The 72,089-nt window shown below is 35.8% G+C and overlaps 1 protein-coding gene across 1 annotated transcript; it reads right to left on the reverse strand.

Moving 5' to 3' along the window:
* Window positions 1–8,225: 8,225 nt before the first annotated feature.
* LOC150096193 (uncharacterized) lies at window positions 8,226–34,096 on the reverse strand. Its single transcript, XM_090408996.1, has 7 exons — window positions 33,828–34,096; window positions 27,965–28,024; window positions 27,816–27,867; window positions 23,684–23,810; window positions 16,663–16,804; window positions 11,220–11,273; window positions 8,226–8,390 (listed from the first exon to the last, which is right to left on the reverse strand). Exons 2-6 carry the CDS (start codon window positions 28,020–28,022, stop codon window positions 11,242–11,244), a joined length of 411 nt encoding a protein of 136 aa, XP_090265122.1. The 5' UTR covers window positions 28,023–28,024; window positions 33,828–34,096; the 3' UTR covers window positions 8,226–8,390; window positions 11,220–11,241.
* Between the last annotated feature and the right edge of the window lie 37,993 nt (window positions 34,097–72,089).

Here is a 72,089-nt window from a genome sequence, read left to right on the forward strand (position 1 = left end):
TTGTGATGTTGGCATGAAGACCATTATAATATTGAGGTTTAGTGGTTCATTTTGAATGCTTATTGCCATGATTCTGTCACTATGGCTAATTATTGCAGTGATTAACTTTCCAAATTTTTATGAAGCATTATTGCAACCCCATATTTTGTCCTGAATATATTATCCGAACTTCTCCACTCCATAAATCACCCTGTTCCTCCCATCTCGTCTGATCAATGCCCAGAATGTCTATTTCAAGTCTTTCCATTTCTTTTCTCGCATTTTCTATTTTAACTGGTTCTAGCAGTCCTCTTGCATTCCATGTTCCAATATTCAGCTTATTTCTTGTCTTCACTTTTGAATACGTACCAGGATTTCGTTGGCTGTCGACTTGAGAAGAGTGGTTATTTCTCCTGCCGGGCATGACTCCTTCAGTGAAAGCTCCATCGCCGATCTTGACTTCATTTTTAACTTCCAATGCTGCTTTTACTTGAGGATGTAATGTGGAGGTTTACCCTTGCCTTCCACATCGCAGTATTGTAACATGTATGCTACAGGAGGATAGTACAAGTAGCACTGCTGCCCACTACTATAACTATTAGTGGTTAGTTGAAAGAGGAGGAAACACCCCTAGCCCTCAAGTACTCTAATAGCTTCAGGGAGAATGGAGGACCTCCTCCTGGGGTTAGTAAGCAAGAAAAGAGACAGACAGAAAGAAAGTTTTAAGTAAAGAATATCCATTATGAAGAATGTTAGTATGAGGATAGAAGCAGGAAGTGGAAGAGTTAGAGAAACGTATGACCAAAAGCTTTGAAATAGATCATACTTAGCTCTGGGACCGCTGGTTAGCCATGCACCTGCCTGCAAGTCGCAAGTCCCATGGCGATAAGTGACCTGTGACACAGCGATAAACACATCTGAATTAATAACGCGATAAATAAACTTAAAGGACAGTTGCACCCAATAGCACATACTTGCTCGACCTGACTTAATATTTAACCAGAGGAAACGAGGACGCCATCTTCGAAGACAACTTGAAGATATGGGGCAAAATGGAGAGCATTGTTGGATCGCCAACTAAGAACAAGTTAAATGTGCAAAAATTAAATGACATCACTAGCAGCCACCATGGAGACCAGTATGCAGGCACTGCTTAGAAAATGTGCAATGTCCCTTGCAATCCAATACATCCCGCAGAACCTTGCACATCACCTCACTAAAATAGGTGGACTCAACCCCAACCTTAGTAATGTCCACTACCATCTTTAGTCATCCAAACCGCACCTATTCGTTTTAGAAAAAACACAAATTTCACCTCTCTCAGCACTATCAATCATCTAAACCTTCGAAACCTACACACTGTGTAACGTCTTTCGACCCAAAGGTAGGGTCTCTGTATACATCTGCTCCGACTTACCTTGCTAGAGAGCACGAAGCCTAGAATCTCCCATCTTTGAATTTTTTTGTTGAAAATATCCCTTCCCCATTCAGTCAAATTCATTTGCTGTCGCTATCGCTCTTCTAATGACTCAAACCACTCTGAGCGCCCCCTTAATTTCCTTCTCCTTAAAAATTGATTTCTCCAGTCCCACTCTTCGAATTGCGAAATCATTTTTATAGGAGATTTTGATGCCCATATCACCAACTTGCTTACCTCCTACATCTTGCAGGCAGAGATACTGAAAATGTTGCCATCATTAAAGACCTTAGACAAATTGTTCACATACCAACCAAAATACAAGATAACATGAACCACTCCTCAAGTACCCTACATCTCTTCCTTATCAACGACCATTCAAATACACAGTGAATGTAGTGAGCTCCCTCGGTTATTCTGACCGCGATATTGACCACTCCCACACAAGACTAGTTTACCATTGGGACAGAGTCCATGACTTCTGTGCTTTATTTCCATGGTTGGACTATCGTTTCCAGACTTCCAATCCAAACATACGCACTAAACGTATCACCAAAGTAATCCTCGCTGGCATGGAAACATATATCCCCCTCGCTTCTCTGAACTGCTATCCCCTAACTAAACAATGGTTCTCCAAAAGATGTGCCAAGTCTGTACAAATGAAAAATCAAGCATACCACAACTAGCTCAAATCAAGAACTCTATCTTCCTTCAATGATTATACTGAAGTCCACAACAGACGCAAGAAAATTATCTATGCTTCCAAAACAGAATTTAACTAGAAAAAAATCAGTAAACCTGCAGTTCTTCCCAAATGGAAGTGGCGCCTTTTGGTCTCCTGCCAAAGCAATTGGTCGTAACCTTTGCTCAACACTGTTCCAACCGCTATCATATCTAGATGGATCTATTGCATCTTCACCCACAGAAAACGTTAATCTCCCAGCCTAACACGTTTCCTTTAATGTACACATAATTGATAATGGTAAAGGCCTTCGAGTCATTCCAGCCATTGAACCAATTCCAACGAAAGGCTACAGATCACTGCCATCTACCTTCCGATCTATCTCACTCACCTTAGTCCAAACTAAAGTGATGGAGAAAATCATCAAACCATTAATTGATGGTTCCACAAGGTTTTGTTCTCTCACCAACCTTCTTCCTTCTGTATATCATGACGTACTTCATTTGACATCAAACCCAAATGAAAACACATTGCACTAATCCCTTTCATTTGACAAACCTCACTCTACACAACTCACCCCAACCTACAGAACATCAACCACCACTGATCTCAGTTCTGATTTCCAAGACATTCTCCAATTGAACTCACATAACTCCATCAATTTCAATGCTAGTAAAACCTAGTTCAGTCTTATTTCTCACAAAACTTTATTTCAAATATCCAGACAAGATTAGATTTTCTTCTTGGAATTACCCTGACATTAAGCCTTTTCTGACATAACCAAATCACACCCATTGCACCATCACCTTCCACAAAAACTAGGATTTCCCTTTCGTTTAAGACGTCACTTAACCTATAAACAGCTGTTAACTTTATAGAATTCAAAAATTCGCGTAACTACTCGAATACTACTCTCACATTTGGAGTGGGCTCCTAAAAGCTCTCCCAAAAGGAGAATAGAAATGGAACTGCAGGATAGAGAAAAGAGCACATTTGAGGCTATTTGGTGTGAGATTGAAACTAGCAGAACAAAATATATAGTTCGGTGCTGCTATAGACCAGGTGATGGAATAGATGGTGGAGATAGTATGAATAAACAAATTGATGAAATGAGTGGAAGGAGGGTAATTATTATGGGAGAGTTCAACTATGGTAACATTGATTGGAAGGAGGAGAGGACATATGGGAGGGAGGAATTGGATTTTATGCGATTATTAAGGGATAACTATCTGCGACAGCATGCAATTGAAAATACTAGCGGTCAGAGAGGGCTTGACCTAGTAATTGCATCTGAGAATTTGGCTGTAGCGAAGGTGACCACGTTGCCACCAATTGGTGAGCGTGATCATAGTGTATTGACTTGGGAGGTGGCTAAAGGCGTGGAATTTACAACTAAGACAGGGTACATGTGGAATTATCAGACTGGTAAGTATGACAAGCTTAGGAGTTTGATTGGTCCAGTGCCATGGCATGTAAAACTGCAAGGGCTGGATGTTGATAGTGCATGGGAGGCGGCAAAAAATTATTTGCATGAAGCAATGGCTGACTCTATACCTAGAGTCCGAATAATAAATCAAGTAGGGATTAAATGGATGAATAACACCATTAAGCTTGAGCTGCAAAAAAAAGAAACAACTGTGGAGGGAATTTAAGGAGAAAGGTGACCAGCAGGCACATGAACGGTATAAAGCGCAGGCCAGAAAGGTAACGAGTGTGGTAAGAAAAGCAAAAAAGGATTATGAAACAACATTGGCCATGCAGGCTAAAGAGAATCCCGAACAGTTTTTTCGATATGTTGAAAGTAAAAGGAAAAATGGAAATGGCAGAATGATTTTAAAGAATGCCGATGATAGGGAGGTAACCGAATCAGTTGATATAATTGAATTACTGAGCGAGCACTTTGCAAGAATATATCATCCAAGTGGTGACAATGCAGAAATGAATGGACCTATAGATTATACGGGAATTGTGGTGAATGAAGCGGAGGTGAGTAGTCTATTGCAAAACCTCAATGTCAATACATCTGTGGGATTGGATGGTATACCAGCTCGTATCTACGTGAAGCGGCTAAGGAATTGTCAGTACCCTTGCCCATTTTGTTTAATTTGAATCTCGGCTCTGGGTTAGTCCCGAGGGGGTGGAAAGATGGATAAATAGTTCCACTGTATAAAGGAGGTTCCAAGATTGCTGTTGTAAATTACCGACCGAATAGCATATCAGGAATCATTGTGAAGGTCTTGGAGAAATTAGTCAAGAGAAGAATACAGGATTGGATAGATGAAAATGGGATACTGTATGGGGGACAACATGGTTTTGTGAAGGGTAGATCATGCCTCAGTAACTTGCTCACGTTTTATAACACAGAGACGGCTGAACTGGATAAGGGTAATGGGTTTACAGTGATTCTACTGGACCTTGCCAAGGCCTTTGACAGGATACCACATGAAACTCTAATCAGTAAACTGGAGCAGATAGGGATGGATATAAGGTTGGTGAGATGGATAAGAGGGTGGTTGATGGAGAGATACCAGAGAGTGGTTTATTCAGGAGTTGAGTCCAAAAGACGGCTTGTGACTAGTAGTATGCCACAGGGTTCTGTTCTTTGACCACAACTTTTCAATTTGTTCATTAACGATATATGAAAGGATTTGAGAGGAAGCGTTCACTTGTTTGCTGATGATGCAAAGTTGGGTTGAGCAATTGTGAGTGTACAGGATGTCAAAATTTTGCAAGATGATTTGGATAGTTTGGATGACTGTGCTAAGGAAAATGGATGTCAATTTAATGTGGCAAAGTGTAAGGTTAAAATTCAAAATTCAAATTTAAAATTCAAAGTGTATTTTGGGTTGAAACGATTAGCAGCAGTATATCACATTGGTGGAACCGTTCTCCAGGAGATTGATGAGGCCAGGAATTTGGGAGTGTTGGTGGATAGGGAGTTGAAGTTTAGGGGGAACATCGCAAAAGTGGCTAAATCAGCTCATCAAATCACTTGGCTTCTGAAAAATACTTTAACAAGCAGAGACAAACAAGTTATTGTTCCTCTTTATCGAACCTTGATAAGACCCCATCTACACTACTGTGCCCAGATATGGGCGCCAGGGTTTCTTCTTGATGGGGAAAAAATGGAGAGGATCCTGAGACGAGTGACCAAGGTGAGAGCAGGTCTGTGGAATGAACCTTATGAGAACAGGTTGAAGATTTGTGCGTTGCAAAATTTGGTTGTAGGCAGAAAAGGGGTGATATGATTGAGACATTCAAATTACTGAAGGGTTACTATAAGATTAATCCAGAAGATATTTTTGAAAATAGGACTGGTGGTGGGAGGACTAGGGGCCATACATGGAAGCTGGGAAAGAATGTGGTTAGCAGGGGTGTTAGAGCTAGGTTTTTTACTTGGAGAGTGGTGAATGAGTGGAATAAGCTGCCAGAGTATGTTGTGGGTGCTATGACTGTGAATGAGTTCAAGGCGAGGTATGATAGATACTGTGTGAATGTCGAATAGTTGTTCTTGACATGATGTTAGGGCCTCCCTCGATGAGTCTGTCGACTCCTTGGAGTTGCCCGAAATAATAATAATAATAATAATAATAATAATAATAATAATAATAATAATAATAATAATAATAATAATAATAATAATAAATGCTTGACTCAGAATAGAGGATGGCAACTAAATTGATAAATGAGCTATCTGTTGTCAGCTCACCCCCCTCCCCAACTTTCACGCTTTGAAAGTTAGGGGTGAGGAGAGTGAGCTCTGCAATTTGTATTCTTTAAATATTTGCACGGCAGATGTTCATCTGAAATAGCATCAATAATTCCACCACTCAGTGCTGGGCCGGGTGAAACACTTGCATCTGCCGCCGAACCTCCCTTCACAGTACAATTTGAAACTCACAGAACAAACTTTTCCTCCTCCTTCATCCCTGCTACTGCTATACAGTGAAACTGGCTCCATTGATGTATTTCCCAAGGAATACAATATGCAGGCTTCTAAATCAAATGTAAACAGGTTTTTCTTTTCCCAACCCACCACCCATATGCAGTACTAATATACTATATGTCGATCAACCAACCTCTCGTGTATGGACACATAAAAAATAATAAAAGAATAAAATTAAGAATTTCCATAGTAGCACAGCTGGGAATTGCGACAAAAGTATAAATTATAGATTGCTTTATCGCGGTAATTCACTTACGTATTTTATTCTCCAAAGGTAGCGAAGGAGTTTAGCCTGATTCTGAACTGATCTGATCTTGTTTGATTCTCTCTTTATCAATAATATATTATCTTAAATAGCTATTGGTTTTATTTAATGTTGACTTTTAAGGTTTTATTTAAAAAACTATCACTGTTTTCTAGCAAAAAAAAAATTAATTTTGACACAAAAGAGAGCACAAAATTGCAGTTTAGAATCAGACTAAGAGACTTGACTTCTCGTCCTTTACAGAATAAAATAAGTTACGTGAATTACTTCAAAACAGTAATCTATAATTTATACTTTTGTCACATTTCCCAGATGTGCGAAGAATGCCAATACATAATTGCTATTTAAAGGTCAAATCACAGTTCAATTTCTTGTAAACTAATTTAATAAGTAAGGCTCTTGTTGGTGTATTCAATAATTGACAATTATTTGATTATTTTCAATTTATTTACTGGATTTCTATTTTGTCATAATAAAATCATATAATTAAAGTAACAAGAGACCACTTCGTATGAATGATTTGTTCTTTATTTTGAATTAAACTAGCGCAAAATTAACGTAAAGGATAACCAATTACCTTACACATGGAGGACTGAAGAACTATGATTTTTAAAAAAATATATTTTTTAACATCCATATGAAATTTTCTAATTATGAGTAAAAGGTGTCCGTACTGCGAGATTAGATTAGCAAATCTAATAGAAGGTAGTATAGGAGATGTGTTGACAACAACACAACTTGGAAGGAAAGAGACCCAAATGGCGACCAAGATCTAGGTGAATAGATTCAGTCAGAAGTGTCTTAGAAGCAAGAAATGTTAGATATGACAATATGGGAGTGCTGATAAGCAACAGATTGATATGGAAGAAACGTTTGGATAGTCGATTAATAATAATATAAATTTAATCGTGTAGTGTTGTCGTAGGAGACTGAACATGTACAAATCAGGAAACTGAAGATGATGAGGGGGAAATATGGCTTTTCATTCTATCCTGTCATCTATTTGTGTGTGGCAATAACAATAGACTGCAGTATCTATGTTACCGGTACTTGATTCATGAGGTGACAGGACGATCTTTCCAATTTGCACTGTTAGTTTAGTTAATGTGTATATTCCCTGGATCATTTTACTCTGTCGCAAATGTTAACACATCGTACCAGATTGGCTGACTCTCCTTCAGTGAAACGCATTGTAAAAGTTCTTTCGATATCTCTCACGGGATTAAATTAAAATCTAGTTTTTAAAAATCAGATTGACACTTTCAATATACAAATGTTTTGCATTTTAGTTTAACCACCTATATCTTAGGTTTAAATGAGCCTTTAAATGAAATGTTTTAACCAATTTAAATTATGGATCTTTTATTTCTATCCCAGGTTTTTATCTAATTCGTGTTCGTCACTATTCACAAAATATTTCAATTTATTTTCAATTAACCTTTCACCTAACATGAAATCCAAATTCTGATTTGGATTTCATGTTAGGCGAAAGGATGCTCAATTTTATAGATTCATCCCATATTTTATTTGAAAAATATCTATGTGTACAGCATTCGTATGCTCAAATTAATTATCAATCTGTATGTTTAGATTAAAACCATAAAGAAAATCACAAAAGCATGAAATGCCCTTTATTCTCAAGTAGGTGTTACAAATTCTATTATATATATATATATATATATATATATATATATATATATATATATATATATATATATATATATATATATATATATATATATATATATATTCAAAGGTGGTGTGACATTGTTTCACTATATAGTTTAGCTGTTTTTTTCCAGTTGAAGTGTAATAATTAGTTTTTAAAATTATTATTGCTATCAGCTATGTTTGAATAATTGTTTTGTAAATCTCTAGTTCAAATTATATATCATTACTGACCTCAAAAAATGAAAGAATAACTTCACAACAAACATCAAGTATTTGTTGATTATATATTTTGTTTTGTATTACATAATAATTTTCTAACTTCGGGAATATTTTGAATAATGACCCTGAAATATTTCTGAAGATTGTTTCTACATTTGCTGAATGGACATCTTCAATAGTTCTTAAGAATTTCATAACGGTCCACAAGTTTCTGTAAAATAGGAATGATAATGCACTAAATTATATTAGGAAACTGAACTGACATCAGAGAAACATGAACACTTTTTTCTTAAGGGATGACATGTAAAATGTAATCTGTGCATTAAAATATATGATGTATAATTCATTATGTTACCAGACTCCTTCATGTAAAGCTTAATATACAAATGCAATAGTCAATAGCAAATTATATTGTTATCATAAATTATGTGCTCCAGCAACGTACAAAACAAATACTCGGGAAATTGAGTATTAAATATGAAAACTGGTAGAATGAGAAATTACATCACCAAGGGGTTATCCAATATACATAGAAAATTGAACGATATAATTGTTGATGAGAGAATGCTTCAAGGATAATAGTAAATAAATTATTAGTTTTATTAGGGAGGTATGCTCTTGAAAGGTATTATCCTTAGGGATTATTTTTTACCAAAATTTGCATTTGATATCCTAGCACACTTTATGCATCTGAGGAAACATTTGAAATAAAGAAATAAGAGGAAAATAGCAGTAGAATAAAGTAGATTTCATAATTTATTTAAATACGCCTACTCTTGTATTTCCGTATTCAATAAAATTGCCGTGTAATTAAAATGGAATTTATACAAACAAGGATAAAAGTTGGATTGTGCTTTGGATGAAGTCTAGTACTCAATGAATTTCAAGCGTCATAATCTATCATTAATGGTGAATTTCATTTTCTTGAATGATAATCTGTTCAAAGCAAAATTTACCTTTTGTATACATCTTGAATATTAGTCATGGTATTGAATGTGCACACAATCGTCTTTTGTCAATTTCACTACCTACAACGAGAGAACAACTAACCCCCTGAAGTAGGGTGTTATACCATTTCAGAGTCTGCGCCCTTTCGACTGATTTGCAAGTTTTGCAAAATGCAAAACTAATTTCTGCATAAGAAAATAGTTTCGCTTCCGACCGCAATAGGTGATAGCCTTTATACGAAAATAACAGCCTTTAAACGAAAATAAAAAGGGGAAAATAATAGCCTTTGGAGGAAAATAATCGCCTTTAAACGAAATAAATTTAGAATTATAATGGAACAATGCCGAAATAAAATAATCCAAAATTTCATTTTATTAATTTTTTCTAGATTGTTTGCCTTGTAGAAAGAAAAAAATATAACTTTTGTATTTTTGTGTCCTTAATCTTATACAGCAGTTTAATATTGTGAATGATGCGAGAAATATTCATTCAATATCTTTAAAGATAAGTACCCTGGCCTGTTTGATACAACTGTGGCAGGGTTTTTTCTTACGAAAAACTTCATAAAATAAATTGCTTTGTACAATAAAGCAATTAGTAAACTAGTAAATCCCTAAGTAAAAGCAAAATAGCAAATTCCGAAGTAAAACAAAATAGTAAATCCCTAGGATTCTGCATGTTCCAAAACATTAGTGTCGTAATACTGAATCGAAACAACCAAGCAAAATCTAATGGCTGTAAATCATACAACTGGCCGCTTACCACATGTGACCAATTTAGAATTGGATAGCAATTCTTGAATTGAAGAGCACAACGTTTGAAGAATTAGAAACAACGTAGTCCGTATAACTGAGAGCAGTAATAAGAGTTGCAGTTATTTGTATCTAGTAAAATGAATTCTTCATGTTCAATTTTGGCGTAATACTAGTATTTAGGTCTGTAGACTCGTTTCGAATAACGATTGGTTTATTGTTATTATTTGTCACCTTCAGGGAGTCCAAAGACTCATCGAGGGAGGGCATCTACTCAACAACTGTGCTTCCACCACTCACAATCCACCAATTGATCGCAAGTACACCAACGCCATCTACCGCTGACCACCACCACCACTAGTACATCCACAGACAATCACAAACATCCATGCCCATGGCTGGATTCGAACCCGCATCCGATTGAGTCGAGAGCAGACACTCTAACCGTCAAGAAGAATGCAAGATTATTCTTCTCACAATTAGATGGATTGCTGTATTGATTCGCTAGCACCAGGAAGAAATTTAGGTTTTCTCATTCTAAATAAGAGTTGCGTTACTTTTTACCGTTATCATAACATTATATAAAATTATACCAGTTTAATCATTTCATTCTAATTGTCTCAAGCATTTCGCTTTTTTTTTTTAATCTAACATGCGACATTTGGGAACATATTTGTCTAGATCCAATTATTAAAGGCCAATCCAGATGCTTTCCTTGCTGTATCCTAGATCAAATTTCGATCCTAAACTTTTCAAATCGACTTGAAGTTGAAAATCGCAAGTACACCCACTCCATCTACCGCTGACCACCACCACTAGTATATCCACAGATAATCACAAGCATCCATGCCCATGGCGGGATTCGAACCCACTATTGATAAAGTGATCGGGATAATGATATTGGCATTCAGCACTATCTGCTGAAACCAATTTATTTCTGATGTTGTAACATATTTATATCCGTAAAGAAACCAATCAATCCGACCTAGCAAGCCGGAATGCCTTTTTGAAGATATCATTCACATCCAAATGAGACACTTGCTACTTCACCCATAGTTGAAAAGCAGTGATAAACAATCTTAGCGTCCTAGGAGGGATTCGCGCTCATGTTTTTCCAACCAAAATGGTTCGCCTATACTGATGGAGGTATGTTAGCTGTCATCCTAATATTGAAATAGCTTTAGCAATAAATAAAATGAACTGAAAATAGAAGGTGATCGAATAAGACAATGGAATGAGTGTGAGACTTGAGGAAATTAATAATTATAGTAATGCTTAGAAGATTAATCATTAAAAATAAGATGTATTGAGTGCATTCATTCAAGAATCCAATAACTTACCACACCATAGTTTTATCCCATCTTACGAACAACTCGCTACAAGTTGCTGGAAAGCTATATCGAAAGAGAAAGTAAATATTAATGGATATTATTTCAAGTGATACTGAAATTTGTCCAGCAAAATGAACTCCGTTATGACTGTTTTATATCAGCCTATGGATGTAAATTACATATTTATCATGATTTTAAGAAAGGATGTAAATATTTTGAAACATTTTCGTTATTAAGTCGTTATAAATTCGTTATTGATATACATAACTCACAAACACCTTACATGTTTCTTATTTATTCGTATTATATTCGGATTGAGTCCGTGATCTCCTTTCAAGGTGACACGTGATAATAATCATAATTTTCAATAATAATAATAATTATTAAAATTATTATTATATATTTGGATTATATTTGATTATATTACATTACATTATATACATTTGATTACATATGATACATTGATTACAATATTTTTAATTGTAATCAAAGTCACACACACACACACACACACACACACACACACACACACACACACACACACACACACACACACACACACACCGTGTGAGTGTGCGTATCTCTTGTTCATATTATGTCCTTATCCCTTGTTTCAGGCTATTGTAGTTTGTAAGGTTCCTGTATTCATAAGATAGTTTATTTCACATCTCTGGGATATAAAAGCCATGTGTGGCCTTTCCGTCGTGATCATTATATTTATACGTGATATAGTTAGTTTTCTGAGGTCTTGTTATATGTATGTATTTATATGTATGGTATGTATTTCTGACTGTCCTGTAGTTGGCATCGAAATAATGTTTTAGCATAGCCGCACAGTAACATAAGTGTTTTGCTGTTAATATTTTGTGTTCTGACATTGCAATATATATTAGGTCGTTATTTTCTCTTTGTTCCCAAAAGATCAGTTTTAACATTTTGCACTTTAATGACATTAATCAATTTAGTTTGTAGGGCGCACAGGACGCATACGTTTTTATAGCGTATTTTAGTGTATTTTGGCATAGTGCTTTGTATGTTAGTGTTTTTAGGTATGTGAGAACCATGTCTTTTAAACTGTACAGTTTGACAGTTGTTGTTCGGAGTTTGTTTCTAGATGGTATGTGGCTATTCCAGTTCATATCTGCATCGAATAAATTCCCATGTACTGTATTGTTACAATCTGACTAATTTTAGTGGTTCTGTGTTTTTATGTTGGAGTGTGTTGGAATGTGGTTAGGTTTTATGTTATCAACTGGTCGAATTAGTGGATTTCTGAATATAATTTATTTTGTCTTATCTGATTTTAGGGGGTATGCAGTTTTTGGTGAGCCAGTCAATAAGCAGATTATTGTCGTGATTCATATTTGTTTGGTTTATGCTTGCATTATTATGGATTAACATAATAGCTGTATTGTATACGTATTGGAAGCACTTGCCTTTGAGAGGTAGCTGCTTAATATCGTGCATATAAATGTTCGACAGCGTTGGGGAGAGAACAGTTCCTTGTGGCACTCCACAGGTTACTGGTAGCTCTCTAGTTCGATTTGATCCGATATTTGTGATATGCTCTCTATTTTGTAGGTATTTTGTAAACCACCTGTACAGAGGCCCATCTATTACAACATGTCGCAGTTTTTCTAATAAAGTTTGAGGTGTCATAGTGTCATTTGCTTTAGACAAATCAATAAAGACTACCATAGCAATATTGTTTTTATCTAAGGCGGTATTAATTTTCCTCTGTAAAGTCTTCCAAGAGAGATGTTGTTCCCTTATTTTTTAGAAAACCGTGTTGTGTTTTGGGGATAATATGAAAGTTCTCTGTATATGTTGTGAGTTTCCTAAACACGAACCATACTTTTATTGATAATTGGTAGTGTTACTATGGGTCTGTAATTGCTGATTAAATTTCTCTTTCCATGTTTACATATGGGTGTGATTACGAAAGTCTTTGACATACTTGGTATCTGTCCTGTTTTAAATATTTTATTAATTAATTTTAGTAGGATAGCAGCTAAGCTAGTTGCATGTTATTTGATATCCTTAGGTGTTATACCATCAATTCCTGGGCGTTTATTTGGTTTGATTTTATGCGCTACAGAGAGAAGTTCTGCTTCTTTTATGGTTGGGAACCATAATGTCTGTTTCGATTGTGGCCCAATTGGAGGATCAGATTTTGTAATTGTGAAATATTTCTGTGCATTTCTTGGATGGAGGCTGCAATATATTCGTTAAAGCCATTTGCTAGTTGTTGGATAGAGTTTTTGTCTTTCATAAAGCTGTGTTTATGGTTTCAAAGGAGGTGTTGCTGGGAGCACAATCTAGCATGTTGTTGATCAGATGCCATGTTTATTCATGTCGTTTTGTGAAGAAGTTCATTTGTGTCTGAGAAGATTCGTTGTTATCTTATATTCGGTTTGTAAAGCTGAGTTATTTGGATATTACTTTACTTGTTTCCATAGAGTGTTCCTTTCTGTGTATATCTAGGATACGTTTTGCAGTATCCAAGGATTTAGTTTGCGTTTGAACGAATTCTGGCTTTCTTTGCAGCTTTCTTATATATTATCTCCAGTGTGAGTTTGTTGTTGTATAAGATATTTGTTGAAACGTATGATGCCATATGTTTCCATTCGACTTTTTTATTTCGTAGTTGACTATTTCTTCGTCTATTATTGTTTTGTGTTGTACTTCACATGTGAGCATGGCATGTATATTGTCTTAGTAAGCAGGTTTAGAGTCATGAATTAATGATCTGCTACTGCTGCAGTGTAACTATTTGGTAGTGCCAGGATGTTGATATGATCTAGACAGGAAGCAGTGATGGTATTTCCAAATATTTCTTCTCTTCTACATGATATTATGGTTGATATTAGGATATACGTGAATAAGGTGTCCAGGTATTGTGACAGTGTTATTCTGGATTTAGTTTGCAATATATATATTTTATGTCGCTGATTATCATTAGGTATCATTAGGTTGAGCATAATTCTTGGCGTGAAAGCCGGTAATTGAGTTCATGCAAGAAATGTATCATGTTTTTTAGTTTAGTGGCCTGCAATTTAGTATTATGAGATGCTGTTGATTGATGGTATTAATGATTTCGATGAGCAGAGACCACTCAAGGATCAGTTGTTCCTGTCGAAACCAAAACTTTAGGCACTAGTCGCCTGAAGTAACGATTTTAAGATGACGTGACCCTGTTTTATACCCTTTTTTTAATGAAGAACTATCCAAAATGTTATTCTTCAATATTTATGAAGTATACCTAGTTTAAAAATTCATACTTTCAAATATCTTAATGTGATCATCTCAACTTTTATCACGTCTATAATTAGATTAAATAGTTTCAATGTGATTAACTCAATAAAACTCTTAATCAAAAGAATTTAAAAAAAAAAGTAGATTGTCAGAGTACAGGACGATTCTTATCTTCTAAGAAGTGCAATGTAAAATAGTTCATACGAAAAATTTGTAATTTTATAAGCTTTTCTTAAAGTCGAAAATTTAAATACCAATAGTTAAACTATATTTGCTCACTTCATGTAAATTAATAAATCTGACCGTAGCAAATGACTTCATAACCAATTTTATTCCTTATGTTATGACTCATGCAATATGTAGTTTAAGACTTTGGGCAAAATATGCCATTTGTTCCTAGGTCCACTGACACAGAGAGCAAAATATTAGGATGCCGTGATTGTATTCCTTCAAATGTCACCGGTGAATTCCGCTGATCTCAATATTAAGTTAGAAAATCGTGCATCAGTGTAGCATATAACCAAAGTGATATCAGCACAGTCAAAAGATACCAAACGCAGAGATAGCCTTGAAGAAAACATCCTCTAAATCACCTCAGCAAAGCTAAGAAACAGACATCAAAGAGAGTACATGATGAAAATAGCATAAAGAACTCAAAAAAGCAATCCGAGTCCAATAGTCTCAGGAAATTAACGTTCAACCACTACAACTTTTTGAACTGCAGCAGAACCATTTTCTTCTTGAAAAGAATATAAAAGAATTAGTGTTCCTGAAACTTCTATTACTTTCAGGAACTTGTCTTAGTAATAATTCAATTTTAAAATGTGCCAGTTGACTGACACAACGTTTTTCATTTTTCGGTGGATGTAACGCTTATCACACGCTAAAATACATGAGTTTTATTTTGCGATCTTATTTAGTTTGTTCAACTCCTTATGAATAAATAGCAACTGACATGTGTTACTTGATTTTCTGAATTTAGCAATCGGAGCTCGAAACGCATTCAAGTAACTCGAAATAACAGAAAACATTCTGATCTACTGTGTTAAGATACTTCATTACATAATTCGAATTATTAAAATTCGTCAATATTTAAAGAATATTAAATAGTTATTTAATATATATATATATATATATATATATATATATATATATATATATATATATATATATATATATATATATATATATATATATATATATATATATATACATACAGGGTGTCCCAAAATTCACGCAAGATTTAAATTTAGCGCCATTTGTGCTGTAAAGTGTTCCCAACGAGAAAAAAAAAAGACAGCGTGGCAGCTGACAGTTCAGGGTTATTAAAAATGACCACACACAGCGAAGAGAGTTCGTTGAATGGATTATGGAATAACAACAAGTGGATGCTTATTTTTCGAACAAAATTATCTTCAGCGATGAGGCTCATTTTCATCTTGATGGCTTCGTTAATCGACAAAATTGTCGCATTTGGGGTTCAGAAAATCCATGAGTGATTGTTGAGAAACAAATGTATCCACAACGTGTCACTGTTTGGTGCGGATTTTGGGCTGGAGGCATCATCGGTCCATTCTTCGAAAATGCGGCTGGTAAGGCAATAACAGTTAATGGTGCTCGCTATCGCGAAATGATCATCCAGTTTTTTGTGACTAAATTGCAAGATATGGATGTGGACGACATGTGATTTCAACAAGACGGTGCCACATGCCATACAGCCGGAGAAACAATTCAATTACTGCATGAGTTATTTCCTGGTCGTGTAATTTCCCATTTTGGTGATCAGAATTGGCCGCCCAGGTCATGTGACTTAACGCCGTTGGACTTTTTTCTTTGGGCTTTTTTGAAGTCTAAGGTTTATGCCAACAAGCCCACGACCACCCACGCCTTGAAGGAGAAAATTGAGCGCTGTATCAACGAAATTCAGCCACATTTATGCAAAACGGTCATGGAAAATTTCGACAAAAGAGTGCGTATGTGCCAGCAAAGCCGTGGAGGCCATTTACCCGATATGCTATTCCATGCATAACCCTATACTGTATACTTAATGAATCAATAAGAAATTACAATTTTAATTAAAAACCTGTGTTTTTTTTCTATCAAAATTACTTCTTGCGTGAATTTTGGAACGCCCTGTATAAATTATTATAAGGAATCATGAATCCCAATTGTTAAAGACTGTATTATTATTTCTTACAATCATTGAGTTGATTCTTAATTGTCTCATCCTTCTGACCTATTATTTCGCAAATTTTTTGTACTTGTTCTTCAGAGATTTTGACATACTCTTGTCCTAGACTTTTTGGAAGGAAACTTGCGTACTTGAAACTCTCAATCAACTGTTAAAATAAAAAAATAATAATTTATTTAGATAATGACTTTAACAATACAATTAACTGCATATGCTAGACGACAAGAAACGTAATCGTCTATAATAAAATTCTAATCTGAGAACAATACATTGCAATTGTGGAATGCAGAGATACATATTGTAGTAACAGTGCTGATTATATAAATATACAAAGAATGTTCATTTTTAGATATGAAAAGATATTTTACGATTTCTAATTTTCTTGCTAAATAAGTGGAAAGTTTACAAATACTATCTTAATAAACCGCAGATAAAGACCACGATAATGATTTTTATTGATATTGATGGTTTACTAAGACTTCATCATCATCGTCATCATCATAATGCGAATTCAGGATAAAGATCATATTGGTCTGTTTCAATCTTATTATACATCCTCTTTAGAGGTCTTTCAGGGTTTCGCTTTCAAACCTATTGTAAGAAAGTAATTCTATTAATACACTTGATTTTTTTTCTCCATGCCTTGCTGAAAAACGACTCAGTTACTGTGTTCCATATTATCTTTAACACAATCCATGAAATCAATTCAGGTAAAAATTAATTAATGCTATTAAGCCTTATGCAGGTAGACACAACTTTTATGAAGAAAATCTCATAATTATCAAAGAAACGTTTTAACTAAAGTAAATGAAAGCTAACCTTTTATAATCTGTTTAAGAGATTATAAAACATGGCATAAAACACTTCAGGGGAAGGATGTTAATAGTACATAGGATATAGTTCAGGTTCATCTAGAGGAAGCAATATTAACATGTATACCTAGGTTAAGGAGGGTTAATTAAGTAGGAGATAGATGGATGAGTAATATAATTAAGCAGGAAGAAAACGCTGTGGAGGTATATAAGGTGAACGGTACAAGGCTCAGGCAAAAAAGGTGACCAGCATGGCAAGGAAGGCAAAACCAAATTATGAAAAAAAAACTTAACCAAGCACACCATAGGAAATCCCAAAGATGTATTTCGTTGTGTTAGCAAGTAAGAGCAAGAATGACTACGGAAAATTAACTTCAAGAAGTGATGATCGTCACGAGGTGAGATAAGCAGATAAAATAGTTGAGTTATTCAGTGATCACTTTGCAAGGATAAATCATCCTAATCTGATTAATGCTTTAACATATGTGATAGACACTGATGTGGACAAGAGGTGGATGGATTGGAGGGTCCTTAGATATCAGAGAATCTCAATGTTAATACAGTTGTGGATCTATAGGGGGATATCTGCTAGAGATGTGCAAGAATGTGCAAGAGAACTGGTAATGCCTTTGACTCTTTAATTTAAATCTCAGATCTGGTAGAGTTCAAAGGCAGTGGAAAGAGGGCAATATAATTCCCTTGCATAAAGGAGGTTCTAAGATTTCAGTAGCTGATAAACCAGTGCGTATCTTTGGCGTGGTCGAAAAAGTTGTAGAAAAATTCCTCAAAAGGAGAATTCAAGAATTGGTAGATAAAAATATGATACAGTATAAGGATGAACATGGCTTGGTGAAGGGTCAGCCATGCCTTAGTAATTTATTAACTTTTTATAATAGAGTAACTGCTGAGTTTGATAAAGCAAATGGCTACACGACAATTCTGCTTGATATTGCCAAGACGTTTGTCAGAATACTACATGGAATTCTGTTATGCAAACTAAAACAAATGGGGATGGACTGGTTAAGTAGATAAGATGGTGGCTGCTGGACAAATATCAGAAAGTGGTATTTGGAGGGCAGAATCGAGGCGAATACTGGTGACTAGTGGTGTGTCGCAAGGTTCAGTGCTGGGCCCATTGCTGTTTAATTTGTTCATAAATGATATAGGAAATAATCTGAGAGGAAATATTCCGTTGTTTGCTGAGATGCGAAATCAGTTTGAGTAATAGTTAATGAAGGCGATGTGGAGAGCTTGCAGACTGATTTAAGTCGGCTGTCAGGATGGTGAAAATACAATGGATATCAGATTAATGTGGAGAAATGCAAAGTTAAGCATATTGAGATAAAGAGATTAAAAGCCATATATCACATTGATGGCAATGTATCCCAGGAAAGAGAGGAAGCTACAGATTTACCGGTGGTGGTAGACAGAGAATAGAAATTGAGAAGATTATATTGCTGAGGTTGCTAAGTTAGCCCATAAGATTACTTAGCTATTGAAGAACACATCAACAATTACAGATAATGAAGTTGTTATTCCTCTTCAGAAGGCCTTAATACGTCCACATCTGGATTACTGTTTATTGGTGGTCTCATGGGTATCTCGTGGATGAGGAAGCGATGGAGAGGATTCAGAGGCGAGTGACCAAGATGGCGAGTACTTTGTGGAATGTTCCCTGTGTGGATAGATTGAAGATGTGTGGATTCGAGAAAACGAGGGGATGTGATAAAAACATCAGAAAAAAATCAGCTAACGCCTATTTATTACCGTATATAGGAGTAGGCGAGGCCGTTTAGCACTATTTAGCTTTTGGAGACTGAGTTGGCAGTTCAATCTCCACTGGTACTCAATCAGAGATAGCTGGCCCAACTAATTTACAGGCACGCAGTGAAGAGAGACGGCTCAACAAGTGCCGCCATCTCGTGGTCCCCAACCCTAACACTCGTATTTAATGTCTGAAATAATGTGGGTTCTACGGTCGATTTTCTTGAGCTTACGGGACGTAAAACCCGAGCGTCCGGGAGAAAAAACCCGCTTTCCCGTGTCAGAGATCGACTAACTCGGAACCGGTCGAAAAAAGGCTTAGAAAAATTTCTTCTAGTAGCCGACTAGATTCGAAACCAAGAAGTCTTCTTTCGTTCGGTTAAGCACCGTGGTGTGCAAACGCCACATCCACTGAGCTACACACACTCTATAAAAACATTCAAGTTGCTTAAAGAGTTTCGTAGGTAGGTAGATGTAGTGGTAATGTTTCAGCGGTTAGCTAGAGGGACCAGAACAAGAGGTCATCCCAAGAAGTTGGGTTCAAGGAGATGCATGGTAGATTGCGTGGATAAATTGGTTTTCCCGCGATGAGTCTTCGGACCAATAATAATAATAATCTCAGAATACTCGTATATGTCTGATGAGATGTGATGTTTGCCTATCATCTGTAGTTTACCAATGTTATTTTTAGCGTGCATTTGTCACTGAAGGTTTCCCTGCAGAATCGCTAGCCTTTTACTTCTATCAATTACAGTTTGTGTTGTTCGCGAAGTAGTTTGCCACCTATCAGCTTCTACGCATCTTGATTTTGTTCTGCAAGTATACATAATCATAAGAACAGAAAAGTCAAGTTCCAGGAACAGCACTCTGTTCATTTTTCTTGCGCTCTTGTTAATACGATATTCTAGATTGAGCAAACTGTAAACGTAAGAAAGGCGACAAGCATGCGTCAGTCAATATCAAGATACTCAGTTATTTAGGAATTGTTAACTTTTTTTTATGCAGCTCCCACAGACGGAATGTTTATTAATTAACATATAGTATATTCGTCCCGTGGGCGGATAAAGATATATATATATATATATATATATATATATATAAAGAATTAGGTGTAATGTGGACACTACTAGTTTGGTTGGTACTCCAACTTCTTCAGATGTCAAAGTACAAAGAAATATACAAAATAATCCGACAGAAACATTACCTATTAACAACAACAGATCTACTAAAAACTGTAGTACGGTTATTGGAGTCCGCGCTACACTTCCAGCTGTGTGTTTATGAGTGCCTGTGATATTGCGAGAACGCCAGCACTGGACAGCAGAGCTGTGCGAATCAGGCAAACTGTAACTATGGATGCTATTCATGTGGGATGAATCGAGGGTAATTTCTTTTGACTCAAGAATACGTCTTTCAAGTTCATCATAACATTTGTGAATATTAGAAGTTTGAGACCAGTCTATTTGATGTTGGCGTCCTTCATCGGAGATTATAGAGAACAACACGTGGCTGGTGAGAGCGCTGGCTCGGATATTGTTATAGGATATATCTCATTTGTGCTCTTCATCACGAAGACGGATGGATTTGTCAGTCTGAACGTAGTAAGGCTTTCCACAATTACACATAATCTTGTATACTCCTGGGAACTGAAGATGGTGATGTGTTTCTTTAAGCAGACTATGGATAGAACGAAAATTATAAATTTTAGCCAGTTTGGCGGGGGGGAGGAACTAATGAAAGGCAAGGAAATGTAAGCTCAGGGGGAAGTAGAATCTTTATTAGTTTGTTGACGATGGTGAAAAAGAAGTTTCTCAATACTTTTTGAAGTAAACCCATTATTAAGAAAAGTTATTTTGAGGAAATTAAGTTCATTTTAAAGCTCTACGTCGTCTGATAATAAGGATCTGGCCTGATGTGCAAGGGTGGAAATAAGCCAAATTTCTGTTGAGGGTAATGGTGAGAGGATACATGAAGGTATCTGTCTGTATGTTGTGTTGGCTTCCTAAAGATGGAAATTTTAATATTATCAGAGCACCTGGTTAGTTTGATGTCTAAAAAATAAAGACAATTGTTAACTTCTAGCTCATAGGTGAATCTGATTTTGTGATGAAAGTTATTTAGATGACCCAAAAAAACTTTGAGGTTATATAGGTCGAGTTTTCATATAAGAAAAACATCAATATAACGGAGCCAGATTTTAGGTTTTAGTGTGGCAGAACAAATCGCTTTTTCTTCCAAGTCTTCTAGAAATATATTAGCTGGCACCTGGGAAAGCGGACTACCCATAGCTAGTCCGGAGTGTGATTTAAAGATCTTGACCTCGAATCTAAAGTAGCCTGAGTTGACACAGTGGGTAAGTAAGGCGAAGAACTTCTTTGATAATTTGCTCTTGAGAAGAGTGAGAACCTCCTGGGTTGGTACGTTTGTGAAAAGCGACACTACGTCGAAGCTTGTCATCAAATCTGATTTGTTCAGTTTGAGATCTTTGATCTTAGAAACAAAGTCCGCTGAATTCTTTGTGTAAGAAGAGGATTTGACTGTGAGGTGTTTTAAGGAAGAGGCGAGATATTTAAACAAGTTGTATGTCGGTGAGTCGATACCCTCAACTATTGCTCTTAAGGGAGTATGGATTTTGTGAAGCTTAGAAAGGTCGTATAACCGTGGGACTAAAGGATCGACGGATCTGAGCGAAAGGCGGATGTTCCTTGTTAATTCCGAAGTTGATTTTAGAAGATTGTTGGTCCTGTTATGAAACTCTCTTGTGGAGTCACTGTTAAGCTCAGAGTAAGTGTCTGTCTCTAATAAATCAAGAATTTTGTTGCGGTAGTCCGTTTTATTCAGGATGACAGTGGCGTTTCCTTTGTCAACTGGAAAGATGATAATATCTTTATTCTTCCTTGGTTTTTAATGGATAGTCTTTCACTCCGCGAAATGTTATCAGAAGGTGGCTTTGCATTATTTATTCTGAAACTAGTTTCCATTCGTAGTAGGTTTGCATCTTGGGTTGGAAGTAAGGAAGAAACTTTTTCTATCTTAGTGAGAATAAGTTCTTTAGGAATGGAAGTAGGAGCGAGGACGAAATTAAGTCCCTTTGCAAGAACACTTTCTTCCGACGATGAGAGGATATGTAAAGATTTGTTTATATCTACTTTTTTAGAAAAGGGGGAAGCATAAGTAGATGAGGAACGATCCTGTGTACGTCTAAGAGAATCGAACTTTATGATAAGTTTAAATTTGTTTGCGTTTTGGAACCTTGAAGCCAAAAGTGCGCTGATTTCTTTCGTGTTGTTCCATGACAAATTGTCTAAAGAAGTCTCTAAGTGGATTTCTAGTGAAGTGTTCTTGGTTAAAAAAGAAGCTAGACTGCGTTTAGTGTCTACAATACGTTCTGAAAGAAGTTCCAGTTTAGCTTTGTGGTACATTCTATGCACCCGAGCTGTTTTGATGGATTCTTTGAAATCAAGAAAACGAGGTATGATTGAATAGCACTCAGATCATTACATATTTGTTAATATGTAATGTTTCTGTAGGATTATTTTGTATATACCTTTGCACTTTGACACCTGAAGAAGTTGGATTACTGACGAAACTGGTAGTGTCCTCATTAAACCTTATTATTTTTTATCTCGGTGTTTAAATCATTTAAATTAAATTAACACACACACACACACACACACACACACACACGAATTACGGTCAAGAATACGTAAGATCCAGTCATTGGCCTGATTCGTCAGATTTTCTGGTCCCGAGCCTGGATAAAATTAGGGAGAATTGAGATGGCGCCGTACCTTCTCGTATAAAGGTACTCACGGTCGTTGTATCATCATACGAAACTAACCAACTTTGTTTTTTTTATATAATTTTTATTCAGTGTTTACTTAGACTGGAAACCGTACTCTATGGAACCTTTAAAAGCACTTTAGTGCCTCCAGTTAGCGGGAGGGTGGTCTCACACGGGGCGATGAAACGGATCTCCCAACTAAAGACAATCACAACCATTCATTTCAGCTGGACCGGAAACCACATTCTCTTGGTTGAAGACGCGATACGCTAACTACACGGACATCTAGACTAAAGATCCTTACTCGTACAACATCATTTAATTTATAAAATACAACGGACTATCTCAATCCCTTTCAATCTCTCTCTCTCTCTCTCTCTCTCTCTCTCTCTCTCTCTCTCTCTCTCTCTCTCTCTCTCTCTCTCACACACACACACAAGAATATATCTTCTACTTCAGTCAAGGAGTTCATTTCTTTTCTTACATCCAGATGACATGTAATGTATTTACTGCTTACACAAGGACAAACGTCCATGATAGAGATTTAAGAAATGTAAAAAAGTAATATATATATATATATTATTTATCAAAATAAATAATCATGTATTTTGATATTTCTGAATGTTACTATTACGGTTTCATATCAAATTTCTCAAATGAAACCTACCACATTTGCTACGACATTTATCTGTTCAGTGTCAACAACTTCAGTGGTACCTCCACTACTGCCGGATATTAAGTCGCTCAGATGTTCCATACAGTTGTTTAGCTTCCACGATATGCACGATCCGGTGCTGCCAGGATCAAATACATTTCAAGTAAGACAAAATTCAGTTACGAGAACAGCAAATTTATTATGAAAATATTTGCACGATATAAAATATACATTAAAGAAAGCCAGCTTCACAAGTTATTGTTCTTGCAGGAATATATAAGAATCTAAATTTAAAACGATTGAATTATTCAGCAGCGTGAATGAACTGTTTCAAAAAAAAATCCACTGTTCACTTTCAGTACCAAATGTGCACTCGACAATTATTCAACAAGATATGATGGGAGTTCGGAAAGAATGAACTGTCGGTTAAAAAAAGGAAATGGTTGTTCTTTCGGGTCACAAAAGTGGCTAAGTAATGGATCGTGGATAGTCTGTATTTTGTTTCCTGAGGATGAATCCAAATCTCCGATTCATATCTATCTTTGTTGGTTGGCGAAGTATATTTCTAAAGGTGTACATGTTGTATGGCGCGAAGATGAGAGCAGCTACGTTTTCCCTCTTTCTGACTATTATTTCCCTTTGTGTTTCTGTGTAGAAGATGAATGAAATATACCATACTAAGAAAGAAATGAAACAAAAAATGTTTTAAGTAAATATAAATTGTAGATCCACATAATGATTGGAATTATACATTTAGTATTCACCATTTTCTGAATTTTTCAAATCATAATTAACATAATATTAAAAAAATAGAAATATAATAAGAATATCAAAATGCACAACAGAATACGCAAGTAAACTATAAATGTCTTTACTTTATAGCCCAATGGAAAAATCAATAAAGATTTTTGGAAAATCTACTTATTATTTAAGATGATTTTTGTGTGTACATTGCAAATATAATTGCTGATTAACACAACAGCCGAGTTTTTGTTATTTCGAGAGCAATTTTAATATTTATTTTATGATCATTCATAAAATTAATGAATTATATAATTTTATGAGATTTTGCATCACGATGTTTTATTAATAGTTCATCTGAAAGAGATAAAGTAATGAACAAAATTGATATCACTTATCTTTGAATTATTGTTATAACCCCACAATTATTCATATTAAATATATTTATTTATTATATCCAATTTAATTATTTAATAATTTATTATTTTAATAAATTTACTTAATTATTCAATTTATTTTTATTTTTTTATTAATTTTAATATTTTAATACATTTATTTAACAATTTAACGTTAAATTATTATTATTATTATTATTATTATTATTATTATATGTTGTAAACACTGTAATAATTTAAAAAACATTAATACTGATATTTTTCAATAGAAGCAAGTTAGAAGTTAGAAATCACGTTTTTTTGTTATTGTTGTTGTTTGTTTGTTTATTCTGTGAATCTCTCAGAACGCAAGTACAAAAGCCATTTCGTATCAGACAGAGCAAAATAATTACCATCAAAACGATCACGAAATATTGTATATGCCACGTTGTTGAGGGCTCTCCAGACTGAAATATGAAGACATATTGCTGACAATAACAAAAATGAAAATTATGCTCAAAAGAGTGCCCATTGACGGAGAGAGTACGTCATGAAAATAAAAAAAAATCGTTACTCCATAGACACCATTAAGACGAAAACATTCGAAAACACTCAAAGAAGGAAGCGATTCCGGTATCTCGTTCTTTCAAGATAGTAATTCAAGATACTAATGCTGAAAATATGTTTTTTCTGAAATCGCAAGTTCTTGGCGAATTCATTTCACGTAAGCAAATTCACGTGATGCTCATCACATCCAGAAAACAGGTTAGAACTTGATATTATGGAAAGGGAGAGAATAAGAAACGATTTTGTTTGTTCTAGGTATTTCCATTGTTTCTTGTGAAAGCTCTTATCCTGTTTCCCATGGAAGTCGCTGTATTTCTTGGTGGGGGCGTTGCTTACATTAAAAATGATTGCTATCTCTCACTTGGTCCAAAACAAGATATTAGTATCTATGCGTAGTTTCTATGATAGGTATCACAAAGCAATTCAGTATAAAAATTAACCACATTACAAATAGTTTATGCCAAAATATCTCAGCTTAGACCACATCTTGTAAGATTTGCAAAGAAAATCCAAATCGAAGTTTAAAGAGATCAAATGCATGAAACTTGTTTCCTGATATTATGGCAGCAAAATTTTGGTCCTTCACAAGGCCTCTGGGCACACATTCTGCCTTTCAATACTTTTCTCTCTTTCTTCTCTCTCTCTCTGACACACACACACACACACACACACACACACACACACACACACACACACACACACACACACACACACACACACACACACACACACACACACACACACACACACACACGCACACACGCACACACACACACAGGACACATCCAAATGCCACATTGTCAAGATAAGCCTACCTCTTGACTTTTGAACAATCCACTTCTCTAAAATTTCAGCGTTGCAAATAGACAAATGAAAGGCGAATGTATAGGCACTTGAAGAGAGCGTATGTCTTTTATATAGTGCACACCAATGCAACTCAGCGATGTCGACCAATGTACTACCCCCAAGCTCTCTGGTACAAACGTTTCAGAGTTTCTACATCCGGGTTTGAAATAATGGTCGATCTCATATACACTTTGCTTATGTAATCATAGTCTCCTTAGATTAGTGGAACAATCTACTTCTCCAACATTTGGACACACAAGCCAGACAAATTACCCACCACCAACTAAACTAACGCAGCTCACAACATGACTACTCTGATCTTTGATCAGAAGAATATCAGTAGAATATCTTAATGGCATGAATTTTTTTCCTGTTGAAAGAATGTCTTCTTAACTGCATTGAAAATATACACTCCAGAATTAATACATATTTTAAGAGTATATCAGTTATATTCACCTGATATCTAACCGGTATCGTGGAACGTTGTCTAAATTCAGCCCAACCACAGGAATTCCAACTTGGGTTGCAACGAACCATCTGAGAACAGAATAGGTGAAAAAGGTGGACGTAGGTTTCCTATAAAGAGCGAGGGAGGATAGAAATTTCTAATAAAGCCGATTAAGATATTGCAGATATTTCTCTTGTACTATAATGAGGAATATATCTTTCAATACGAATAAGAATCACTTCAACAACACATTCGTCAGAAGATAATATTTCTTCAGGAAGATCTGAAGATTGAAAGCAACAATCCAACCAAGGAAGTGAACCTCCAAATTGACATTCATCACACATGAGTGACAGTGACTGTACGAGTTTTGCTTTTTGGGAGAAAACATCAATACTGGATTGTAGTCTTAATGCGCAGATAATAACAACACTCTAACGACACAAAAATTATCAATATTATTAGTAATATAGGGATACTATTGAGGAAGAGATGTAGAACGTTTAGTGAGCGGTTAGGTATGAATGATTTGGCATTCTGTTAGTTAAGCAATGAATGATTCGTGTAAGATTATTGATGATATAAATGCCTCAGGATCTCTTCCTGATAGGTGAGTGCAGCTGGATAAGGAAAGTCAGTCTGAATTAGATAAAATGTTATGGAGAGGGTGAAATTGGTTCTTGCAGATTGACGGGATCACTGAAAGACTCCGATCTCCAAACTTTGTTAGAGGAACATAGTGATTTTCTTAACCACTATGTATTCCTTATCTTTGGCAAGTGATGCAATGAAATATTCATTATGACCTGATCCATATATGTTTCGGAAGGAAAGGCAATTCAACAGATGCGCATGGAGTAGATATGCTGACTGATCTAGACTGTTCTAATGGTCATCAATCCAACATGCTATTAGGGGGAACTCTCTGAATTTCAATAGTTTTCGATTGGACGGCAATCCGATTTGAATACTTCATACCACTGAAAGAAATTTCACGGTTCTGTCGTAATTTTTCAGTTCGAATCATCATCGTTGAACAGTGCCACAACATGGATATTAAATTATCAAAAGAATGTAGAACGATTGTAAAGAACTGTAATCACCCAGCGAAATCTCCCCTATTTCATAAACTTCTTTTAGACATCCATCAAATCAAAATTATACTTACGTGAACCGTTTGGCACGCTTGAGTACTTTTCCATCTCCAGAAGAAGGTTTCTCTACAAAACAACAATTACAAATATTACGTAGTGGTTAATATGGTTAACATCCATGTTTGTTTTCATAATAAAGCAGAATAATGCATATTTTACTTACGAGGGAGATGAGCGGAGGCAGCGATACCAACAAGGCAGACCAAAATGAGAAGCTTCATGGCTAAGAAAATATACAAAACTGGATACTTATGAATTATATGGATACATATTGATTAGATAAATGTAGTTAATAAACCGATATGTGGAAAACAGTTATGTAATGAACTGCTGTTATGTGATAAAACGTTTATATAATTAAGACGAAACTTTTAAAGATTTCATTTTCTATCAACCAAATTTTACAGATTTGTTACACACTTTCGTCATTTTATGCTGAAGGGAGATTTATAATAATAATAATAATAATAATAATAATAATAATAATAATAATAATAATAATAATAATAATAATTTATTATTATTATTATTATTATTATTATTATTATTATTATTATTATTATTATTATTATTATTATTATTATTATTATTATTATTATTATTAGAGGGCGCTTTAGCAGCAAGCGGTCGCAAGCACGCTATTTCGATGCTCCCATATTTTAAGTTGCAAAGTAGATTTTTAATTGTGAATTAAACTTTAAAGTACATCAGTGAATTCCGTTCTTCAAGACGAACATGTTGATGTAAAAACTGTAAGTATGTGTTAAGTAATAAGTAAATTATAAGTATTCAAAGTTCGAAGTATACGTTGGTCAACTACGTGAGAAGAGAACAAAGGAAGTCGCCATATTAGAAATTACTGCAAGATCGTCAAACAAGAAATATGAAGTGCTACAAATGCCAAGAAGACTTAACGGGGGAAGAAAACCATGTAACATGTAGGAACTGCCAGAGAAACTTGTATTTTCTATGTTCAGGAATGTCTGAGGCTACTTGGCAGCGAAAATCAAACAAGAATCATAACGATTGGAAGTGTCCCCATTGCAAAGACAACAAAGGAATGTCGCCTTCGACCGCAGGCGGAAAACAGCAAATGCAGAAAACAACCGCAGGCAGTAAACAGCTATCAACAGCAGAGGGAATTAAAAACAAAGAAAACAACAACGGAAAAATGCATTACTTGAAAATAGATTACAAAACCTAAAAGACAGTTTAATCGATTTTGTTGGAGAACTATTTCCAAAACATACCGCACAAATTACAGAAAAATTCAACCAATATGAGGAATTTATTAAATTTAATAACAATTCGGTAGGAGTTGTATTACAGACCGTTAGAGAATTTAAAAACTGCGTTAAAGAGCTAATGGAAAGGCAGCATAATTTAATTAAAGAGACAACGGAACTACGACAAGAACTAAACTCTTTAAAGCAACAGAACTCTCAAACCAACAGCAGTACAAAAATGATCTCCTCATAGATGGTCTCCCAGAAATTGCTACGGAACATCTAAGAGACACCGTAATACAACTAATCCAAAAAATTGGCTCTCCCATTCAATCAAAAGACATCCCGTCAGTGAATCGATTACCACAAAAAAAGGAAAAGAGAAAATAATTCCCATCTATCTCCCGTCGTAGTGCGACTCACCAACAGCGCATCAAAAACTACACTTATAAAAGCTAGCAGGATTAAAAAACCATTAGTCAAGGATCTGAAAGGAGACTACGACAATACCCCAATATACTTGTCCGAATACCTAAGGCCATATTATCAGAAACTATTCTACCAAGTAAGGAAACTAAAAACAGAAAACAATTACCAGTTTATATGAATAAGAGACAGTAAAATATTCCTTAGAAAGACACAAGACGCAAAACCAATCGAAATAAAATCCATAGAACACTTCAACAGACTGCCACCACGTTGAAAGGAATGTTGACAACTCGTAAAGAAGGAACAGCACACCAACCGACATGAATGCAGACCATCAAGCAGACGTAATCACCTCAGAACATGATAATTGCCACATTCTGAAATCAATAACAGAATGGAAACAAGTGACAATCCCCAAAAAAGGACAATCAATTCTTCACATCAACATCAGAAGCATTCAAAAATACTGGCTGACCCTACAAGCTTATCTGAAGGAAGATATAGACGACATAGACATTTTAATACTGACTGAAGTATCTACGACAAACGAAGAGGCATCCACCTGCCAAATGCCACACTTCTACCAACACAAACACTGCAGACAAACAAAACGAGGCGGTGGTATAATAATATTTACCAAACATAAACTAGAAGTAACAGAAATAAACTATTAATTAGAATACGCAGAAAACATATGCATCGAAATTAAAAACATCATACAAGAAAACTCCCTGATATTAAAAGCAATATACAGACCTCCAACTTAAGCACCACAAAATTCCTAAAAGAACTAAACAGATGGCTTTCAGCCACAGAAGTAGGTTCCTAATGTTTATATTAAACATTAGGAACATAAATAACAACACAGAACAATACCTAGACCTATTATCGGCATATAACATAAACCCATCCATAAGTCGTATACACGAGAAGAGATAGTCGGAAACACAACAACCTCATCCTGCATTGATCATATAAATATAAGGGCCCCTCCAAACAGCCACATAGCAGCCGTCATAACATGCAAACTGGCAGACCATTATTTAACAGCATTACAGTTACACACTGAACCAGAACCCATAAAAATCACTGAGACTACAAAACAGTATCATAGCATTCTAAACGAAACAATAGTAAACGATGAAATCAGAAAAACAGACTGGACGCAAATAGCATCTTTAGACATTGCTGAAGATGGATATAATAATCTTAAACGTGCATTTAAGAAAATATATAACAAAGCATTAACAAAAATAAAAATACGCCCCTAAACGAAACAAAATCCATTGATAACAGACAACCTATTAATAGCCATACAAAGAAACGATGCCCTGGAAACAACTTATGGAAACAACTTAAGAAGTCGCCGAACAATATCGCTTTAAAAGCTGAATACAAAAGAAAACGGAATCTCCTAACAACAGAGATAAGAACGCAAAAAGAAACTATTACAGCAACAAATTAACAACAGCTCAGAATGACATAAAGGAAACCTGGCAGCTGCTTAATGAAATACTGGACAATATACACAGAACCACTGCCTCAGAAACAATAAAACACAGCTTAGCCTGCGACCCCAAATCACTCAAACGGTTGGCAAACAACTTTAATCAGCACTTCGTGAACTCTGTCCAAAAACTACAAGAAACAACCTTTCCTCACACAAAACGAAACATTCTCCACTAGGTCCACAAGCAACCCAGTCGATGTGGTTCCCCACAGTAACAAAAGAAGAACTATCACTGGCAATTCAACAAATTAACCCTATCAAAGTACCGAGGATAGACGGAATCAGACCAAAAGACATCAAGAAACACTCAACCGACCTACTTCCAGTTATACAAAAACTGTTAAATAAAATCTTCGAAACGGGACACATTCCTGAAACACTGAAGACTGCATTAATCACACCCATACACAAAGAGGGAAAAAGAAACATTAAAAATAATTACAGACCATCGCCACGTTGTCTGTAATCAACCAAATTATGGAGCGCATCGTGCATCAGAAACTCTCCACATACGTTGAAAAATTTCAAATCATACCCAAAACACAATATGGCTTTCAAAAAAATAAAGGAACAGCAACACTCCTGGAAGATTTCACAGATCTAATAAATGCTGCATTGGATAAAAACAGAATAACATTAGTGGTATTCATTGACCTAACAAAAGCATTTGACACACTAACACATAAAACCTTGTTAACGAAACTAGCGCATATCGGAATTGGAGGTCGTCTACTAGATGTATACTTCAAAGCATACATGAAAAACAGAAAGCACACCACACGTATAGGATCACCATACAGCAAAGAGGTACATGTAACCTGTGGCGTACCGCAAGGAGCTGTCCTATCTCCCATTCTATTTAACATATATACACACGACATAAACCACCTTCCCCTAAAAAGCAAAATCTTCCAGTACGTAGACGACACGGCCATAGTATCCATTCACAACAATGCAAATATCGCTTACACAAATATGCAACACGACATCAATCAAATCACTAACTGGTTAACCGAAAACGGTATATATATAAACCCTGGAAAAACAAAGCTAATGGTATTCAAAAAACCCCCAAACCCTGCCTATAGGAATTAAATATTTCACTATCCAACATTCATCCTCCTATACACAAAGCGCAGAACCTAAAATCACAACTATCACACAGGTGAAAACAACACGCTATCTCGGACTTTACTTCGATGCTCATCAAAGTTAGAATAGCCATACAAACTACCTACATACAAGCTTAGGATAATAGCAAGCAAACTAACAGATTAAAAGACATTGCCCCAACCCACATAAAAATACTAATCTACAAAGCATTATGTGAAAACATTTTATGATATGCAATCACATCATACGCATTCTGCACAGACTACAGACTTAACAGGCTACAACGGTTGCAAGATAAAATGGTAAAATTCATATTCTGGGAACAACCCACACTTATGCAGGAAGCACGGACAAACACAAAATATTTAAGATGAAACACTTATGCCACTACACAGTCATGTTAAAACATTACTACAGCCCAACCTATAGAGTAACCAGAACAACATATCAAATAACAAGACCACAGTCAACAAACTACATAACATATAAGTACAACAATCAATACGGCAAAGCCACCCGAAACTTGTACGTACCCGACATGATAAACAAACTGCCATTCGACAACAGAAACCTAGGAACATACAGAGAGCTGAAACAGGCGCTATATAAACATTATAGCGAGAATTAAAATTAGAGCAATTCCTGTTTCTCTGCCCCCCCACACACACTTATGACAAACCCCCCTCTCAAAAACCATCACTACAAGAACACATAGAAACAAACACACCATGTCTAAATCCAACCCTATTGGCACAAAAAAAGAAAAAAAAAGAGTTAAACTGTAATAGCAGTCGAAGTCTTCCAAGCACATACCAACAAACAGTAAAATCAACACCTGGCTTGTGACCAGTATAGGAAGGAACATAACCATGAAAACCATCTATCATCTATTATGTTCCTCAGATAAGCTCTGCTAAGCTTCGAGGAAGAAAATTATCAACTTGCAAGTATCTGTTACTCACAATTGTAATGTGTTATAAATATTATATACTATATATATAATTATTACAGCATCAATGTATGCAATTTATCTGAGACATAAAAAAATATTTTAAAAAATTATTATTATTATTCTGTATATTCTATATTCAAAACTTCTGTATAATCTTTATTGTTAATATTAGAAGACCATGCGTTGTAAATACATAATATAGAGGCAAAAAAAGTATTTTTAAAAATTTTAATTGAAATCCAATGTAGAAAATGTAGCACTTTGTGCTGAATTCTGTAAAATTATAAGTTACAATATCACTCAAGATGTTTATTGTATGTGTAAATATTTTAGCAAATCAATAAAAAATATTATCATATCAAAAAAAAGAAAATTATTATTATTATTATTATTATTATTATTATTATTATTATTATTATTATTATTACAGAGTGCCTTCTTTCAAGTATTGAAAACGCAACAAGCTGAAGCAAAAAACAAGGGGAAGGAAATGTTAGGTTAGAGGCGATGGCAACAATATGTTTCGCTTAGTTTGCAGTTTGTGAATATTTAGGCTGTCAGTAACAAAATGCCATTATTGTTATTAGGAGTAAGGTTGATTCTTACTTATTAAGCAGACAACTTTAAAATCATTTGTACGCACAATGAGAAAGCGTTTATTTATTTGAATTTAGGTTCTAAACATTTCTTATGTATGAAAAATTTCAAATAATTTAATTAACAGAAATTGGTTAAAATAAAATAATTCTTAAAATTTAGGGAGTTGTGCATTGCTATTTAAAAGGAAAGTACTCACCTGATTTCTTAGATGAATAAGTAGCAACTTCTACCAGAGCAGAAAAGTAAGATGTCGAAGAACTCCTTCCTAATTTTCTACATTTTCTTATCTTTTCGAAAATAGATTAGATATAATTTAATTTATTAATTACCTATTAAAATCACAATAAATTTTTCTGTAAATTCTGTGACTGAATCTTACAGAAAAAACTTTAAGCCCTGTTTGGGCACTTTTGCATACGCGTACAGTAAATAGACATAACCTGCACCGAATGAGAAACTTTAATCCATCGCTGCTGGACCCACTTTTCACGGATTACAGTACATATCATGTTTAGCATAGATTCAACAAGGTAGTGTTAAATTGCATCTACCTGTACGACATACCATGCCTTCACTTGAGTGTTCTTTCAATGGCTCAAATTTCAAGGAAAGGAGGTTTACTCTTTCTACGCTTTCCATAAGAATTTGAATATGTCCAAGAATCATTTCGTTCAGTATAGAAACAAATAAACAATTCACAATAAAATGTTACCAGATTTCAAATTTTCTTTATCAAAATGTTTGGATATTAGCATTTTATGCTCATCTTCTCTCTGGAATGTGTCTGAAAAAGGAGAATAGAAATATGGTTACAAAAGCAAAATACGAAAAATGTGATTAATCAGTAATAAATAATATAAAAAGTTTTAAACATGTAATAAAATAACAGAATCAATGCAATGAAATGCAGATAATGCAGTTTATGTTCTATAATCGCCATGTAAAACCCTAAATGTTATTACGGTTTTGATATTAAAATATTAATAAGATATTAACCCAAATATATCATTGATAGCATAAAAAAAGTCACTCTTAAATACAAGAATTTGATTTTATTCTTATTTCCAAATATTTTAGGAGATAACAATCTTCGTCAGCATTTGATCAAGGCTAGTGCAATTTAAGGAATACAAACATTTAAATTAATAAGTGTATAAAATAATTTTAAAATTATTTCTATTTTAATTACCTATTTGAGTGGGTCAGGTTTTAAGAAATTTAGTAGGGTTACCTATTTACCGGTTATTTCTCATTAATAATTTTTACCAATCTGTTCTTTATCTTGGCTTTTCATGGTGTAACTCAGCTTCTTAAAAACCTGGTTATTACGAAACTTCTATTAATGGAATCTGCATCTTATGCTGTTTGAAATTTTTAAGTGCTCTTCTAACAGGGTTTCTCGTTTTGCAGGATAAAAGAATGTCTCCCTTTTGAAAAAGATCAGAAAAATTCTACGCTTCCTAGATTTGAATGCAACCGAAAATTTTTCGACCAAAGTGATCATCAATCTAGAATAAAATATGGAGACGGAAGTAAATGAAAATTAATCAGAATTTGTTGGCATTAGTGTTTCCTGGTTAGTAGAAGAGAACATCCTTACTGTAACAGAATACTATGGCCGCAGTGTATTTAGGGAAAACTGAAAGAATACTAAAGCCAGTGGGAACAGTGGTAATTACTAAAAATGATTGTGTCCGACTACAGCTGTGATTAGGAACGAAAATTACAGCATTGGCTATTTTTATCTAATAGCTTGATATTTTTGCTGCAAATTAGCAGTTTGGTAGACAAAACCCATAATTAGATGATGCAATTCAGAATTGCCCAAATTCAGAAATGGCTATCTTATTTTATTACCATTTTCGAATGAAAAGAATGCCGAAGATTGATAACCTATCTACATACCATATAGTGATGGTTTGATGACCAGTTTAAGTTTCAATCTCTACCATTTTCTTGTGTAAAATAGATCTCTTCTTGAAAGTACTGACTTCAGTTATATATAGATGAGATTTCGAAATAAAAAGAAAGAAAACTTGCGAAGCTGGTTTTGTGATTTTTGAGCCGACTCGTATGAGAATGTTTTCCAAGTTATGCTCACATTATACAAGACAAAACATCCTTAACAAAAATATGCACCTATCATTTCCAGGGACTACAGGTACCACATGAAGCCCCCTCTAAAAGTGGTTGTTCAACATTGTTTTCAACCCAGAATGTTCAACATGTACAATAAATGATCAAATATATCAACGCACAGATGATACCGCGTAACTACTTCTACACAGTTCAGTTATTGAAAACAACTAAAACGCAAATCTAAAATACTTAAAATCCAAAAATCATACAATCCTTCACCACTGATGGTATGAGAATGTTTTCAAGTACAACTTCACACGTACAACTTCACAAACAATTGTAGCTGTCCCTGTTCCTTTGCTTTGGACGGCAAATATACGCCACTCGTTATCCAAAAAACCTCTTAGAATACAAAGAATAACATCCTGAGCATAAAACGTAAACACACTGTATACTATTAAGAATTATTAGTACTATTTCGTAGTTGAAGTTTCTTAATAGTATATGACAATACAAACAGTAACACTAGAGACTTGTATCTCATAACACGTCGTTCTACACAACTAAGCGGGGTAACAACTTTTATCGTGCTCAGCTGTGCGATTGTCTCGTACCTGAAACACATTGCTCAACAATCTGTCACACAATCTAAAACATCTGCACAGCTAGAAGTGAAACTACAACATTTAGTCCAAATGCGTTGTTTCATCCGTACGTTATAAAAAATAGAAATCACGTTAACAAACACATATGACCACCACTACAAAACAATCTAAATGTCTTATGTTAATAGCATTCATTCTCTTCAGAATTCCCCCATTCCCAGCTATTCATTGTTATTTAACGATCTCACTTATGAATTTACCATCACTTTATTTTTATCGTAAAATAGACAGATAGACAGACAGATACATACCATCCACCCACCCACGCACACATACCACATGCATTTTGAAAAATTATGTAATACACACTGATAATTAAATTTCTTTGGACCATACTTTATTGTTAACACCAAAGATTCGATCTCTCTCTCTCTCTCTCTCTCTCTGTTCTTTTTTTAAATAATACGTTCTCATTTGCTGTGGCTTTATGATTATAATGATTAAATTATTTCACCTAACAGAATATGAACATGAATAAATAAGTACTAAGGAAAAAAAATTTTACTTTCGCCTATTGCTGGATTTATTGTGTAATTATTGTGGATTTAATCATGTCGACGACTGCGCCATTGTAATATCCCCCCCCTCCCTTACATGTGTTTATTTTTCTTCTTTCTTTACTTTACTCGTCTCTACGGGTTATTTATTTCATATACCGGGAGAACTCTAGAAAATTTATTTACAGTTAACGACTGCACCACCAGGGTTCTCCTTGTAGTATTAGATATGTTCAAAAATTTCCAGTAGAGTTTACTCTGAGATTATCCATCCATCCATCCATCCCAGTGGCTTTAACAGGCCTTTAAGGTCCACAACCTTCCATGCATGCTTGGATTTCGTAACCGAAATACGAGGAAAAGATGGTCAGCCCTATGCCTCTAAGTATTCCTGACTGTATCCCTGTGTGTTCACGGGGGCGGTTTGCCTGCTTGCGGTATGAAATACACCAGAGAAACTGGCGGGAAAACCGTGCTGTCCACGCCGAAGACCGGCTAACTTGGATATGGCTGAGGAAGATCTTAAGCTCCTCATGTCGTCGACGGCAATCGAACCTACGACACTCCTTCCCCAGGCATATGGTTGCGAAGCGCAAAGCCACTAGGCTAACCGCGTGGACTACTCTGAGATTATCCTAAAGCTTAATTAACAGTCGTGGCTATTATTTAATACCTTCGCTCCCACCGTAATTTTCGGAAACAGTGCATTGCATAAAGATCAGGCGTTACACTTCTTTAACAAAACAAACATGTTTATTTAAACTAAAAAGGCAATTACACACGATCATACAATATTAAAGGGTCCCCCCCCTCTTAACTCTACTCTAAGCATATAATTTTAGTAATTGAACATTTGTATATACACTGAGTCCGCGCGGTTAGCCTAGTGGCTGTGCGCTTCGCAACCATATGCCTGGGGAAGGAGTGTCCTAGGTTCGATTCCCGTCTGAGACATGAGGAGCTTAAGGATATTCCTCAGCCATAGCCAAGTCTTGGGCGTGGACAGCAGGGTTTTTCCCCAGTTTATTCTGGGGTTTTTCATCCCGCAAACAGGCAAACCGGACCCGTGAATATACAGGATACAGCCATAGGATATATAGACGAAGACAGAAGAGGAGATGGGCGTCATCTGTCTTAATTCGTTGCCCAGTAGATATTCACGGCTCAGTCATGAGTGACCCAACGGTCCATTAAGGACTATGGGAGAGGATAGGATAAACACTGAGTCATGCAATATTTTAACACTCAAAGAAAACTGTCAGCCCTTCTCAATACTAAGATTATCATGGTGTATAAAATTTATAACAAGTTTCTCCAACTATATTGGTGTACAATTAATTCTTAGATTTACTTTCCAGTCCGGAACTATGAACTATATTAAGTACAAAAAATGTGCCGTGGACTCTGAGTCAATTTCCCATATCTTAAACAAACACAACAAAATGTGTTCGCATATTCCGTTGGTTGCCTATCGGTTTCAGGCTTTGACTTCTGTACAAGGGTTCGGTCTTTATTGTCGCCTCACGTATATGACTCCCGAAGCTCCAAGCACATTTTACCAACGTCCAATGCACGTTGCAGGCTCTCTGACTGCCAAGGCATGCTAGTCTGTCTTTTCTTGCTCCTTCGATGGCTTCACGGCGCCCTCGGCCACCTTTCCCTGACTTCAAACGGGCCGACGAACACGACACTCGGCGAGAGGACTGGATCCGAAATTCTCTACCCCTTTTTTGTAACTTAGAGGGCCTCCTATATGCGATTCTTCAGGTCCTTGGACGAAGTGTTGAGGCCCCAGAATATTCCCGCCCAAAAGTCTTGATCTTCAACGTTAATGTTCACTTCTAATTCTAACGGAACACACACATAATCTTGTTGACAAAAAGCGGAACTGCTTAAGATCTAAACCACCTTTTATAACACTGTCCTTGAAGCTTGCATCTGTTGACTGCAAGCAAAATTAACTGCACTTACTTTGTATACAATTCCTATATCAATACTGTGCCGATTTCTATGGCTTTGCCCTTTAATCTTAAAACTTAAATATTTATGAGACATTTACAGTTTCTGCACAGACTTGCATGTTAATTACTTGGAGTTAAACTACATGGGTTTTCACAAAATTTACAATGTTAATATAGAAATATTAATCTTGTTTACAAGTTGCGACCTCTGTAAAAGTCGAGGCAAAAAGAGAAGAAATCCTACTGTATCGAATTTTACACTCTATTTTTGGTGGTGATGATATTTCATTAGTAGTCAGATGTTCAGCTTCGTGCGTAAGCTGTGTATGAAATGTTGCAGAATTCAGCAGGTGAGAAATTTTGATTTTTTTCTTGTGTTCATTTGCAGAATATGCAAAGAAAGTGGCATTTTTTCTGTGTCTTTTCTGCTCTCTGTGTAGTGGGTAGCACAGGCAGGTTAGGAAGCTTCACTCCGAAGTATCTCATTGAGGTGTTACCAAACAGGTAGAGAACCAATGCTCTAAACCAGTGATGGCGAACCTTTTTACCCAGGTATGTCAAACATCTTTTTTTTTTTTTTAAATATTGACGTTGTTGATGTGCCACTTGCATAGATTCATTATAAATTTAACTACATAATCATAGATGGTGACTTATACATATCATAGGCTATTTATTTAATAGGACATTGATATAAAATCTATGAATTCATATTATACAATTAATTTAATAAACTGAAATTACAAACTTACATTACATTTAATGGCTTTTCTGTTGCTGAGTACTGGAAGAAAGTTGCTTTATAGAAGGGCATTTTAATGCTACACAGGCAGCGCTCAAATCATTGCTCAGTCTATTTCTCCCTTTCGATTTGATATTATTTAAGGCAGAAAATAGAGTTTCACAAGCGTATGTAGAAGAGAAAATTGTTAGAAGAGCTGAATTAGAAGTGAATTAGAAAATATCTTAGAAATGAATTAGAAGAACTCAAGTTCTTCTAATTCATTTCTAAGAGCAATAAACTTTCTTTTCCAGATAGGATTACACTGGAAGTCGGCTAGTTGCATTTCTAGATCTTTTAAATCCAACCACTCTAAGCCATCTAAATTCAAGATCCATGAATTCTGTTTCATCAGGATAGTTTATGAATTGGATTTTTTTTTCCAACATTCGAAATTGCTCAAATCAAGAAGAAAACTGCTCAGTTACTGACTTTAGAACTTCGATAGATTGGTTGATATGTTCATGATTTTGGGGACTGGTTTCGTTAAAAAAATTTTCATTCTTGAGAAATACTTAAAACTTTTACTTTCTAAATCACGTTAAAATATTTTGGGTTTATTTTCAAAACTCTTGATCGTGCCAAACATAACATCGACAGATTTTCCGAAACCTTGCAATTGTATATTAAGTTCATTCAGGTGCAATGAAAAATCTGTGAAAAAAATCAGCTTATTGAGCCAAGCAGAATCGTTCAACTGAGAAAATTCGTGTTCCCTGCCCTTCGTATTTATATATAATTTCATTTCATTTAAACATTCAACAAACCGTTCAAGTACTTGGCCACGACTCAACCATCGAATATTATTGTACATTTATAGACCATTGTACACTGATTCAACTTCGCTTAAAAGTGAATTAAATTCTCGTTTGTTTAAAGCCCTGGCAACAATAAAATTAGTTAACTTTGTCACAATTCTCATCACATCATCCAAATCCTTTAAGCCTGATTTCGCACACAGTGTCTCCTGATGCATAATACAATGGAAACAAACCAGGGGATGACCAACATATTCTGTAAATTGTTTGATAAAACCGATATTACGGCCAACCATATTATGCGCACCATCAGTTGTAATCGAAAATATTTTCGATTAATCTGTTTTTCACGAACACTTTAACAACACAGTCACACGTCTTTACCCGTCGTGTTTTGAGGTCAATTTTCTAACTTTATCAATTCCTTGTGCATAGAATCACCGTGAACCTTGCCATAATAGCCAATCGAGCTGATGACGTAATATTTGTAGTTTCGTCCAGACAAATGGAAAAACAATGGCATGAGTTCAAGTCTTGCTGTATTTGATTTTCTATAGTAGCATTCATTGATATAACTCTGTCTTTAATAGTATTCCTACTTAATGGTAACTCTTTCGTGTGGTTTACAATAGCTTCTTTATTATGAAAGTCCTCAAATAAAAATGGTGCACACTTTACGAAAGCTTCTTTGATATAATCACCATCACTAAGTGTTTTCCCATGTTCAACAATAGTATGTGAAATACTGTAACTTGCGGATACTAAATTTGAAGGTCCTGAAACAATAATGTTCAGGAAATATGTTCCTAGAAAAAAAACTTTTGCGTTCTTCAAAAGTTTTTTTTCTATGAACCATTTGTGCTTAGTTTCAAAATGTCTTCTTACACTCCAAGTTCTACTCACAGATAGCTCACCACACAATTTACGGAGAACTTTATCGCCTCTATCAATCACATCGTATTGTTCAGTCCAGGCATCTTAGAAATTTCTTCCACTTCCTTTCTGTGATAATTTTAGTTTGTTATTAGTGCTAGCTGCCATTGTAAAAGGGTTCACAAATTAAAAACGAGCACATTATATATAGCGGTAATAATTAATAAGATATAACAATTACTGGAAATGAATTATACGCCAGCAATTCAAATTACTTAAGTGGCAGACCATGCAAGACTACTAACTACTTCTTTCAGAAGGGCTGCCAGATTTATTACCAGTACGTTCGTAGCAACCTTGTTACGTTTTACTCTCTATCATGCTACTCAATAGTAGCTATTTAGTAGGTTTTGTTGAGACGTCATCGTAAATTGTTACTATTTGCATTATTTAACAAAATTTACTGAATTTATTGCAACTATAAAAATATTTTCATTATTTACTCAGATAAATTCAATATTTAATGCTGCGAATTATATTTTAAATATGTTTAGAACTTGTATTACTCAGTCGAGAGACTTGGAATGCATGCATAAAATAAAAGAATTTCACACAGAAGTCAAATGAAAACTTTAAGTTTATAATATATAAAGCACGTATTTATAAGTTTCAATCATATGATATTGATAATAATTTTTATAAGTTTTTATAATATCATGCGACTATTCAGAAATTATAATAGTTAAGAAAGAAAACGTAAAACACTCGTTATTTATAGGCTAGTTACAAAATAAAATAGAAATAAGCTAACTACAAAATATAATTCTTTCAATGAACCGAAACCTACCTTCGCCTTAACTGAGAGCGATCTTTCACGATTTATCGCAGTTTTTTCATCAGAATACCAATATCTTTCAACATCCAAGGTGTGTCACCTGGAACCTTCAAGTGTGTCAGTGCTGACACGTGTCATAGGTTTGCCATCACTGCTCTAAACTTATAATTTGTTTAGTTTTGTTGGAGTCTGTAGGATGTTGTGCCACAACCTCCACTATATGTCGGCATCTGGCCTGGATTAATTTGTAAAGTAGGTAAGATACCATCGCAAACAGGGAGGTGGCTGCAGATATGCAGGTGAGTTGGGAGATTCAGATATTAATGCAGGGGCAAAATGTGAGTCAGTATGTACAGAAGTGAGGTAAGGTGGCTGTATACTTTCTTAAAATTAGTAGACAGAAGCGAAAGAGATGTTTCAGAGATTTGAATGGTGGATTGTTAAGAATTTCTGGTTGAAATTTGAATTACTTGTGGTGCACTGATGTAATGTAAGGCATTCATAATGCTCATTGATTGTATAGATATGGTAATATTACAAGTGACATGAGAATAACAGTTGTTTTAAGACAATATTACATATTTACATATAAATGATCTTTAATTAATAGAATTAAATAGGACGAAAACCTCCTTTGTTTAGAAACCGCAAGGAAATGGTCAGCTGCCTCTCTCACTGAAACTATTGTGCTATTCTGGGCTTGGGTGACGAAGACAGAAACTGAATATTACTCATTTCTCAGTTATGAAGAGGTAGTTGCAGATAAAGTTTTTTCTTTCGCTCTACATGCACGCACAAGAGTGTAATATTCCTCTTCTCGATGAAGACATTTTCAGGTTAAGGCTGCCTTTTTCAGAGAGGAACAGATTAATTTTATGTTAAATGGGAATTCTAAGTAGATGCGTCAGACTATTTCTGCTTATTAGAAGAACAGATAGTTATACGAAAGATCTGAGTTGAAAGATTGTAATTTACCAGGAGTGGGTAGGATATTCTCCACTGAATATCGAAGTCAGGTATGTTGGCTGTTGGAAAAGGGTAGGTACCAGCGAAATTGTATTTGGCTGAGATGACATGGGATTGATTAATGAAGTCCTTTGGTTGGACTCTTCTATTAGATTGCTGTAGATTTGGTGTATATTGAAAGGTGTAAGTCTCACCCATTCACTGTTGGTTTTTATCAAAAGGATAGAACAGTATCTTCTGGCCAAAAACAGATTGCAGAGTATGTATCTTCTTGGCCTGATCCTCTATTCCAAGTCTGCAAATGATTTTGGGAAAGGGTAAGTAAGGTTCAGAGAAAGAACATCACCCACCGAGATCCACTGCCTCTACAGCTCCGTGAAAGAAAGAAAATTTCTCTCTCTCTCTCTCTCTCTCTCTCTCTCTCTCTCTCTCTCTCACTCTTTTTCACTCTCTGACTGATTGCAGTTCTTTACCATTGTGTTATTTAAGATGGATTCCATGTGGATTTCAGTAAGGGATGCTGTCGTCACTGTTTGCTGGAGGTTTAAGTTGTTTCATTTTCCACGGGAATCTTGTAGATGAAGTGTAGGCTTTCAATAACATAACTGTGATTAGAATTTCGTTTAAACAGACCAATTACATGGAAGGATTGAAATGTTTATTGGTGGTAGGCCTGAAGATCAGGAAAAACGAAAGAAATGAGAATAATCAGTTTCTATCTCGGTACTGGTTTTCAATGCTTTGGCCTTCCAGGTGTTCATGATATTTTCAAGTTTTCAAGTAGCTGTTATCAGCAGGATATTTAAACTTTAATCCAAATACACAGAGACACGTGGGTGACACCCTACCATGACAATAAATTGGCAATATAAAATTATTTTGTCTAATTCATATGACTGGGGAGAATCATCAACTTCCAAAACATACTTACAATCGTAAGGAGTAAAAAAATGGTGATAAGCTACCAAGTTCTGTTTAGTTTTCTCTATGTATGAAAATAAAGACAAACTGTTTCCTTTGATTTAAATAGCCTGGTTGACCTCATGCCAATAATAGACGAAGAAAGCTGTAATCATACTGATGATAAAGAAGAAGAAATAGAAGAAGGATTCACTATTTAATGTATTAATTTATTTTTTAAATTTTATTATAGACTGGATTATCCTAAACTTTTAATCAGCTGACAAAACTGTTAATATTTTAACACAGAAATTCCTGGATTAAGTGTTCAGAAATAACCTAGCTAGGACTCATGTATACATGTTGGACAACTTGCACGTCTCTGTTCTTCTGTAGTTTCTTATATATGCAGACATCTTTGCACATGGTTGATGCATCTGAACTAGACGAACAAAGTTGAAATCATTCTCTCCTCGTTATCATTGCCATGATAATTCCCATTCCCGTCATTAACACAGTTATATAACACCTCTTACACATATATTCTCACCATTCCTCCAGTTATAATTATTTTCCCTGACTCTCTGTGTTAGGTCTCGTACGAATGATTAGTTTTTCAAGAATCCTGATAACAAACGCATTCAAGTGTAGGCCGAACCTCTTATACAAATCCAGTCTTTCCTCAAACTCACTCCATCCATCCAAAAACTCGCATCCATTCCTTCTACACATTCTACGCATCGAATCGTTTGCCAGTCATCATAGCCCCTTCTTTTTAATTCATTTTTGTTATATCGATGTAATGGATGTACGATTTTCACGTGCTCACTGTTCATTCTCGCTTCTTTCAACAACCCTTTCATTTCCTCTCTCTCTCTCTCTCTCTCTCTCTCTCTCATACTGAACTTATTGTTAGTTAAGTCGTTAGTATCTACTACAATTATGATCTCATTTAATTTTCTTTTCTGCTTTTTTAATTGCATGTGTTAGGTTTTTAATTTTTGCTCCGGTACGTTATAATCCCCTCATCAACGGCACGTTTTATTATAGTCTCCATACCGAACAATATCATTTTTAAAAAGATACAAGGGAGTAGAGAGAGGAAGAATTCGTGGAAACGTAACGTAAGGTTACTTGGTAGCCATAGTTGGTGAGAGAAAGAATTATAGGATTGTATTCGCAGGCATACAGATTAATCTGAAAGTAGTTATTTCTTACAGTTGGTCTACGACTACCTGACGATAATCCAGAAAGCCTCGAATATTGTTTTTTTTTTATTGCTGGGTAACAAGTTGTTACAGGTAGTCGCTTTTACAGAAGAAAGGATTACAGGAATATAACAGATAAAGACATTGATTGGATGGGTACAAACGATTCGTAGGATTGTATAATTAAACATCTGTATATCACCTCTAGGGAATACCAGCCTTTTGTGAATCAACGTTTTTGTGAATAAACTTAGCAGCTCAATTCAGTGTGAGTATGCACAGCATATTTTCGTTAAACTCTGGAACCACCACTGTAAAAGTGAGAATAGTATTCATTGACTGGAAAGATATTTGATTTATATGGAAAAGCCAACCCTCTAGATATTGAGGACGCAACCATTGTATCCGTTGTACCATGTGTATGCCGGAAAGAATTAACTTTGGAATTATACGAAGAGAAGTCTTGTTTTTTGATGCATTCCTCCATACGCGGCCTTCTTCCAGACATGAAATCACAGCACAAATGTCAGCAGCAGATCGGAATACTTCCTTATTTGTTACTTTCATTTTCGGTCACGTGTGCTATTTAGCCAGTCTAAGAAACAGTTGTAGTACTTTACCCTCATACAAGGGCCTCATACTCAGACTGGCCCTTGTATGAGGGCCGGTCTGAGTCCTTTCAGTGTATTTGGACATCCTTCAACGATATCACCTACACTGCATCCGAGATGAAATTAAGCACCAGAAACCAGTCCCTTAGTCTGAAGACCAAACTAGCAGCAATCATTACAGGTCTCCAATAAGCACTGGTGGTGATTCACTGGAATTAGGGGGAAGTTAAATACATCATAAATGTGTAGTTGGTGTTTCCTCCAACTATACAAGATAATCATTTGCAGGGACAATAAATGACGAAAGGCCAGAATTCCTATCATGTCTCAACTGCGATAGCTCACTACCTAAATGAAATTTAGGAAAGAACCAAAAAATAAAAGATAGGTTGGGGGATTTTACTTTATTTTCAATCATCATTTCACAACATAGTCTCTCTCCCTTTGAACTCGTGTTCTCTACCGCCTAAGCTTTTTCAATGCCCTCGTAATGAAATTCATCAGGAGCCGTTTACATTGATTTTCTGACATCTACCTCAACCTTCTCGTAGTTTTCAAAAGGAATGAATGAGGGTCTTCCATTTCAGAAAAAAAACTGAAATCTGATGAAGCCAAGTCCAGGCTCTAAGGAGAGTATTCAACAAATTCGTTAACTTCAAATTCTCTTTAACAGTTCGGATTTTGCTGTCGTAAAATGCACTCAAAACGAAGTAGAGAAAAGTTTATAAGGAAACAGATATAATGGTATAGAACAAAATTTTATAAATTAATATTCCGTTTCAAAATCTTTTGGAATAAAATATTATTTTACCCCCCCTCCCCCCACACATACATCGACCCATACTCTATTCTCGCCAGCTAACAATGTTTTTCTCTATTAGCAATACTTGCCCTACTTGGGTTATTAGTGAACCATATTTTTGGTGGTGAGTTTTGATGAAGGTGAATAGAAATCGGATTTTAAAATATTTGCTACATTACAATCAAAATATAAATTTCAGATTAGCATTCTGCTGCAAAGAGACGCATTACGCTTAATTTTTGAAGATGAAAGAGATCACAGCGTTTCACAGGCAAACTCCAACACGACATTGGCAATTTCATGAGCGTGGGAAGTAACGGGGAAGGATGACTTCAATCGGAAGAATGTGGATATTCTACCAGTGTGAACCGTACCCTTTTATATCGCGAAAGCCGCTGTTTATCCTAAACTTCTTTGCACTCGCATACTATGAAGAGATCTTTCTCTTAGCCGAAAGTGGAGACTGTGAGACTGATACTCGGAGTGAGTGTTGGGGCCAGAAATCGCATGTCATTCTTGCAGTCAAGATCATGAAATGCAGAGAATTGAGATGGGCTTCAGCAAGAGATTACGATCGAAGAGATTGTCCTTGTTTCATTGTCGTATAGTGTCCGTTGATCTACAAAGCAAGCCCCGTCGTTTTATTTGGCCTGATACAGTTAAACGAAATGTATGGGAATTTATGTAATGCATTGTATCTGTAATAATATGCTTAGTCAGAACGATTTGTACAACAAAATAGTTGGATACCAGGAGCGAATTTTTTTTAATCAGCAATGGATATATTTATTTTAATAACCAGAAAATTGATTTTCAATCTCTACAAACAAATCCTCGGCTATGTATTTCGAACACCAGTGCTGAGATATAGACCAGCATCAAGATTGTACACTGTGTTGCTCAGTCCTTCACTGGATACAAATGGCAGCATCATTTTGCTAACTAAAAATGTACTAAAAAATGTACAAAGAAATGGACTACCACTGGGTTCTGTGCTGGCTCCGCTCCTCTTTAATTTATACATTAGTGACATGCCATAAACCTCATCCCGAAAGTTCGCATACGCAGACGATCTGGCGTTGGCAACTCAGACTAAACACATGAAAGAGGCCGAGACTGTGCTCATTTCTCACCTTGAAGTTCTGTACAACTATTACCTCAAATGGCGTTTCTGCCCAAATCCTGCTAAAACTGAAGATTGGACCTTTCACTTGAACAATCATCAAGCTGATAAACGGCTGAAGATCTCATTCAAAGGAGAAACTTTGAAGCACAACCCAACCCAAAATATCTCGGAGTCACCTCAGATCGCTCTTTAACATTCAGAAAACACCTGGAAAATGCCTGCCAAAAGCTAAAAACTAGGAATAATATCATCAAGAAGCTTGCGCGTTCGGGCTGGAGGGCAGGAGCTAACACTTTAAAATCTACTTCCCATTCCCTAGTGTACTCTTGTGCAGAATACTGTGCTCCAGTGTGGTATTTGAGTCACCATGTCAGCAAGGTCGATGTGCAAATTAACGATACCATGAGAATTATCACGGGTTGCTTGAAGTCTACACCTGTTGAATGGTTACCAAAACATAAGGAGGAAAGCTGCCGCTAACAGAGAGTAGATAAAATGTATGGGAAATAACATCGTACCCATCCATGAGGACCTCCAAAATCTACCACCAATTCGCTTAAAATCCCCCAACCCGATCTGGAAAATTCAACAACTAGATACATATTCTCCTGAAACTGAATGGAAGAATTGCTGGCTTACTTCAACAATAAAAAACGGATACCTCATTACAGAGGCACCTGGCTTTGACCTGCCTAGACGACAATGGAGCACACTCAACCGCCTGAGGACAGGCCATTCCAGATGTGCTACCATCATATATATATATATATATATATATATATAGTGTACAATTTTTTCTGTTTTTATCTTTCTATTTGCACAAATCCAACCCATACAAAATTTATGCATGTATGTATTTTGCTAACTATTATAAATAACATTACCGCGAATTAAAAATGCATTGCGTGTGGATGATAGAAAAATTGAGGAAAGTGGGTTGAGTAAACGTATTATCATGGAAAGTATTCCAATTGAAGTACTTTCATATTCCACAAGATGGCAGCATCTTACTAGCATATTCTTACAGTTTCATTAAAATTATTTTTTTTAAATTTATTTAAAACGCAATTTATTATAGAATCTATAAAGAAGCTATAAAAATTGAGTTTCGATTAACTTAATGCCACACTCCTTTTTTTATTATCGTTTTTTCCATTTAAAATGGTTCAACATTTTGATGCAGCGTTCACATCAATTTTTTTATCATTATCTTCGAAGAAGGAGGGATAATGCAATCAGGAAATTTGATTTCAAAACTAACATTCTTAGACGTTGTTTTTGTTTATTTTTAGCGATGTTCTAATCACATGAGTGTATTTATGGCACTTAATTTTCATTGCCAATGACAAGTGGCACTGTCAGCTTTTTTTACTATTGTCTACATTTAAAACCTAATACTTCACTTTCACTGAAGAGTTTTTTAGTTTAATATCCCACACTAATATATTAGATGACCAACATCTTAAGCATCTCATGCTTTTATTAAGTAAAAAAAAACGAATTCCACTCACGAAACGTTTTAAATCGGTAGGTCATTGTAATGGAAAAGGAAGATATATTAGGGGATAAGGATTCGTGTCGTGATTGGTCGTACACTTTTAACCATATCAAGATCAAGATAAGATAAGGAATCATGACGTGGATGTGTGTTGTTTTCAGATGAAGATAGAGTTTGGAATGTTTGGAAATTCACTGGGCCCCGAGATTCTGTCAGGAATATCGCGTGGTGTGTTTGGTTCGCATTAAGCATTGTGGGTGTTTTAGAGATAAGGAATCGTGACGTTATGCGTTTGAAAATTTCTGAGGAACAAATGTCTCTGTGAAATCACGTGTTGTTTTGGTTTGCCTATGGAATTGTCGTAAAGTTTTTTGTTTGGTTGTCTATAGATGGCAGTACTAATTTTCCAATAGAGTTTGGGGTATTTCTTTCCTGTTAAAGGTTATGGGAATTCTTGGAGTAGAGTAGAGTCGATATGGCGGCAGCATTTCAAGCTATTCAGAATAATTTAATTATATGCTGATGTCACTCAACCACAAACATTAGACATGAAAAGCCGCTAATATATCCTGTGATAATTCTTTTGAAAAAAAAAAAAAACTATTCAGTATTAAAATTAGAATTGCGCTTACCAAACATGCAATCACCTGGCCATTAAAATTACAAATATCATAAGGCATATTTACGTTAAACAAAAAAGATTAACTTACTTTTCAGAATGGGGCATCTTGGAACTAGCTAGCTAGGTTCTGAAAACAATATTTATTCCAAATTGTTGATTTTAACATATATTCACAGCACAAAAACACACAAAATACATGAATTTAAAGATATTTCTGTAAATAACCAGAAAATATGGTTGACTACTTAATTTAGATTACTATCCGATTGGTTCTCTGCATTAATTCTTTCCCATAGTTGCTCATGCTGTTTTCCCAAGCTTGGTGGGAAAGTCTATGTGCCGTTTTGTTGATGGTATGTGTTATTTCCTGTTTGGAATTCAGAGTGCTGTTAGAGTATGGAATTCTGACAAGTGAAATGATTTTTTTTTTCAAACTGATTGGTTATTTTCTCTATTTTACTTTTAAAATTCAGTTTAACTATATATTCTAAGAGAATAAGTGAGCAAAATTAATAAATAAATAAATTGTCTGTGAATTTATTTTCCCACACTGTAGATTCTCATTAAGTCTTATCTTAAAGACTCTTATCCGGTCGCAAAATTGTTGTACCTAGGTAAGAAATCGTGTGTTTAGGTTGGAGGTCTTCGTTCCTGTGGGAAATTGTTGGTGTGGTAAATTAATTCTTATCTCTGGATGAGCGGACATCTAGAGGAGAGGCAGGGTGGGGGAACCTTGCAGGGAAGACCACTGTCAACCTCTTGACTACCCTTTCACTTCCACCAGGTAATTTTTTTCCATCCCAACAATTTTGGACATCTGCAAATGTCTAGCTCGCTCAACTCATTGGTTATCAGTTTGAGATGACATCACTAAAAGATATCAGCAAATGGTGAGCTCTCTCATCTCCCACTGGAAGAATTCGAGCCACAGAGATAAATTTTACCCCATGATGTCACAAAGTAAGATAATCTCACATCAACATCAATATCCACCAGCATGTGAAAACATGTCTGTGAATCATCTGCATGAAACTCAAATTTTTTGAGTTTCATGCAGATGATTCAGATGATGCAGATGATTTTTGAAGGAATGGTCAGGGTTAAGGGTCAGGTAAACAGTATTGTAAGGAAAAACAAATGAGTCGAGTGCTTTTCAGTTACTGCAATTCGCTAATTCAGTGCAGCTATCATATTGTGTTGTGATGTTTTGCATCCAGTAAAGTAAAATACTGAGTGAACCACAAAAGTCTTTCAAATTTTCTTTCTTCAGGAAAATAGCACGAGACAAAACTCTTCGCTTAGCTCTAAAAGGATGAAACCGATTATTATTTTAGAAGACATGCATATTGTGATGTATTTATCCAGGACTACTTGGGAAAAGTTACACAGGAAATGGTCTGATATCATCTGCTACATGCAAAGAAGAGTTGACTAGGAAAAAAATGGATCTCGGTGAATGTTATTTTTTGAAATGGCAATATGGGGAGCTAATGCTCGATCATTCAGGAGCTGGTGGATGTAATGTTTTCTCTATTAGTTGTGAAGAAGTTGAGAGATTTTCACCAAAATATTTAGATATTGATAATCATTTACTATTTATGGAAACTGAATTACTACCAATTCGTATCATAGGAAAATTATCGCTAATCATCTAAATACGTCAATGTTAAAATGAGACCTTCAAGATTTTATTCAATTTGATAAAGATTCTTTAGTTTGGGATATTTACGAACATTTTACAAAAACTGCTTCTGTATATCTGGTGACAAAAGAATATTCAGAAAGCTTAATGAGACATGGTGTCATTTCCAGAATGACGCAATATCAAATGAATTCAGCTGTACTTGGTATGGTATCTGATCTAAAAACTCTATTGCATGACCAACTATTTTGAAGTTATGTTATTAAGAAACAGTGACTAATGAACATTTTCTTTATTGAAATCTTTGGAAAATGTTAAGAGTGTAAACTAAATATTGTGAAATATTTCAGGTAATTACAAGTTTCGAATTTTTGTTTCTCTGTAAATAATAATATTTCAGCAAAATAAAATATGCATTTTTAAAACTTAAATGAACAAATATGTGTGTTGTTGTGTTTTCCACAGTGAAATTTTTACTCGGTTATTCAATTTAGAATTTGACATTTAAATCCATAACTTTAGACCTTAATACAATTCTGTTTAATTATTGTAAAAAATAAAAATCACTACTGTGAAATTAATATCAGGAACATTGGGAAACCTGATATCCTGTAATTAAATATTTAGAAAGCTACTTATTGACAATGTTTGAGTTATCTGAAAACATTTCTTTCACATACTCGAAAATCCGATCTGTTAGAATTTGATGGTTTTACAGAGAGACAGCAGATATTTTAATCCAAAACCTGACTTAAACTCTTAACTTTTGGTATAGAAGAAAAAATATATGTACCCTCCAGATAACACAAATACAAATTTTACCTTTCCCCACACTTTCATTTTGAAGTAACGATCAGAATAGGGTAGGGACTAAAAAACAAAAAATAGATTCTATTTTTCACTTTATTTATTTTCTGTATTTTAGATTCAGTAAATACAATTTGTAAATAATATTTCACTCAAATAAATGTGCAAATTTAAGTGAATAAATGGTGTAAACCTTAATTTTGCCTAAGTAACAAGATCCCAAGAACAGAAATAAAAAAAAAAAAACATTTTCGCAAAAAAAAACAAGCGTTGGGAAATCATGCCCTGTGACTGCTAATGTTACAATAATAGTAAGGAACAAAATAGAATGCACTTTTCACTTTATTTAACTTCTTAATGTTAGATTGGAAAAAAAAAAAATATATATATATATATATATAACATTGTAAATAATATTTCAGTACAATAATATTTCAATGACTGAAATATTATTGTAAATAATATTTCAGTCAAATAAAATGTGTAAATTTAAATAATGAACAATACTATTCCATTAGGAGAACGAAAAAAAAGACTTGCGATAGCTAATAATGTAATTATGTCTTTTGAAATGAATAAAGTACCAATGAATTTTTTTCCTGTGACATTTCTTGCCACAAACTAACCAGAGACTTTTTTTGAAAATCCACTCAGTGAATTAAAAGTCTTATTTGTTCATGCAAGCCTTCAAATATTTCAAGAAACTGTGTCAACTCTTGGAAGAAAAAGGAATCGAATATTAAATTAATAGCCAGAATTTTTATTGGAGAACATTTCAGCTGAAATGTGAGAATTCTGTACATGATAAAAGTTTAAAATCAACTGACTGCGAGTCGAAACTTATTTCAAATTTTATCACCCATACATTCTAGTGATGGGAGAATTAAAAACAGAGGCCATAGCAAATAACGGATTTGTAATTTTGTGAATAAGTACAAATGAACTGAAAAGTGACAGTTTTGTTACTACATCTGTAGATACCTTCACCAAACTAGAAAAAACAGTCGTACCAAATTCTAACAATATGACTTAGAATTTCATTATTTTACAGAGAAATGGGAGATATTTTAGCCCATCACATTACTTGAACTCTTAAAAAGTTTGTTGCAGAAAATAAAAAGGTATCATAGTGGGCAGTAACAAGGAATCAACACGATGTATCAAATAATGCCATTGGAAGAGAAAAATCAAAAACATTAACAAACTTAATAGCCATACCCGTTCATCTTTTAAATGATACCAAATGATGAAAACAATATGTGCATCAGCTTTTTCAATTTCAAAAATTTGAAAAAGCTGATGAATTTCATATTTGCTGTGATCATAAATATTTATTTGAAGTTAAACATTTTATTTTTCTTTACAATTTTTCTTTCATTTTTCTGAGTTAATATTCATTTGAAATAAGAATAAATATTTATTTATTTGTATTGGAAAGAATATCTAATATAATATTTGTGTTAAAAAATTTAAAAAAAAAATATATATATATATATATATATCCCTACTGTGAAATAAATGTCGGGCTGAGAGGACAACAGTCAATTGGGACTAATGGAAATGAGTTTTACATAGTTGAACTATGTAAAAACCATACTTCAACTTGTTTTGAAATGTCACATTGAGAAATATCACGTGAATTATGCATAAGCACCGATGGCAAATCATACACTATGAGCATCAGCGCAAATGTTAAATCAGAAGAATAAGAAAGAAAAAAACTGTCTTTTTCACTTTATTTAATTTCTGTATGTTAGATTCAGTAAACACAATTTGTTAATAATATTACAGTCAAATTAAAGGTAACATAGAAATTAACAAAGTATACATTACGGAGCTAATATTCATTTGAAGAAATAAGAAATAACTATTTATTTGTTGTGCTGGAAAAGACGTTTATAAAAGAAATTTAAATAAAATAAATTTCAGTTACAGAAATAGGTTACGAGCACAAGGAATCGAAGGTAAAATTAATAGTCAGAGAAGGACAATCACTTATGTATTTATATCTTTTTTGCTCAGTTATTCTGATTAGAATTATATGTATTGCTTTTTTAAAAAAATAAAATAAAATGTAAGCATTAATTTACTACAGCAACAATTTCCCATGGGAACGAACACTTCCAACCTAAACACACGATTTCTCACCTAGGTAAAACAATTTTGCGATCAATATTTAAGATAAGACTTAATGAGAATCTACAGTGTGGGAAAATAAATTCATATACAATTGATTTATTTATTAATTTTTCTCAGTTATTCTGTTCGAATATGTAGTTAAACTGAATTTTAAAAGTAAAATAGAGAAAATAACCAATCAATTTGAAAAAAAAAAAAAGAATCATTTCTCTTGTGAGAAATCCATACTCTAACAGCACTCTGAATTCCAAACAGGAAATAACACACACCCTCAACAAAACGCACATAGCCTTTCCCGCCAAGATTGGGAAAACAGCATGAGCAACTGTGGGAAGGAATTAATTAATGCAGAGAACCAATCGGATAGAAATCTAAATTAAGTTGTCAATTAGAGTTTTTGGTTATTTACAGAAATATCTTTAAATTCGTGTGTTTTGTGTGTTTTTATGCTGTGAATATATGTTAAAATTAACAATTCGGAATAAATATTGTTTTCAGAACCTAGCTAGCTAGTTCCAAGATGCCCCATTCTGAAAAGTAAGTTAATCTTTTTTGTTTAACGTAAATATGCCTTATGATATTTGTAATTTTAATGGCCAAGTGATTGCATGTTTGGTAAGCACAATTATAATTCTAATACTGAATAGATTTTTTTTGTTTCATAAGAATTATCATAGGATACATACATTAGATTATTACCATGGGATACATTAGCGACTTTTCGTGTCTAATGTTTGTGGTTGAGTGACATCAGCATATAACTAAATTATTCTGAAAATCTCGAAGCGCTGCCACCATATCGACGCTACTGTACTCTAAGAATTCCCATAACCTTTAACAGGAAAGAAATACCCCAAACCTGTATTGGAAAATTAGTACTCTAAAACTCAAAAACATCGCCCGAAATTCCATAAGCAAACCAAAACAACACGTGATTTCACAGAGACATATGTTGCTCAGAAATTTCCAAACACATAACGTCACGATTCCTTATCTCCAAAATCTAAAATATAAAAAAATCTAGAATCTAAAAGATAGATAAACCCGTTAATTATCAGTGATAATTAAGTATTTTTTGGCATGAGATGCAGACTGTTTACCTCCTTTCAGTTCCAAATTAATAAATGTAAAACATGAGCTTTCTAGGCTCGAGTTTATTTCTTGGCCAGATCAGTTCTTTATTATCATTCAGTTAAAACAAACGTGATCGCTACACTTTGCACTGCGTGGCGAATAGTCACAAGTACCTCGCATATTCAACGCATATTTCTTTTTCGCTAAATAGTTTTAATGAAACGTGCACTAGATATTAAAGTAAGTTTCACGGCTCATACACCAGTAACAAAAATTATGTTACATGAGTAATTTATTCAATTACTCATATATTTCGTTCAATGTCCACGTAACGTTGGATGAAATATATTCGTTTTTGAATAAATTTTATATCATTTTTGTTAGATGTGTAAGCCGTAAAACCTAATATTTCTTTTTGCCGTTTGATATATCCGATAGGCATAATCGCACACTTTTCTCTTCACGTGGCCCTTGAAACTTTAAGATGAACCTCTCTTCGTCGAGTCCTTCCATTCAGCGTTTAATGGCACCTCGCTAGGTGCATATCGGACGCCAGGTATCGTAGGGGTGTGTGTGAGAGTGGAATTAATCACTCCAGCAGGATACGTAACTTTTTCGTATTTTAATTGAGAATATTACGTTCACTTGTAGTTTTTGATTTAAACGGGTGTGTAATTGACTGAGCGAGTTAGACTGTAAGCGTTCTAATTTTTATTTTATTATTGTTATTTTTTTGTTTTGTCTTGTTTTCTTTAAATATGATATTGCACACGAGGTGAGTGAGTGCGAGAATCACCAAGTGTGGAATCTAGTCTCTGAAGCAAAAACATTGAATAAAGTAGTCAATTCAGGAAATAAAAGTGAGTTGGGGGGGGGCTAAAGTAATGCCACAGTTTATATATACTATTGTCAGAAGTATCAGGAACAAAAGGGATGAGTTTTGGACATTGGTTAGTGCAGCCCTGCCAAACGTTATAGGCATTAGGGAGACTTGGCTAACAATAGATGATGTGAAGTTAGAGGGATTGGATATGAAGGGTTTCGTATTTTAGGGATGGCAGAGTAGATAGGATGGGTTGGGGGAGGAGCATTGCTGCTGAAAGGGGATGAATTGCTGATGATAGCGGATGAATTGCTGAAAAAGAATAGGAGATAGGCGCTAGGTTGGCTCTTCATTTGCAACAGTTTGGTTTCGGAATAAGGTCAGTAGGACAAAATTTACAGATGATTGTTGTTATAGGCCAGGAAGTTCCACAGATGATCTCAAAGACAAGTATCACCAAATTAGCATGAGTGCAGGTCGAAAATGATTATTATGGGGGGGGATTCAACTATGAAGATGAATCAATTAGGTAGATGAATCAACCTTCTTCAACTGGAAGGAAGAAAGATTACATGCAGAAAGAAAGTGGAATGCATACACCTACTGAGAAATAATTACTTGAGGAAGCATTTGATGTAGAGGAATAGGGATGTGGAAGTACTGGATCTTGTCATAGGAACAGAAGGCTATCTTTAACCAAGGTGATAATATTGCCTCTGACTGGTGAAAGTTACCATGCTGTCTTGACTTGGGAGATTGTAAAACTCCAGGAATATTCTATCAAGAAGGGGTACATGTGGAACTACAACGAAAATGATTATGACAAGTTTAGTAAGAATCTTAAATTCTGTGTCATGATTATGGTTAAGGGTCGTTTAGAGAAAGCAATATTAAATTGTATACCTAAGGTAAGGAGGGTTAATGAGGAGGTATTAGATGGATGACTAATATTATTAAGCACGAGTTGCAGAAAAAGAAAAATGCTGTGAAGGGGACATAGAGAAAGGTGACCAGCATGGCAAGGAAGGCAAAAGTATATTATGAAAAGTATCTTATCAAGCAGGCCAAAGGAAATCCCAAATAGTTCTATCTTTTTGTGGCAAGTAAGAAGAAGAAACACTATGGAAGATTAACCTTAAGGAGTGATGAAGGTCATGAGGTGAGGGAAGCAGATAAAATGGTTGAGTTACTGAATGACCGCTTTAGAAGGGTATATCATCCTAGTTGCGGTTACTGCTTTAACTTATGTGACAAACACTGATATGGGAACAGAGGTGGATAAATTGGAGGTACTTACGGTATTGCAGAATCTCAATGTAAATACAGCTGAAGGATTAGATGGGATATCAGCTCAGGTTTTGTGAGAATGTGCAAGGGAACTGGCAATGCCTCTGACTCGGCTCCTTTATTTACGCCGCAGCCCTCGTATAGTTCCATAGGAGTGGAAAGCGGGCACAATAATTCCCTTGCATAAGGGAGATTCTAAGATTGCAGTCTATAAAATTATAGACCAATCAGAGCCTCCGTAGCACAGTCGATATAGACGAAGCCCTTTGGTCGGAAAGACCTGAGTTCGATTCGCATGAGTGACGTGAGGAGTATCATGTCTCTTTCGACGAAAGGTGAGTTAACCGGTCCGGTCTCATACGGCTGTAGGTGGGGAATGATTTTTTTCACCAGTAATTTGCTGAATACTCCATCTCTCAGTATAGATGTAAGACTGGATTCGCTCTGATAATTAAAGACGATTATGTATCTAAATTTAAAGTGATGGGATCAATATAGATGGACACATTTGGAAAAAAGACTATTTTCGTAACTCCCAATGCGTATCAGATAACATAAGGAATAGGAATCTGAGAATTTCATGCTTTTTTAATCTATTAAGTATAGTTGTGTGATTTGTAGAATATACAAATACGCAATTTTTACTCATTGCGTAAACAAGAAAGTTGAAGTTCACGGATTCTCTTGCAAGGTTTTGAAAGATAAACAATCCAGCAGATTTCGAAGTGAAAAAAAATACATCATTATTATATCTCTTTTGAGAATTTGCGTTACATTGTAAATCAGGTGGGTTACGTTTGTAACATGCGATGAGAAATGTAAAAGGCAGATAGAAAACGAACGCCAATAATGAGTAAGGCAACAATCCAGACGATCAAAAAAATGTACATTTCTTAATACTATTCTTGAATGGTAGCATCATGTATAGTCTTATTGCAACCATTGAATCTACAGTCCATGTGTGCCAAGATTAACCTATGAATACAGAATTTTGTTTTCTCTTATTTTGTCACTAAACATGATCTGACTTAAGCTAAAATTAAGATATCTGGACAAAGTTTATTGAAGTTCCAGATACTAAATTTCTTCAATATTTTTCGAACTTTCAATGACATCAAACTGCAGTTTTGCTATCGAGAGAGCACTCTATTCCTCCTATTCTTTAAATAACCTTAACTTTCCCACAATATTAAAGCTTTAACTCTTTCCAAACTAAATTGATAATTAAATCTTAAACTGATAACTTTGTCATCTTTAAGTGGAAACAAGCCAATCTTTAGAGGTCTGGATAACTTTCGTTGCTTTCAAATTCAATTCTGTCTTATAACTGTAAGAAAGATCTCAATTCGCTTTTCCTAAATTTCCTTGTATGCAAATCTCCATACAAGATCTGATTCTTCTTCCGTGGTTGGTTTCATTTCTATCCTTTCTTGATATACACATATCACGTCTGTGGCCTCTTGGGCTGCAAAACATCAAAAAGATTTCAATCATTAACAAAACATTGAGTTATTATGATTTTCACAGGAATGTAAAAGGGAAAGAAAGAAAGAAAAAACATCTCTCAGATTACAGTATTTCCTTATTTTTTGAAGAAGCATTTATTGATTACACTTCAAACAACAAATTCAACCTCACTTTTTTGCTTCTCTTAAAATCCGATTCATTTTTTTTCTTTAATATCTTTAGAGCACTCTCAAACAGAGTGATCAGGGTAATGTTTCAAAATGTTTTCATACGTGTTAACATGTTTGATATTTTTAGCTCTAGTAGAAATTTATATTATTTAATTTTACCAGCAGAAGTCACAGACACCGCATTCTTGCAGCAACCAAGAAAACAAGGCAGGCAACATATAAATAAATGCATATAGCATAATCTATTGCATGTTAATAAAAGAGTAATTGTTAATGTGAATTGTGAAATTAAAATGTAAATATAAAAATAAATACATAAATATATATATATATATATATTATATTGTAATATAATATTGTATTGTATATTGTCTATGATAATTGTAATATAATATTAATATAATATTTTAATTGTAAAAGTGAATACTATGTATATGTAATTTCTTTGAAGGAGAATTATTATTATTATTTATTATTATTATTATATATATTAATAACAAAAATAGGTACATGTCACAGTCGGGGTATACAAATAAAACACGGTGTCCCTGAAGGCGCCATATTATCACCGACTCTATACAACATATACATCAACGATATTCATAACCTGGCCATAAGAAATAAAATATATCAGTACGCAGATGACACCGCACTACTAGCAATCCACACAGATATCAACAAGACCTAAACGAAATCACAACATACTTCTACCAAAACGCGATTGTAATCAACTGCACCAAAACACAGATGTCAATAATACACAACCCGAGAATCATGCACCCCGCACCACTATCGATACACTGTCACACATACCGCTGCATTAACAACAACAAAACCTGCCAATGTCCCGAAATTAAACTTGTAACACATGCAAAATACCTTGGTCTTTACATATATTGCCACCTTAAATGGACAAAACATATAGATTACCTATACACTAAACTCCACACTTCCAAGTAAAAGACATCTTTCTAACATAAAAAACTTCTATTATCACGGTGTCTGCGAATGCCTATTCAGATACGGTATAACAGTCTATGCAAACACATCAAACAATCACCTAACAAAATTAGAAATATTACATAGGAAAATTGTGTCAACAATGATTTGGGAACCTTGTACACAACAACCAATATCCGACCATCACATGGCGATACACAGAATCCTGAGCATTAAAAATCTGAAACACTACATAATATTACTAAGGAATTACTTCAACATCACCTATCGAAACAACAGAGACACAAATCGTATAACACGACCAACAACAACTCTCTACATCCCTGCACCCTTCAGCAACTCATACGGTTCTTTTGTGAGATCACATCAGATACCCACGCTATTCAACAACCTACCAAGAAATTTAAAACACGTAGATAACTACAGAACATTAAAACACGAACTCTGGAAAATATACCAACAAAGTTAATATACCATTAACACTAATATACACATCACAAATCACCAGCATCCAATGCCTACATCCCATCCATAAACAATAACAGCAACATAAATAGTGAAGGCTAATCCCACTCTCTTCATAAAAGCTAACCCAAGCTTCGAAGTAGGTCGGATTAATCCGCCTCACTTATCTACACGAAATCCTCATAATCAAAGACTGCAAATTATGTAACAAAACAGTCATTACGGGGAATAATAATAATGAAGATACTGATATTTAAAAAAAAAGAAATTGTGTATATGTAAATAGGCTGTATAATAATAAGCTATAATATTGATATTGAAAAGAAAAAAAAAAATATGTACATTTACATTTAAAAAAAATCACTATACTCTACATTTTGTACTGAACAGAAAATGTAATACTATGCTTTATTCTAAATATGTCAGGGATGACCAACCTATGGCGCATGCGCCCAAAGTGGGGCATTGGATGATTAGATGTGGTGCATTAGACCCCAATGATGATAATAATAAAAAAAGTAAGCCTATGTATGCAAAAAAAAGTATCAACCAGAAACCGATTCGTAGGGAAAAAAAAAAAAAAAGGTTAAAACTTAATCATTATTTTTAGGGACTTTGTCTCATGCACATCTTTTGCACATTCACTTGTCTAATCCCGAGGCGCCAAGCGTTAGCAACAGCGGTGCATCGCAGGTTTTTGTCGGTCAGTTTACAATTGATATTCGTGCGCTACGGAGTTGTGCTTTGTTCGTCCCTTGTGAATATTTGCGGTTTTGCACTTTTTCGAAAAATTAAGCCTTTTTACATTCAGTTACCCATCACAGTGCAAAAGGAAAATAAAAAACAGTCATTAAATACAAGAGTTGTATGGCGCATCTGAACAAGTACGTGAAAATACTGGCGCATGGAACGTAAAAGGTTGGCCACCCCTGATATATATAAATGCTCTGTATGATGAAAATAAAATGTTATAAATAAAATCTGTATGTAATGTATAACATTACATTTTAAAAAAAAAATTATGTTGGAACAAAAGTAACATTATTCACATTCTTGCATCGTTTGTTTCTATAAAATAGTTGATTCTTTTAAAAATAATAATGTAACTTATATTTCTCTTAAAATTATATAAAATGAAATATTTTAAATGCTTTTTATATTTCAAAAATATCATACACCATCAAATGATTAATATCATGAAATTACAATTGAATAATGATAGGATTATACTTTTTAAAGAGTGAGAACGAAAAAAGATGGCGGCTCGCGTAGTAGTCTCGCATGATGGTTGTTGTTGCGAAGAATGTTTTTTGATTTCAGTGGTGATTAGTGAGTTTTAGATATTGTGAATCTGCTTTGTTTGCGGAATAGAAGGTAAGAATTTAACTTTTGATACAATTTTTTGGCCCTAGCCCGTTCTATTCGCCATCATATCTATCCGAAATATATCTTAATATTTCGTACACAAGAATGGAGAATGTAAACGATATCAAGGACGCCATTCAACAGCTAAACAAAGATATGTCACTTGACATTCTCAAATTCATCCTTAAGAAATTTGATACAGACTATCCTGGTTACTTGAATCTCTTCACTCAAGTAAATGACACTGAAGATGATGATTTGAACATAGAAGAGGACATTACACCTGTTCTACCTACAAAGATTCCCCGACAGTTCGATTGTTCTCATGAGGAACAATCTAATAAAAGACGAAGAACATCGGGAGGTGAATTGGAAGATAATGTAACAACTCAACAAAATCAGATCTCCCAAGACAGAAAAGAAAAGGTCCCTTCAGTTATCCTTCGAGATAAAGACAAATGGACCTCGGTCTCAAGATCTCTAGGAGAACAAAAATCAATTTTTCCTGGGCAAGAAATACTGAAGAGGGTGTAAAGATCCACCCTACCACTGTCACTGATTATCGCTTGATGACGAAAATGTTTGACAACTCCAAACTGCCCTTCCACACCTTTGCGCTAGCAAGCGAGAAGAACTTAAAGGTAGTTCTAAGAGGAGTGGCTGAAGGCATCACAACTGATGAGATCACAGCTGACCTCATCAATCAAGGACTGACTCCAACCAAAGTCAGTAGAATGTTGAGGTCAGATGAAACACCAATGCCACTGGTGTTGGTCGAAATCTCCAACACACAAAAAAACATCTATGAAGTTACGGACATCTGTAAGCTTAAAATCACAACCGAACCTCTAAGGAAGAAGTCATCGGCAGGGCAGTGCCACAGATGCCAGAGGTTCGGGCATGCCCCAAAACTGTGCAGAGCTGCATATAGATGCCTAAAATGCGGTGAGGGTCATCAAACCAACTCCTGCACCACCAGATCAACACCTGCCTGTTGTGCCAACTGTAGAGGACCACACCCCTCTAATTACAAGGGTTGCCTTTTCCATCCAAAAAACCATGGATCATTAAGAAGTAACCACGCTCCTCCAAGAAATGACACAATGCACATCCAAGCAGTTCGCCCTCCAGATCATATTACCTCACACTCGACAACACAGGAAGGCACTCGACCCTCAACCATGTCCAAATCATATGCGGAAGCGGTAAGAACCCAGACTTCTTCATCGCAAGAGCGAACAAGCTCTAATCTCACATCAGCTTTAACCTCGTCACTTGCAACAATGCTGCATGAATTCAGCAAAGCAAGCACCTCACCATCCTTCAGAGAAAGATTCTACCTAGAAACCCAATCCATATTAACAGCTCTTTATAATGTTTAAAAATTTTAAACCAAATTCTCTCATGATAACAGCATGGAATGCCAATGGCTTAACAAACAAAATTCTCGAGCCGCAAGAATTTGCAAAAAGATACAATCCAGACATAATCTTGATCAGTGAATCCCACCTCAGACCATCAAACAATCCAAAACTAAGAGGTTATATTTTATACAAGACAGACAGACTTAACTCTAGTGGAGGCAGAACAGCTATTTTTATCAAAAATTATTTAAGCCACAACTCGCTGACCAACCCCCAAACTCTAAACGTTGAGGTGACGGGTGTGGAGGTGCACACTAATAACGCTGGCAAACTCAAAATCTACGCAGCGTACAATCCTCCCAATATTCCACTATTGACAGCAGACTTAGACTCCATCCTCGGCTCCACGGATTCCATAATTATGGCTGGAGACCTTAACTCCAAACATACGGCCTGGTTCAGTTCGTCAATCAATGCCAAAGGCCATAGCTTATACAACTACACATTACTCAACTCATCAATAGTAGCTGGACCCACTGAGCCCACCCACTACAGCCCATCAGGAAGTTCTGATGTATTAGACATAGTTATCCTCAGAAACATCGAATATCAATACCAGCTGGAGACAGTAGAAGAGCTTAACTCAGATCATAATCCCATCCTACTCAGGTTAGGACTTCAAGACCAGCTCTCTCCCCATCATTCTTTCATACCATGGGACAAGCTCTCTAAGGTTCTTCCAGTCCACATCGGTCCTCCCCCTGTCATTCGTAAAAAAGAAGAAAGAGATCAAGCTGTAAAAAATTTAACTAGGCAAATCAACACAGCAATAGCATCAGTCACTCAAACCACTGTCTTCCACGCTCCTAACTGGATCCCAGAAGAGATAATGGACCTGATTAGGGCCAGAAAGCGATATCACAACACCAGAGCCCCGCAAGACAAAGTAACCTTGAACACTTTGAACAGACAGGTTCGAGAAGCCCTCCAGGTCCACACGAATTCCAAATGGGAAACCAAACTGAAGGAAATCAACCCAGAAGATAACTCCTTGTGGAAGTTTGTAAAATCTCTTCGTACCAAAAGACAACCACTTCCCCCTTTAAAGACCAATCTTGGAGTTGCACACACAGATGTAGAAAAAGTAGAAGCCCTAATTGACAATCTGGAAAATCAATACAGCCCATCTTATGCAAACTTAAATATCAATCGTATTTACAAGGTTCATCGTAAAGTTAGAAATGCACTAAGTCAGCCTAAGGATGATTCAGAAACCATCACCCCCACATCTCAACAGAAATAATAAATATCATTTCCCATCTGAAGAATAAAAAGGCCCCCGGCCCTGACAGCATTACCAATAGAATAATAAAGCTATTCCCACGGAAAGCCATAATTCATCTAGTTAATATTACCAATTCCATTTTAAGATTCCAGTACTTTCCCTCTGATTGGAAAATCGCGGACATTATACCTCTGAAAAAGCCTGGTAATAACCCACAACTTCCCCAAAGCTACAGGCCCATCCGTCTTCTTTCCTGTCTTGGCAAAGTAATAGAAAAGGTCATCCTATCAAGACTACAATCAGCAGTGGACCAACAGAAAATAATCCCAAATGAGCAATTTGGGTTTCGCAAGGCTCACAACACGGTGCAACAATTTCACTGACTAACAGAACATATCACTCATGGCTTTAACTGGCACCTTAATACTGCTGCTGTATTTTTGGATGCCAAGGCCTTTGATAAGGTCTGGCATCAAGGCCTTATCTTCAAACTAATTGAAAACAATATCCCAATTAAACTAGTGAAACTCATATCATATATCAATGAAAGATACATGCAAGTAAAACTCAACGGAATTGTTTCTTCAAGGCGCAAAATCCTGGCGGGAGTACCTCAAGGTTCTCTTTTGGCCCCAATACTTTTCACAACTTACATGGCAGATATTCCTCTCAACCCAAGAACAACTACTACGGCCCTTTATGCCGACGACACCGCTATTCTAGCTAGATCGCTCAGCCCTCACCTGGCAATCACTAGACTCCAAGGAAGTATCAATGAGCTAGCAAACTGGTTCACCAACTGGAGCATTCAAGTAAACCCCCTCAAAAGCTCAGCCATGATGTTTTCAAGAAGAAAGATTTGCAACAAAGAAGACATCCTGCTCTCTGGTCAAAAGATCCCATGGCAATCAGAGACCAAATATCTTGGGGTATTGATGGATAAGAAACTCCTTTTCAACAAACACATCAATCTCATTTGCTCCAAATCTTCCAAAGTCATAGCTCAGCTCTACCCATTGATCAACTGCAAGAGAAAATTGAACCTACATAATAAATTGCTTCTTTACCGGATGGTAATACGTCCAGTCATTACCTACGCCTCACCAGCATGGAGTCACACTTCAAGATCAAACATTTCAAAATTACAGAGAATCCAAAACAAATGCCTTAGGATGATCCTGGATGCACCGTGGTTCATCAGAAATTCACAAATTCACCGAGAAACCGGCACTCCATACATCTCCTCCCTTCTTCGTGATCTTGCAGAAAAATTCTTCGTGAAGTCAGGTTCACATTCAAACCCACTAATCGTGCAAGCTGTCAATTACAATGAGACTGGTTACTACAAACACAAAAGACCGAAGGCTATTCTTCTCTCAACCGATCATAGCTAACACTACTGCCCTCAGAGGGCGAGCTTAATTGCTCAAAAATCTCCCATTCCCAAACAACTCTCATTACAGATAAAGGGGAATATGAAAAGCACTTGTGCTTCACCCATCCTGTCAGTAATGTTAATGGTTAATGGTTATACTTTTTAAAGGTGTGCTTTTCAGCTTTTAGAATGTGTTTGATTAGGACATTGATTTTGATGTGAACGGACGTATTATTTTACACTCAGCCTGATTAGTTTATTTACAAAAGGTTTTTCACGAAACGCGCATTGCACTCGCACAGACACAGTGTTTCCCACTATCTCCCCTCTGCATGAAACATGCAAGAGGCCTAATGGCCGGCAGGCCCCACCCGCAATGAGGACCAGTGGTGGATTTATGGTTTTATTTAGGGAGGTAGAATTTCAATCTATGGCCAAGTGATTTCGTGACACTCCTTTTCCCTATCATAGGACAACTAGTTGTATTTTATTGCTGGTAGACACCTAAGAGTGTCTACTGGATTTGCTAGTGGACCCTCAAAATTCAACAGGATTATCTTTAACCTGCTCGGGACACCTGAGCAATCTCTACCCTTTCTCCATCTGTGTCTTAACACATTTCTAAATTATTATCATGGAAAAATTTCTGAATGAGGCCAAATTCGAGGAAGTATACATGGAATTCCTCAGACTAGGAAAGCTGCTGAGTGATAATTGTCCAAGAAAAGGCAAGCTCTTTGACACATTCCCACACCCATAGCAGTCACAGAGGACAATATGGATGACAAAAGTGAAGAGCCCATAACTCTGACGCAATCAGATTTGGCACACTCCCCAAGAATGGAAGATGCTACATCCCAAGACAGCAATTATCATACCTTGGAAACAGATACAGAGTTCCAAATGGTCAAAAAGAAGAGGAAAATCTTCACCAATGTGGAAGAACCGAAAACAACAGGGATAGAAGCACTCATTGGTCCTAAAGAAAAGATACCACCACTCATATTAAGAGATAAGGAAAAATGGATCCCTGTCTCGTCAGCCCTCAAAGAACAAAACATCTCATTCTCATGGGCCAAAAACTCAGATGAGGGAGTTAAATACAACCCACTACTATCATGGATTTCAGACAGATGACCAGATTTATGGATAATGCTAACGTCCCATTTCACACCTTCACTTTACCCAGAGAAAAGAACCAGAAGGTAGTTCTACATGTGATAGCCGAAGGTATCACTCCTGAAGATGTGAACACTGATCTCTCCAGACAGGGCCTGTCCCCAGTAAAAGTGAGCAGGATGCTCAGATCTGATAAAAGACCAATGCCTTTGGTGCTGGTGGAAATAAGCAACAACAAAAGGAGATCTATGAACTGACAGTATATGTGGACTCAAGATTTGAACTGAGCCTCTTAGGAAAAGAGCATCTGCAGGTCAGTGTCATAGATGCCAAAGGTTTTTGGACATGCCCAAAAATTATGTAAGGCAGCCTTCAGGTACATGAAGTGCGGCGAGGGCCATCAGACCATCACATGCACCAAGCCACGCACAACTCCAGCATGTTGTGCAAAGTGCAGAGGACTTCACCCTGCCAACTACAAGGAATGCCTTCCAATCAAAAAATCGAGGATCGACAAAAGTCAATCTTGCTCCTCCACGTCACAACGTTTTAAGCAACCAAACAGATCGTCCTCCAGTCCAAAACACCTCGCCTTCAACCTCACAGGAAGGAACAACCATGACCAAAACATATGCTGAGGCTGCAAGAACTAAGCCTCCTATATCTCTCGAGCTAGAAAGCTCCAATATAACATCCGTTTTAGCAGCCTCACTTGCCACCATCCTGCAGGAATTTAGCAAGACATGCCCCTCAACATCTTCCAGAAAGAGATTCCTGCAAGACACTCAAAACATTATAACAGCCATCTGTCATGAGTAATAAATTCAAACCAAAAGTTCTTAAGATAATCGCATGGAATGCAAATGGATTGATGAACAAGGTTTTGGAACTTCAAGAATTTGCAACTAGTCTCAGTGCTGATATCATCTTGATTGGTGAAACACACCTAAGATCAGCTATGTACAGAAACGACAGCATTGGCACAAGAGGTGGAGGCACAGCCATATATATTAAGAGTTATTTGAATCATAATACAATAGACAAGGCCCCAAACAGTAAACCTGGAGGTGACCGGTGTGGAGGTACATACCTGCAATGCTGGAAGTCTCAAGATTTATGCTGCTTATAACCCTCCGAGCATTCCTATGCTAACAACAAATCTGGACTCCATACTTGGTCCAAATGACTCCATAATAATAGCAGGGGATCTCAGCTCAAAACACACAGGTACCGCTCATCAACTAACACCAAAGGTCACATACCTTGCAACTTTGCAATGCTCAACTCTGTTGTTGTGGCGAGCCCGAACCGAGCCCACCCACTTCTGCACTTCAGGTAGCTCGGATGTACTAGATATTGTCATTTTTAAAAATTTAAAGATGACAATTCAAATTGGAATCAGTCAACGAATTATCTTCTGACCACAGTCCCATAGTGCTCAATCTAGGTTCATCTGATCAATTCTCTCCTCTGCACACATTGATACCATGGGAAAAGTTAGCCAAGGTTCTTCCCGATCATATTAGTCCGGTGCCCAATATCAGTAAAAAGGAAGAGATTGACACAGCAGTAAATAACTTAACCATACAAATTCAGAAAGCAATAGAATCAGTAAGAAAATCCACTGTCTTCCACCCAACTAACCGTATCCCTGAAGAACTCATGGAGCTAATCAGAGCAAAAAATAGGGCCAGAAAGAGATACCACAATACCAGAGCCCCACAAGATAAAACAGTATTGAACAATCTAATGAGGCAGGTCGGGGAAGCTCTTCAAAAACACAGAAACCATTAATGGGAAACCAAATTAGCTAACATCAATACTGAAGATCATTCTGTATGGAAATTTTAAAGAGCAATCCGCATAAAAAGCAACTCATACCCCTATAGAAACCAAGAAAGGGACGGTTCACAAAGATGAAGAGAAAACCGAAGCACTAGTAGATAACCTAGAATCTTAGTGCAATCCATCTTATATAAATCTAAATATAAACCTTATGTACAAGATTCTTCGTCATGTTAGGACAACCTTAAGACAGAAGAACACTTTTAACTCCGAACATATCACTCCTACAAATCAGGCAGAAATGATAAATATCATCTCCCATTTAATAGTAAAAAAGCTCCAGGACCGGATGGCATAACTAACAGAATAGTAACACTACTTCCAAGAAAGGCCATAGTCCATCTCGTCAATATTACAATTGCCATCTTTAGATTCCAGCATTTCCCTACTACATGGAATACAGCCACTATCATGCCATTGAAGAAGCTAGGAAAACATCCTCACCTTCCCAAAAGCTAAAGACCCATAAGCCTATTGTCCAGCCTCGGAAAGGTGACAGAGAAAGTGATCCTCTCAAGATTCCAAGCAGAAACAGATGTTAGGAATTTTGCCTAATGAACAGTTCTGCTTCCGTAAGACCCATAGTACAGCTCAACAAGTGCACCGGCTGGTGGAAATCATTACTAAAGGTTTTAACTGGAAACTCAATACAGCTGCCATCTTCATCCACGCAGAGAAGGCGTTTGACAAAGTATAGCATCAAGGCCTTCTCTACAAACTGATAAAATTTAACTTGCCAGTCAAGTTAATAAATAATACATTCTTACCTGAAAGACAGATATATGCAGGTCAGGGTCGGCGAAACGGTTTAGACCAGACGCAGGATCTCGGCAGGCGTACCTCAGGAATCTCTTCTGGCACCTCTCCTGTTCTCAATCTATGTGGACATCCCTCTGAACCCAAGAACAACATTCACTGCATTATATGCAGATGATACTGCACTGATGGCAAGATGACTGAGCCCAAAACTGGCAACTAAAAGACTCCAAACCAACATACACATTTTAGAAAAGTGGATGGCAGACTGGAGGATCAAAGTTAACCCCCAGAAAAGCTCAGCTATATTGTTTACTAGAAAGAAAATCCATACCATGGAGGATATTTATTTATTGGGAGTAAAGATTCCATGGCAGACTGAAGTTAAATATCTTGGAGTGATTCTTGATAGTAATCTCCTATTCAGCAAACATATTAGTTACATTACCTCAAAGACATCCAAAGTCTTAGCGCAGTTCTACCCTATGATCAACAGACAAAGTAAACTGGACTCGTAAACAAAATTAACAATTTACAAGATGGTAATTCGACCGGTCATCACTTATGCATCCCCAGTGTGGAGCCACACCGCGAATACAAACATTCTAAAACTTCAGAGATTACAGAAAAAGTGCCTGAGGATGATTCTGAATGGCTCTTGGTTTATAAGAAACACCCAGATCCATAGAGAAGTTAATATCCCTTATATCTCTTCCCTTCTCCTAAATGTAGCTGAGAAATTCTTTACCAAGACAAGTAACCATCCAAACCTGTTAATCAAGGAAGCCTCGGAATATAACGAAGCAGAAAATTTCAAATATAAAAGACCAAAGTCTATCTTAAGTTCAGCTGAACACAGCTAAATTCACTGCCCTCAATGGGCGAGCATATAGCTCACAAACACTCCATTCAAAGTTCTTTCTTTACAAGACAAAGGGGAATATGAAAAGCAATTTTGCTTTACCCATCTAGCCAGCAATGTTAATGATAATGTATACCTTTTAAGGAAGATGGCGGCTTGCGTGTTAGTTTCGTGTATTATTGATGGTGAATTGCGAATTTGATTGATAACGTTTTTTAGTGATTTATGCTTTCCTGACGAGATATGTTCACATGTATTGATCAAGCATTTTGATTACGAAAAGTTTTTGTAAGTTGCAGGTGAGTAAATACTTTAATTTCAATTTTTAGTTCCATCGGAAACCATCTTGTAAGCCTAATCACAGGGCTTACTAATCTATATATCGTACTGCTGAAAAACACCGAACTGTGTCTCCGGGATTTTCTATGGCAAAACCTCTGAACGAGACCATTTTCGAGGAGGTTTATAATGAATTCCTCAGATTAGGAAAACTACTGAGTGATAGCTGGCAGGGAAAAGATAAGCATTTTTGACTCATTCCCACCCTCTGCAGTCACAGAAGATAACTCGGACGATCCAAGTGTGCAGCTCATTACTCAGTTGCAGTCTCCCCCCCCCCCAGTTAGCGCAAAACCACTGACACAGTACCTCCCATAGATTTTGGTATGGAAGAGGATACTCCTAGTTCCAATCCCTCGACCGCCACGAAAGAGAGGGTTCCACCGATAGTCCTCCGGGAAAAGAAAAGATGGACACAATTAAGGTCCACCATGATAAACTCACAGATACAGTATCTCTCAGCCAAGAACACTGATGATGGTATAAAAATTCATCCGGCTAATGTATCAGACTACAGGAAACTAACCAAAGTGTTAGACTCTAGCATTATTCAATACCACACCTTTTCTCTTAGTTCGGAGAAAAATCTGAAGGTAGTACTTTGGGGTGTCATGGAGGATATAACTACAGATGAAATTGAGGCTGACCTCCACCACCAGGACCTACCACCTATTAAGATCAGCAGAATGACTAGAGCGGACATATCCCCTATGCCCCTGGTCTTAGTCGAAATCCACAAAGCCTATAAGAACATCTATGATTTAACATCAGTCTGTGGACTCCGGATCACCCCAGAGCCACTCCGTAAAAGGGCATCTACTGGTCTATGCCATAGATGCCAGAAATTTGTCCATGCTCAAAGACTCTGTAAGGCAGAGTAGAAATGCCTAAAATGTGCTAAGAACCACTCCACTAACACCTGCACAAAGCCCAAAACCACTTTGGCTAAATGTGCCAACTGTGGTGGTCCTCATCCAGCAAACTACAAGGGATACTCAGTACCCAAAAAACAGAGGGATGGAGACAGCTAAACCGCCCTCTCCCTCTAGTAAAAGAACACCTGAGGCTCCCGCGCCACAACCTGAGACTCGGCAGCAACAGTCGGTGACCTTCAAAGATAGTGGAAGCCAAA

The sequence above is a fragment of the Typopeltis vanoorti genome, chromosome 19, assembly GCF_054136105.1.
Source record: "Typopeltis vanoorti isolate ZY-2024b chromosome 19, IOZ_Tvanoo_1.0, whole genome shotgun sequence".
NCBI lineage: Eukaryota > Metazoa > Arthropoda > Arachnida > Uropygi > Thelyphonidae > Typopeltis > Typopeltis vanoorti.

Excerpts from the sequence above, each read along its gene's own strand:
- LOC150096193 (XM_090408996.1), bottom strand. The coding sequence starts at position 28,022 with ATGAAGCTTCTCATTTTGGTCTGCCTTGTTGGTATCGCTGCCTCCGCT. Across the intron at positions 27,868-27,964 it reads TGCCTCCGCTCATCTCCCTC|AGAAACCTTCTTCTGGAGAT; the intron begins GTAAGTAAAATA and ends GTTGTTTTGTAG. Across the intron at positions 11,274-16,662 it reads TAAGAATCAACTCAATGATT|CTTTCCAGCAACTTGTAGCG; the intron begins GTAAGAAATAAT and ends CTTTCGATATAG.